Below are 72,089 nucleotides of genomic sequence, written 5' to 3'. Positions count from 1 at the left end.
TGGTGTGGCAGGTGGCAGCTGACGCTAAATAACGAAAAGTGTGAGGTGATCCACATGAGTTCCAAAAGAAATCCGTTGGAATTCGATTACTCGATAAATAGTAAAATTCTCAAGGCTGTCAATTCAACTAAGTACCTGGGTGTTAAAATTACGAACAACTTCAGTTGGAAAGACCACATAGATAATATTGTGGGGAAGGCGAGCCAAAGGTTGCGTTTCAATTGCAGGACACTTAGAAGATGCAACAAGTCCACTAAAGAGACAGCTTACACTACAGTCGTTCGTCCTCTGTTAGAATATTGCTGCGCGGTGTGGGATCCTTACCAGGTGGGATTGACGGAGGACGTCGAAAGGGTGCAAAAAAGGGCAGCTCGTTTTGTATTATCACGTAGTAGGGGAGAGAGTGTGGCAGATATGATACGCGAATTGGGATGGAAGTCATTAAAGCAAAGACGTTTTTCGTCGCGGCGAGATCTATTTACGAAATTTCAGTCACCAACTTTCTCTTGCTAATGCGAAAATATTTAGTTGAGCCCAACCTGCATAGGTAGGAATGATCATCAAAATAAAATAAGAGAAATCAGAGCTCGAACAGAAAGGTTTAGGTGTTCGTTTTTCCCGCGCGCTGTTCGGGAGTGGAATGGTAGGGAGATAGTATGATTGTGGTTCGACGAACCCTCTGCTAAGCACTTAAATGTGAATTGCAGAGTAGTCATGTAGATGTAGATGTAGATGTTTGTCCAAAGGAACTTCACATCGTAATTCCGAATAACGCAGGCACTCCAATATCGTATTTATCCGCTGACAGTGGGCAATCGACTTTCAGGTAAAACGTCTCTCCTGTACTTTAATATACATAATAGACGTACGAGCACAGGTTGTAGATGAACGGTTGACGACGTATGGAAGCTTGGCTCTGGCCGTGAGTCGTGCACGGATAGCCAAATGGTAAGGCTACCGTTCACGAGTCCCGTCCGGCACAAATTTACACTGACGTCATTGCAGTCTATACCTGATGGCTGTCCATATTCGCGATACATTTAATGTACTTCAGATTGAAAGCCATCGCACTAAACTGTTACAGCAACTTCGTCTGCGGAACTGGGTTTGTCTTACTACATTATTTCGTTTCAAATGCAATTAATTCTTCCTCATTTCAGAATATTTTCACTAATCAAGTCCCCGGTACTATTGGTACAGTTATTAATAAAAAAAATTTGCGTGAGTTTAAGACGGATCTATTTCTCTGGCCTGATGAGCTGCCGTACTAAAATTCAAGTTATGTGTTTCCTGTAAATTTCCTGCGCGAAGCGGTATTACAAAGCGAAGTCAAATTTTCAGCTGTCTATTCGAATTAAGGGTTCGGTGAAATTCGCAGCTGTATCAGAAAGAACCACTTAATCTCGTTTCAAAGCCTACATTAACAGCAGATACGGACAGAGGGACAGATTGCTTAACCGGTAACGAATACATCATTTAACGTGATGGCTACATGTGTCGACAGCACCAGTAAATTAGGCCAGCGTAATTGGTACACACAGCGGACGTGATGAGCTGACGTGGACTGTGCAGAGGCCAATAAGTGAACGTTAGGGCACGTTGCTTGCATTTCCCACATATAGGGAATTGTCTGAAAATCGTTTATAGAAAATGGGAGAGGATGGTTAAATCACGGCCTCTCTTACGTGGAGTGAAGTTCCTTGACGGAAATAAAAAGCCATTCGGCTAGAATCAATAAAGTTTGTAATAACACATCAGAATTGAGAAACCAGCAGCAGGTCCGAACTGCAAAATTTTGTACAGAAATTGATGAAGCAATCGGTAACTTACTGAGCTTTTGCAGAAAGACTGCACTCATTGATTACAAACAGAGACACACCGTTGTGGCATTAATGATGCACTGAAATTGATGCCACAAGTTTCGTCGGGGCAATAAGTCTGAAAAATGATCGAAAATGAAAAAGTTGAACTACGGTGGCACTCCTGACTTCAAACGCTGGAATACAATACGCCGGGCGCCACAATCATCGAGAAAATGTTCAAAAAAAATGGTTCAAATGGCTCTGAGCACTATGGGATTCAACAGCTATGGTCATCAGTCCCCTAGAACTTAGAACTACTTAAACCTAACTAACCTAAGGACATCACACAACACCCGGTCATCACGAGGCAGAGAAAATCCCTGAGCCCGCCGGGAATCGAACTCGGGAACCCGGGCGTGGGAAGCGAGAACGCTACCGCACGACCACGAGCTGCGGACGAGAAAATGTAATTGTTGGTCGTTGATATCACATTTCACTCGACAACATAATGATGCGAAACAATTTCAGGAAACAAAAAGATACGGTGACCTAAACAGAGACTATCAGCTGTTTTGCCATTAACCAATATAAGTAATCCGAGTTGTTCATGCCACACTGGGTGCAGAGCTAAAAGATCTCAGTGGCCACTTAAAAACCTTTGGCAATATCCTTCTGCTAACTGTGAAAAGCTACTTGACTAGGATCTGCGTGCATCATTCGTTGAGACATCGCATTGTTCTAGGCGATCGGGAATTTTCCGACTGGTGATAAAATCCAAATTCGAGCATAGTGATCTCATTTCGTGTGCTTACTCGTCTTTTATGCCAGTAAATACATCACTCCCTTTACATCACATAATAAAGACATGCTCGTTATCCACAGATTTCCTAGCCTGCTGTAGAATAACGTGAGGATACGCATGAGCAATATGACAGCTAGCGACCACGTGGTGGTTTGCTTATTTACGAGGGGTGAGTCGGCGAGCGCCAGACGGCGAGCGGCTTGCTAACAGGCACAAGCTGTTGAGGAGAAGTGCCTTACGTCACTGCATGAGATGAACTGTAATTGACTGGAGGTGAGGAAAAACTGGCTTTTGTCAACGACGCGAGTTGTTTAACGGTACAGAGGTGACGGCTTTTTGACACTGTTAAAATGGCGTAGCGTTATTTTCTGCTGTTCACATGGGTTGTATGACATGTCACGAAGGAATAAAGATATTCAATAGGAGAAAACGTTAAATCAAAGTAGATATGGATTTTCTGACTATAAGAGCTCTCCAATATGACCAACGACTCCAAAACTGCAGTTAATCATTACCACACTTTGAAATTAATTAAGTCCATCAACAAAGGTGACACCACACTGAGAAACCTGTCAAAACAGATAGATCCCAGGGAGAGCTATCTATAAATATAATCGCTTACATAAGTCACGTTTGATTAGCTGGTGGGAGGCTGTCACTAATTACAACGTTTGATTACTTTTGAGAAGCTGCTTAATTAACAGAATGTTACACGCAGCAGCTTGCGCCATTTCATAAGACATAGCTGTTAGAATAAATATAATTGTCTTTGCTTTCGTATAGATTAAGATCAAAATTAGACGATGCAAATACGTTTTATAAATATCACCAGTTGTGTGAGTACCAGAAATGCTACGTCAACTCTTGAGTATATAATTAGAAAGAGAAGGACTTTAGTTTAGAGAAGACATTCTAATTATTGTGTCAGAATAATGATAAGGTGTATTTTGACTGTTCAAATGCAGGAAATCGCAGTAACTCGTGGAATATTTATGCAGTACATAGAGGGTGTAATGGGTATAAGTGATTATATTTTTATGTGTGGTACCTTAATATGTACACACATTAGTGTGTTGGCGATTTATTCTGCTTCTAACAGTCTTACTCCATGCATGTTACATAATTTACTACATAATGCCTTATGCAAAGTTGTAACTGCTTTCTTTTTATACATCACTGTCTACAAAAGCAAATGTAACACAAAATATATATAAACACATACAAATGGACTTTACAGTTATGTGTTACACTGTCAATAAAAATACTAAAATCAATGTCACTAATACATCTTTCTGCCAATCGTTTGCCTGTATAAAGAGAAAATTTTTATCTGGTGGGGTTGTCTTTTATCTATAACTTTCTTAAAGCATTTGCTAGATGTATCATTTCTTTTTGATAGTTGTCCAGTTCGTTTCCCTGCAGCTACAATAATAATAATAATAATAATAATAATAATGTAAATCGACAAACTGAGTTTCAGACCGTGTCTTAGTGAAACTTCCAGGCAGATTAAAACTGTGTGCCGGACCGAGACTCGAACTCGGGAACTTTGCCTTTCGCGGGCAAGTGCTCTACCATCTGAGCTACCCAACCACGACTCACGTCCCGTCCTAACAGCTCTACTTCTGCCAGTACCTCGTCTCCTACCTTCGAAACTTTACAGAAGCTCTCCTGGGAAGGTTCGCGAAGGTGCTTGGGTAGCTCAGATGGTAGAGCACTATCCCGCGAAAGGCAAAGTTCCTGAGTTCGTGTCTCGCTCGTTGCACACAGTTTTAATCTGCCCGGAAGTTTCATATCAGCGCACATTCCGCTGCAGAGTGAATATCTCATTCTGGAAACATCTCCCAGGCTGTGGCAAAGCCATGTCTCCGCAATATCCTTTCCTTCAGGAGTGCTAGTTTTCGCAGGAGAGCTTCTGTAAAGTTTGGAAGGTAGGAGACGAGGTACTGGCAGAAGTAGAGCTGTGAGGACGGGGCGTGAGTCGTGCTTGGGTAGCTCAGTTCGTAGAGTAGTTGCCCGCGAAAGGAAAAGGTCCCGAGTTCGAGTGAAAATCTCACTCCGTGTCTTAGTGTCCTAAAATGAAACATAATTAACAAATAAGAAGCTGTTTCCAGATCAGGAAGTCGGGACGATTACAGAATGAAGTAGAGCTTGGTGTGAGTCATTCTGCAAACTGACGCGATGATTCGTCTGTGGAGGAATTTATCCACACAGTCATGATCCAATCTCGACGTTCTTGACTTCACAATAATCGGGCCCATCCAGGCATAGCCCCGATCCGGACTCTTTCTATTGAATGTCAGACATACAGACCACAGTTTGTAAGAAAACTGCAGTTCCCGAGGCGACAGTAAGTTCTAATTATAATTATCTTGTAGACGCTGTAGGTTTCCGTTGTTCAGTTAATATCTGTCCCAATGTGAACTCCTTGCTATTGGTGAGTCTTTAGGTTCATTTTCTTTGTCTCTGAATAGGCGCCAAGTCTTGGTCTGACAGTTTATGACATTACAAAGCGTTCGTCGCCTTCTATTGAAGTGATCTCTGGTTAGTGGAAAGGAGACTGGAATTTACATTTTATGGAAATTCAATACAATCAAATGATCTAACATTATTATCGGAGGTCGCTAACTCACACATGAGCGGTAGCGTTCGACTCCTCGCGATGGAAAAAATACTCACCGCCAATACTTGCCCGGGAAGGGAAGGAGAGGTATTGGCGTTCCTGATCACCAGATTGCGCCAGGACTTAAATTCCAAATCTGTGCAGAGTGCCTAATGAAGAGGCGGCATCACGTCTGTTGATGGAGATACGTCAGTCGACTGGGGACATTAAGCCCGAGGGCTACTTGTCGCTTTTGAGAGAAATAGATTTCGTGCCGGCACTGGTTTCACCCTTTCCCTTCCCACATCATCATATAAGTTGAGTCAGGAGCAAAGGTACATGCTTTGAGGGGTGACAGTATCGGTGATTCTGAGAAAAAATTTCAGCTGAACATATGTTCTTTTCATAAGCGTATACCACATACAGCTGTTTAAAAATCACGGGCGTCACTTGCATGTCATTTTGCATGTCATTCTTCACCATCACTCACATGCGAATACAAAGAAAGCGACATTAGGCTACGTAGTTTTGTCTTTACTGACCGTTTCAATGCACATGTCGCTTAAGTATGGCGAGGATGGTTGGGTCGGTCGCTGTGGATTCATTTCTTGGTCAGCGAGATCACCCGCTTTCACTCCATTAGATTACTCCTTTAAATTACTGTTTGTGGAATTGCTTTAAGAGCAAGATTAGATAGGATGAAAAACATTTGCTTCCGTGAAATAGTAAATTAGTATAATTATTTTTACAGATCTGAAGATGGTTCTGAATGAACCGAAACCGGTCATATGAATAATAAAAAAATTTTTTGCAATCAAGACGGATTTTAAGTAACATTAAGAGCAAAGTCCACAAGCGCGGAGTGGACACAAACGAGGAACGTGTCGCTTGCCTTATACATGCATGTGCTCAACTAAGAAACTGTATGAGTGAGCTCAGATCAGCAACACAGAGGCTCTCTACAAGAGCTTCAAAGGGCTTTGCAGTTGGCGGTGATCTTTCTGAACGTATTTTATGAGGAAATGTACGCAATTAAACAAAACTTTAGATAACAATGTTTCATTTACCATTGCCTGCATTTCTACTGTTCCCCATTGTTTTTATTAGTTTCCTGTTAAGAGCTGGAAATATTTTCATAAGAAGTTTTTTGTTTTGGGACACTAATACTATCACCCCTCAGAGCATGTTCCTTTGCTCTTGACTCACCCTCTATAACACAAATATGACACCACACTACGTGCATCCGTTATAGGCACCTACACTCAACAGATATACTTGAAGCCCAACTCTGACATTTCACAAAAGGAAGGGGCCACTGTGGCCGAAGAAAAGTAAAATATTTCCAATAAAGCGAGCCGAACTTACACAACGGGACAGTCCAGCCAACCATCTCATGCCTAATCAATTATTGTATTGCACTGCCAATGTTAACAACAAAACAACGAAACCTACTACTTTTCAAAAGTTTCTTTGACGATACCCATCAGCTTAAAGAAACAGTTACGCAAGGGAAACCTCTTTGATTCAGCCTACAGCTTCACCCCGTTTCTAATAACACGTCATTTAATATTTAAGTTTTTGAGTATATATGCACCCACGTGACTGAATCCCTTCTGTACTACTATTAAGCGTCTGTAAACTTCTTAGACGTTGTCCTACTGTTATTTTGATGTTTTAAGTGTTTTACGAGAAAAAAATATTCTTAATGACCAAGGACATTAACAGAGACATTTATTCTGAAGCAGTTGTCAAAAATACAAACTTTTTATAGAAGATTTGGTTGCAGTTTATTCTTTTATTAACACTGCGTTTCGCCTTCGAGGGGCATCATCGGACTATATTAAAATGTTTCCTTGAAGCAGCGTTAATTCAGATGAGCCCGCAGAGACCTTAATAAACTCGTACCAGCAGGCCAGAACGTCTTGATTGAGGTCTCTGCTGTTTCGTCTGATTCAAAGCGTGCTTCACTCTAGCATAGAAACGTTTTACGGTTTTCAAAATGTAAAAGTAACAGTTTAAGAAAGTCTGAAGATGCCCCAAGAAGGCGAAACTCAAAGAATAAGTTGCAAGCATGGCTTTTTTAATTCAAATATTCTACATACGGTTGCTGTACCAGTTGGCCTAATTAAGTGGAAGAAACGTCACAGAAGAGGTCTTTGAAGAATATTCTAAGATATAATTCTTATTACACTCTTTCACATCCTGAACATACTGTCAAGTAACTTAACTTTACCCAAAAATGGAAATACGTGGTCTAAATTAGTTTCTTAACCTGAAAATTTCCTACAGCAGAACGCAAGCGCAGTGCAAATGTAGGTTCTGGGCCTGAAATTTGTGTGTGACCCACTTCAGTATACTACCCTGCAAAACAGGATCCAAAATAAGCTTTTCTGGAACTGCCTTGAACATCTCACTACAAGACTACTCTCTGTGCACAAAGAAGGTGAAATTACTAGCGAGACATTGTGGGTCTAACGCTCTGCTATTCGTTATCTCTGCATTACGTGCCAATTCGAAGCAGTGGGTGCTCCTTTACGCTTACAACTCTTGTGAGTGTGTGCGCGTAAATCTCTTAGATTTTCTCTTTTCTCACATTGGTATGCTAAGAAAAAAAAAGCGCATTCGTTTCTTTTTTTTCCTTTTTTTCCAGTTATGCTTAATTGTGCACGCTAGTTTATTATGTTACTTCTTGACATCACTCGAACAACTGCTTGTGCAAGACCATTCCCAATTTTTGTTAGATTCTTGGTGAATTAGCAATCACGCAGAAGACTCATTAAACATTAACGACAAAACGTTTAACAATCTCAAATGTTTCGGACATATTCGTTCGCGAGGCTCGATAACCTACCATAGTAGCAGCAGAAGTCATCACGTAACAGAAGTAAGTCTCTATTTGACTGACGTCACAGAAAACCCAGACAGACAGACAACTCTGATACTTCGAGAGACGACTACCTACTGTGCAATACGAGTAGACAGTGACATATGCACTGTAAGTACTTCATTCATTGACCTCTGTCCTAGAGAAATTTCGGTATTTTACAGTTGGCGGTAATGGCTGTGTCTTGCTGTTCTGCTTGCCATGACACAGCTATGCATTAGGTGGAATCTACTGCCGTACGTTCTGCGATTTAGGTTACAGTGATTCACCTGTCTCACATGTAATATGAACTTGCAGGTTCGCATTAGTGTTATCACTTTTTTTATCCTCAGACTGGTTACTCCTACATCTACGTCTACATCTACAACTGCGTGGCTACTCTGTCAATCATGCCCGAGAGAGAGTGCATTGAACCACCCTCACACTAATTCTCTATTAATCCTTTCTCGAATAGCATGTGGAAAAAACGGACACCTCTAGCTTCCCGCGCGAGCTCTGAATTGCTTTATTTTATTATTATGACAGTTCCTCCCAACGTAGGTTGGCGCCAACAAAATATTTTCGCACTCGGAGGAGAAAATTAGTGACTGAAATTTCGTGAAAAGGTCCAGCCGCAACGAGAAACGCATTTGTTTTAAAGATATCCACCCCAAATCCTGCATCATGTTCGTGACACTCTCCCCCATATTTCTCGATAATACAACACGTGCTGCCCTTCTTTGAGCTTTCTCGATGTACTCCGTTAACGTCATCCGGTAAGGACCCCACACCGCGCAGCAGTATTCCAAAAGAGGACGGACATGCGTAGTGCAGGCAATCTCTTTAGTAAATCTGTTGCATCTTCTAAGTATTCTGCCAGTAAAACGCAGTCTTTGATTCGCCTTTCCCACAACACGGTATAATTTCAGTTCCTCTGAATGTCACTGCTATAAACCATGTTTCATTGACATCCGTATTCATTATTGATATACATACAATTGTTACCCTATATTGTTCTGATACCTCAAAAATTTTAATACTAGTGCAGATATGCAGGACTTTTCATTGGACTGTGATGGGTGGAAGGATATTGAGGGGTATGCATGGAGTATTGTGGTGTGGGTGTGTGTGTGTGTGTGTGTGTGTGTGTGTGTGTGTGTGTGTGTATGTGTGTGTGTGTGTTTTGCACTTTTCCATATCTTTTATAGTGGTAATGAGTCTGTCCCCCCCCCCCCCCCCCCCCCCCCCCATGAACCATGGACCTTGCCGTTGGTGGGGAGGCTTGCGTGCCTCAGCGATACAGATAGACGTACCGTAGGTGCAACCACAACGGAGGGGTATCTGTTGAGAGGCCAGACAAACGTGTGGTTCCTGAAGAGGGGCAGCAGCCTTTTCAGTAGTTGCAAGGGCAACAGTCTGGATGATTGACCGATCTGGCCTTGTAACAATAACCAAAACGGCCTTGCTGTGCTGGTACTGCGAACGGCTGAAAGCAAGGGGAAACTACGGCCGTAATTTTTCCCGAGGGCATGCAGCTTTACTGTATGATTAAATGATGATGGCGTCCTCTTGGGTAAAATATTCCGGAGGTAAAATAGTCCCCCATTCGGATCTCCGGGCGGGGACTACTCAAGAGGATGTCGTTATCAGGAGAAAGAAAACTGGCGTTCTACGGATCGGAGCGTGGAATGTCAGATCCCTTAATCGGACAGGTAGGTTAGAAAATTTAAAAAGGGAAATGGATAGGTTAAAGTTAGATATAGTGGGGATTAGTGAAGTTCGGTGGCAGGAGGAACAAGACTTCTGGTCAGGTGACTACAGGGTTATAAACACAAAGTCAAATAGGGGTAATGCAGGAGTAGGTTTAATAATGAATAGGAAAATAGGAATGCGGGTAAGCTACTACAAACAGCATCGTGAACGCATTATTGTGGCCAAGGTAGATACGAAGCCCACACCTACTACAGTAGTACAAGTTTATATGCCAACTAGCTCTGCAGATGACGAAGAAATTGAGGATATGTATGATGAAATAAAAGAAATTATTCAGATAGTGAAGGGAGACGAAAATTTAATAGTCATGGGTGACTGGAATTCGAGTGTAGGAAAAGAGAGAGAAGGGAACGTAGTAGGTGAATATGGATTGGGGCTAAGAAATGAAAGAGGAAGCCGCCTGGTAGAATTTTGCACAGAGCACAACTTAATCATAGCTAACACTTGGTTTAAGAATCATGATAGAAGGTTGTATACATGGAAGAACCCTGGAGATACTAAAAGGTATCAGATAGATTATATAATGGTAAGACAGAGATTTAGGAACCAGGTTTTAAATTGTAAGACATTTCCAGGGGCAGATGTGGACTCTGACCACAATCTATTGGTTATGACCTGTAGATTAAAATTGAAGAAACTGCAAAAAGGTGGGAATTTAAGGAGATGGGACCTGGATAAACTGAAAGAACCAGAGGTTGTACAGAGTTTCAGGGAGAGCATAAGGGAACAATTGACTGGAATGGGGGAAAGAAATACAGTAGAAGAAGAATGGGTAGCTTTGAGGGATGAAGTAGTGAAGGCAGCAGAGGATCAAGTAGGTAAAAAGACGAGGGCTAGTAGAAATCCTTGGGTAACAGAAGAAATATTGAATTTAATTGATGAAAGGAGAAAATATAAAAATGCAGTAAATGAAGCAGGCAAAAAGGAATACAAACGTCTCAAAAATGAGATCGACAGGAAGTGCAAAATGGCTAAGCAGGGATGGCTAGAGGACAAATGTAAGGATGTAGAGGCTTATCTCACTAGGGGTAAGATAGATACTGCCTACAGGAAATTTAAAGAGACCTTTGGAGATAAGAGAACCACTTGTATAAACATCAAGAGCCCAGATGGAAACCCAGTTCTAGGCAAAGAAGGGAAATCAGAAAGGTGGAAGGAGTATATAGGGGGTCTATACAAGGGCGATGTACTTGAGGACAATATTATGGAAATGGAAGAGGATGTAGATGAAGATGAAATGGGAGATACGATACTGCGTGAAGAGTTTGACAGAGCACTGAAAGACCTGAGTCGAAACAAGGTCCCCGGAGTAGACAACATTCCATTAAAACTACTGACGGCCTTGGGAGAGCCAGTCCTGACAAAACTCTACCACCTGGTGAGCAAGATGTATGAAACAGGCGAAATACCCTCAGACTTCAAGAAGAATATAATATAAGCCACAGCTGCAAAATACTAACACGAATTCTTTACAGACGAATGGAAAAACTAGTAGAAGCCGACCTCGGGGAAGATCAGTTTGGATTCCGTAGAAATTCTGGAACACGTCAGGCAATACTGACCTTACGACTTATCTTAGAAGAAAGATTAAGGAAAGGCAAACCTACGTTTCTAGCATTTGTAGACTTAGAGAAAGCTTTTGACAATGTTGACTGGAATACTCTCTTTCAAATTCTAAAGGTGGCAGGGGTAAAATACAGGGAGCGAAAGGCTATTTACAATTTGTACAGAAACCAGATGGCAGTTATAAGAGTCGAGGGGCATGAAAGGGAAGCAGTGGTTGGGAAGGGAGCAAGACAGGGTTGTAGCCTCTCCCCGATGTTATTCAATCTGTATATTGAGCAAGCAGTAAAGGAAGCAAAAGAAAAATTTGGAGTAGGTATTAAAATCCATGGAGAAGAAATAAAAACTTTGAGGTTCACCGATGACATCGTAATTTTGTCAGACACAGCAAAGGACGTGGAAGAGCAGTTGAACGGAATGGATGGTGTCTTGAAGGGAGGATATAAGATGAACATCAACAAAAGCAAAACGAGGATAATGGAATGTAGTCGAATTAAGTCGGGTGATGTTGAGGGTATTAGATTAGGAAATGAGACACTTAAAGTAGTAAAGGAGTTTTGCTATTTGGGGAGCAAAATAACTGATGATGGTCGAAGTAGAGAGGATATAAAATGTAGACTGGCAATGGCAAGGAAAGCGTTTCTGAAGAAGAGAAATTTGTTAACATCGAGTATAGATTTAAGCGTCAGGAAGTCATTTCTGAAAGTATTTGTATGGAGTGTAGCCATGTATGGAAGTGAAACATGGACGGTAAATAGTTTGGACAAGAAGAGAATAGAAGCTTTCGAAATGTGGTGCTACAGAAGAATGCTGAAGATTAGATGGGTAGATCACATAACTAATGAGGAAGTATTGAACAGGATTGGGGAGAGGAGAAGTTTGTGGCACAACTTGACCAGAAGAAGGGTTCGGTTGGTAGGACATGTTCTGAGGCATCAAGGGATCACCAATTTAGTATTGGAGGGCAGCGTGGAGGGTAAAAATCGTAGGGGGAGACCAAGAGATGAATACACTAAGCAGATTCAGAAGGATGTAGGTTGCGGTAGGTACTGGGAGATGAAGAGGCTTGCACAGGATAGAGTAGCATGGAGAGCTGCATCAAACCAGTCTCAGGACTGAAGACCACAACAACAACAACAATGAGTCTGTTGTAGAGTTTTGTGAGATAAATGAGTTTCTCCCACCGGGTATAAATCTGTTTCAGTATTGGTTTGGTGGTTGTGCTCTTTGATTAACTTTTTGCGAAAGTACGGTAGGAGCTGTCATTCTTTTTTATGCTGCGACGGGTAAAGGACAGAAAATAAAAATGTACTGCATTGAGCAAAGCACTGTATTTAGTCACAACGTTAATTTTGTAATGTAATTTCACTCTGTGAAACTCTACAGTAAATGTGTAATTAAAATAACGCTACTAAAGGTACATTACCGCTGAAACTATTTTGGTACAAATATGAGGTGTTTGCATCAAGGTGCACCCACAAATCTCTTGCTGTTCTCCTGCAGACATGAATCATTCAAGAGAAGAGCTGAAGTGTTCAACAACCGACAAGTGTTTATGAGTGCACATCACAACTTGGGCAACAAAGCTTCGGTTTGTAAAGTTTCTTAAGGAATTGTATCCTCAAATCGCGTGCATTTCCCTCCGGGTTAGGATGTTGCACTTCTCCTAAGTTCCTTCTACTCTGAACTATTACGCTAAGATTGCTGGCGGCAGCACAAGACCCGACGACATGGTTACGTTTCTGCCAAAAAAGTCGTAAAATAATTGACGTAACTACAGTCAAAAAGAAAGCTGTCTCCATTTCAGAGTAAACGAAATTTTGTACGTAGCAAATAATTGAAACTTAAAAGCGCTCTCAGAGGAATTTAAACTGGTATTGCGATGAGGCCCATGAAAATAGAAAGGAGAATTAAAACAATTAGAAACCTTGGATTACAGAAGCTCCACAAGAAAATTCTTAAGGAAGTGCAATGTCATGCGAAGACCACAAAAACATTTACTTGCCTCTACACAGTGAAGCCAACGGTCTTGCCGCAGTGGTAACACCCGTTCTCGTCAGATCACCGAAGTTAATCGTATTCGGGCTTGACCAACACTTGGATGAAATTAGAATTATATTAATACCTTCAGCTGCTAACGGGCGTTGATATATATCAACGGTGACAGGTGAAAATGTGTGGCCCGACCGAGACTCGATCCCGGGATCTCCTGCTTACATGGCATACGCTCTATCCATCTGAGCCACCGAGGGCACGGAGAATAGCGAAACTGCAGGGACTATCTCGCACCCGCCTCCCGCGAGACCCACATTCTCACCTTATATGTCCACACACTACATTCGTAGTGTCCAACCCCAACAAACTCATTACTCGTGGAAGACGTTCTCAAGTCGCGTAAGAGTTCCGGGGATATGTGTGCATCCGCACAGAAGAAGAAGGTCATGGGCGGTATTGCCAGAACTATATACTTATATGGATATGGTGTCTATTCTTTCGGACTTGGATGGGACTTGCGAGCGTTGTTGACAAGCGGGGTCAATTAGCCCATCTGGAACAAACTGAGGAGCTACTTGATTCAGGAATACCGGTTCCGGTTACGAAAGCTGTGAGAGAGGTGTGCTCACATATCCCTCCATATCACCACGCAGTGACACCTACGGCCTTCCGCACTGTGCAAGCTTGTCATGGATCCATGATGGTGTGAGCTATGTTTACATGGAATAGACTATGTCCTAGATAAGTTCGGCCACTTGGAGACCATTTTCAGCCATTCATGCACTTCACGTTCCCAAACGAAGATGGAATTTTTATGGGTGTCAGTGAGCCATGTCACCGAGCCACAACTATGCGCGATTGGCTTGAAGAACATTCTGTACGGTTCAAGCGAATGATTTGGCCACCCAAATCACTCGATATGAATCCCATCGAACATTTATGGGACGTAATCGAGAGGTCAGTTCGTGCACAAAATCTTACACCGGCAACACTTTCGCAATTATGGACGGCTTAGAGGCAGCATGGCACAATATTTCTACAGGGGATTTGTTGAGTTCGTGCCACATCGATTTGCTGCAGTGGGGAGCGCAGAATGAGGTCCGACACTATATTAGGAGGTATCCTGTTATGTACAGAACACTAGCTCGTATTGGCCAAGTTGTTGAAAGTGTCATATTGCCACATCCACTCTTCTAAATTTCCTATATTACAAGACTTGTGTTACATGATGGTACTGATATTGCTACTGCTGTTTATGTTAGCCTGTAGCTTTATAGGATAATATATGGATTTATCATCCCTTATACACTCCACTTAATTATTTGTAATGCTACTGTAGCCTCAGCGTTTCGTTATTGCGTTAATCCGCTTATTGTTCTTCCTTCTTTTCGCACGTCGTCATTGCTTCGCTTTGGAAACATGTAAAATGCTTTACCAATGTCAAATTCAGCATTTTTACTGTTGTCTTTATATTCATATTTTTTCTTTAATTTGTTCACTTCGTAACAAACGCCTCTTTGAAAATGGCCTGTAAATTCGTTTATACTCAACATTTGCAAAAACGGGTCCGGCATCAGTTATTAAAAAATCTTTGATATTTTATCTGTTTATCATTTTTTATTGAAGCTGCTTCGAGATATGTGTGATTGGTAGTTACTGGTGTCCTGTATTTTTTCTGGCAAATCATCGTAAAGTGCCTATCAAAAACTGCTTCTTATTCTACCATTGACTGACATTCATCTTTGCTAGGTTAACCGTTCATTAATGCTCACTGTGGTAGTGATAAACCTGTAAGTAGGCAGTTTAGGTTTTCTTATTGGTAACTCCACGTAGCGCTCTGTATGAAAATCACTGGCTGTGCTGTGTGCAGTCTGTGGCTAGTTTGCATTGTTGTCTGCCATTTTGTTGGGCAGCTGGATGTTAACAGCGCGTAGCGTTGCCCAGTTGGAGGTGAGTCGCCAGCAGTGGTGGATGTGGGGAGAGAAAAAATTAAAAAAAAATTTTTTTTATTTTTTTTTTATTTTTTCTCTCCCCACATCCACCACTGCTGGCGACTCACCTCCAACTGGGCAACGCTACTTTTTTTTAATTTTTTATATTTTTTCTCTCCCCACATCCACCACTGTTGGCGACTCACCTCCAACTGGGCAAAGCTACGCGCTGTTAACATCCAGCTGCCCAACACTACAATGGCAGACAACAATGCAAACTAGCCACAGACTGCACACAGCACAGCCAGTGATTTTCATACAGAGCGCTACGTGGCGTTACCAATAAGAAAACGTAAACTGCCTACTTACAAACCGACTAGATTTTGCTTTAAATATTGGTCGATCGTCTGCCATATTTCTTCTGGTTTTGGTTAGAACCGGCAGAGGGTAAACTGAATAACTTCTTGCACGAAAGCAAAATGAGATGCAACGGGCATAGTTGCACTTACTATTATATATAATTTAAGTGTATGTTTTGAACACAAAAGTGTTGTCAAGTTCCTGACGCATTTCATACACTGGCGATATTCACAAGATCGCGTTCATTTTCTGTGAAAGATGAAAGAAGGCGACGAACACTAGATTTGTCTGTGAAGAAGACCTGCTGGTATGATTTGGTACTTATCTCAATAGGTAAACACCAACCATTGTAACAGTAAACCTGCAGGCTTTTGCCACCGTTGTCATTGAAGGTAAAAACCTTATAGGTTGTTAGGCTCCATCACCTTCCTCTTCAATTTGTTCTTACACAATCGACGTTTAGACTCCTCTGCTGGGACCTTCTTCAGTTTCTCGTAGTGTTCAACTAACGTGGGACACCAGAAGACTGTGAAAGAAGAAATCTGAAGAGAAACATGATGCGGCCTAACAACCAAGATGATTTTTTTTTGTAATGCTATTTGGCAACCAGTTTTGGTACATCATTGGCAACACCTGCAGGCCCCTACACACGTAGCTAGATAACTCATCTAAACGTTTGTGCCATTATGGTGACCACTACATCCAACTGGTTTCCGTAACATCATCTCGGTAAGCGTGGGCCCTTCGCACTGAGGATAATATGAGTTGTCCTTAGAAGTTTGAAGGTGGACGTCTACTGAGAAGAAGTCTATTGAAGCCCGTTGGATACAGTGGTTCCTATAATACCACAAATATTTAGATTTATCTACCTACGCGTATAGAGTCTGAAGAGGTGCCACTGAGGCTTCGAAACTGGTAGCTAAATGCAATTACGGCTGTTGGTATCTACTTTCTTCAAGTCTTCGAGCAGCCACAGTCCCACTGCATTTACACAGACTGAAATTACAGGAAGACAGATTTTTACCTTAGTCTGTAATAGTGTCCTCAACGGAGAATAAATACTTTCTGACCCGTTTCCGTATAGGCCATTAGATTTGTTCGATTCTTTAGGCACTGTTCTATTGTCTTCAGAGCTTTGTCGTTTAATCTGTCCCCTGTTCCCGCCCCAGTCCTCCTCCACAGCATGAAATCAGCTGGGATCTATATGGAGAGAAGAGGCCTGCGTTTCAGTGAGTGACATTTGACGCTTAGGTTGCAGTACGCAAGCTGTAACGAAAACGAAAGGCGACTTCGCGACCAGTGCTGGAGCAATTAGAAGGCGTTTCCGTGCCGATACACAGTAAAGCAGCGTACGACAGGCCACGCTGCTGTACCGCTGAGCTGGTACCTTGCCTAGATAAGACGCGTCTGCGGACAATGAGGAGGGACTGGGATCTGGATAATACGAGGATGGGGGAGGATTTGGGGGTGGGGGAGGTCTGGACATCGCCTGCTGCTGCTGCTGCTGCTGCTGTAGGCGGCTGCTGCCCGGGAGGCATGGCGGCTGTGTCCGCGACAGCCGGGCCGCTCCCTGCTCCCTGGGCCCCGGGGCAGAACGTGACAGCAGCGGAGGACAGCAGGCGGCGTGCCGTGGCGCAGATGTCACAGGCAGTCTCTTCACTGCTACTGTACATCCGTCTATTACACCGTACTGTGCAAACCACGTTACGGTGGTGGCGTATAAGGAAATCAAATCTCTTTTATTTACAGTTACCATTACAATTTTACCGCTTACTAATAGCTGAAAAAGAAATTAAAAGCAAGCGAAAGGATTGGAAGAGATAGGTCGAATTAAATCGGGTGATGCTGAGGGAATTAGATTAGGAAATGAGACACTTAAAGTAGTAAATGAGTTTTGCTATTTGGGGAGCAAAATAACTGAAGTCGAAGTAGAGAGGATGTAAAATCTAGACTGGCAATGGCAAGGAACGCGTTTCTGAAGAAGGGAAAGTCGTTAACGTCCAGTATAGATTTAAGTGTCAGGAAGTCATTTCTGAAAGTATTTGTATGCAGTGTAGCAATGTATGGAAGTGAAACGTAGACAAGAGGAGAATAGAAGCTTTCGAAATGTGGTGCTACAGAAGAATACTGAAGATTAGATGGGTAGATCACATAACTAATGAGGAGGTACTGAATAGAATTGGAGAGAAGAGAAAACTGTGGCACAACTTGGCTAGAAGAAGGTTCAAATCAAATGGCTCTGAGCACTATGGGACTTTACTGCTGAGGTCATCAGTCTCCTAGAACTTAGAACTACTTAAACATAACGAACCTAAGGACATCACACACATCCATGCCTGCTGCAGGATTCGAACCTCCGACCGTAGCGGTCGCGCGGTTCCATACTGTAGCGCCTAGAACCGCTCGACCATCTCGGCCGGACGCTAGAAGAAGGGATCGGTTGGTGGGACATGTTCTGAGGCATCAAGGGAGGGCAGCGTGGTGGGTAAAAATTGTAGAGGGAGACCAAGAGATGAATACACTAAGCAGATTCAGAAGAATGTAGGTTGCAGTAGATACTGGGAGATGAAGAAGCTTGCACAGGATGGAGTAGCATGAAGAGCTGCGTCAAACCAGTCGCTGGACTGAAGACCACAACAATTGGAGGTCCAGTATTAGAATCGGAATTTAAAAGAGCTTTGGAGGACTGAAGAACAAATGAGGCACAAGGGATAGATAACATGAGTTTAAAATAAAAATTCAAGCTACCATAGGTTTCCAGTACAGAATGAGATGTAGAACTAAAACGTCATGGACGGAAAAGCTAAGAAGACTGCAAAATATGAAAGAATGTGGGGCAAGGATAGAAACCAGTGAAGGGGTCTCTACAGGAGCCTCTCCATAATGCTTCAATATAGGTTAACGTCATTTTACAAATCGTTTAGCACTCTATACTTTCGGTGCATTCCGTAAACATACGGGAGAAGAATCGGCAGCTGAATATGCCCCAGTTGGTCACAACTACATACATTTGCTGAATTCATATTTATTCTAGGTCTAATTTATATTCATACATTGATATATTACGTAACTGTGCTTCCTATACCTTCTCCATACTTAATTAAAATGTATTTTCAGTGGGACAGTTACTGAAATATATGAGAAAAAACGTAAATTGGTTACAAACTACGGCGTGCGTTTATTCAACATGTAAACGTCACTACAGATAATCAGATTTAGTTTATGATGTGCTCGATATGCCTGCCATCATTGGCTATGATGTGGCGCAGACGAATAGCTAAATTCTGCATGAGCCGCTGAATTGTGGAAATATCGATGCTGTCGATGACCTCCTTAATGGCTGTTTTCAGCTCAGTAATAGTTTTGGGATTACTGCTGCAGCCGCGAGGGGTAGCCGCGCGGTCTAGGGCGTCTTGCCACGGTCAGGGCGGCTGCCCCCGTCGGAGCCTGGACTCTTCCCTCGGACATGGGTGTGTGTGTTGCCCTTAGCCTAAGTTAGTTTAAGTTAGGTTAAGTAGTGTGTAGGCTTTGGGACGGATGACCTCAGCTGTTTGGTCCCTTAAGAATTCAAGCACATATTTTGATTTCTACTGCACAACTTCTCTGTAATATATCCCCAAAAAAGTGAGTCGCATGTGCTCGGTGATGTAACGGCCGAGAAACACACAGCCAGGGCTAAAGCGCCACAGGCGCAAAGGTGCAGTCTGGTGACACTGTCATGGAGACTCCCCACTTGTGCGAGTTCCACCTGCGCCACGGGCGACGCTGAGAATGAAGATATCGACTTCGCGTCGGCTAATTGCCGGCTGACTACAATCCGTCAATGACGATGACAACGGACAGAAGCCTACTCTGAAGATAGAAGAGAGACTCTCGCGCACTTGGTTTCAGAACATCGTCCAGGGCTGACTTAGACAGGGAACGTCGTTTACTGAACTTTTAGAAGTGAACGGACAGTTATTGTAAATTGCATTTGCTATGTACTGTGAAATTTACCTACGACTATTTGCACTTTGCCACTGGGGCCTCTTTTTGTCTTATATTGCAAGCAGTGCTGCAGACTTCATTTTTCAACTAGTCACAAAGATAAGTAAATATTTTAACTCATTTTTGTGACATCGTTACTAATTTCTTGGTGTGTTGTAGGAAGTTCGTTCTCCTAGGCTGTTAGCTGACCCTGCGGCATAGCTGTGTAATAGAGGCAGAGAGAAGTTGTCTTAGAGATGTACTGCACCAAAAACCGTTTCACAAACTCACAAACTCGGCTTACCGTAACAACAGTGGCAACTCGGCTTCCACAGCAGTCCCGACGAGAGCTTTACAAAACTGGCGACGAGGGTTTACAAATCTTAGATTCTGAGAATATGGCGGTCAACCGAGGCCCATGCCAGTGGCCACTAGGTACCCCGGAGCCAGAATGCTGTCCCCAAAGTACTTCTGCAGAACATCAATCTCCTGCTTCGATGGGATCAAACTCCGTCTAGTATGAACCACATCTTGTCTAAATCAGGGTCACTTGCATAATGGGGATGAAATCACCTTCCAAAACTTTCACGTACCGTTCGGTAGCCACCAGTTATTCTGTAACTGGACATTGCACACCACACAGTCACCCATTGAGGGTGAAGAGACTTGTCCAACGCCAAATGCGGATTCTCAGTCCCCCAAATGCACCCATCCAAATGAAAGTGGGCTTCGTCGCTAACCCAAACCACATTCACATCAAAGTCACGTTCGTCAATTCTGTGCATAATAGAAACACAACCGCTGTTCAATGGTCCTGGGGGTTAATGGCTGATGATTTTAAATTTTGTATGAGAAGAGACGCAGGTCTTCAACAACAATTTGTCGCAGTGTTTGCAGGTTGATTCCCACCTGTTGTGCAGCTCGTCTGATCGATTTCCTGGGGCTGGTTTGAAACACAGCGCGTGTCTTCTCGATGTTTTCAGGCGTTTCACCGTTTTTTGGCGATCGACATTGCCAACACTGTCATCACGAACACTACCCGTTCTCTCAAACTTGCAAATTAAGTACTTGATTATTAGCACACTTGGACCGGTTCTCTTCAGCTTGAACTCGGCCGCAAACTTCCTTTGAGACGCAGTTGGGCTGTTATTGCTCGCATAGTTGGTCTTCACAGGCGCTATACGTTCAGGCAACCTGTACCGTGGCAGTTTCACGTGCAAATGGCCGCCAACAACAAGGCATGTGCGCATGCGCATACTAGTTCCTATTATTCCCCGCGGCCAACCGCGAAGTTTGTACATCCTAACGCAAACTGTTCAGAAGTTATGACGATTTTATTTCATATAGTTCAATAACTGTCAGCCTGTATATTGTACCGCTATCCTCCTTTCTCATTCCCACCATCTTACAATGACAGTGTGAGTGAATGTGTATGTATATTGAGTTTTTGTTATGTCTGGTGGCGGGTAAACTTTTTGTCTGCTACTGTGGCAGTTTAGCCAACTATGGCGTAAGTTTAAAGAGTGGCAAAGTGTTTTAGTTTCCCTCTAGTCGAAGCGTTATTGTGCTAAGAAGGCAAAGTGCGTTAAGGGTGTTCTCTGACAACTTCCGCTACCTGTGTGTGTACTCGAATTTGGTCACGGTGCTGGTCACTCGGTTTGGGATTTTGAAGACAAAAGTTGGTCGTGGCAGCTCGCGTGCAGTAGTGAGTATGGTAACTGTGTAAGTTTCAATCTAGCTGAACTTGTAATCCATTTATTTTCTCTCTTCAGACCTTTATAATCAAACATATTTCATTCTGAACGAGAAGCGGTAGAGCTTTCGTAATTCGATGTTGCTGTTAGTTACTTTGTTCTATCAGAACTTCGAATTGTGGAAGCATGCTGTGCAAACTCTGCTTAGTCGTGTTTCCCTGCGTGAATGTGCGTGCGCTTGTGTTTCTTGTGTTAGTTTTTCTTCTGTTTCGTTAGTTTCGTCGATATTACGTACTTTCCATCGTTAGTGCGCGTGCCTTTGCTTGCTGAATCCCATGTGTTCGTCGTTGTTTGGGAGAGCCTTCAGGTCTTGCAGCCTGTGTCATCTTGCAACTATTCTGCGATAATTTACTTATGTGGGCAGTTCTTCCCACGGATTAACCGACTTTTCGGAATTTTTATATTATTTCTTTGACTGTCTTTGTGTGGCTAAGGCGACGTGTTTGAACAAATGTTTATGTATAAATGTAAAGTATTATTCTAATTTCGTTACATAAATTAAATGTTCAATCTAGTTGAAATTAAATTTCATTGTCAATGTTTTATCCCACATATTTCATCTCTGTTTCATAAGATACATTCTGCAGCGTTTGTTCCTTGTGCAGTTCATGCAGGGCTCTTTATTTGCATGTTAACTAAAATTTCACGTTGTTAAAGTTCATTGCCCAGGAACAGATCGATTGCCTGACTGAAACCAGAGTGCATACTCCCGTTTGATTGTTCGCTGAATTTTAACAGATACTGTTCTTAATTTCTAGAGGTGCCGTTCTGCAGATCCCTTTCACCAGAATAAAAAGACACTAACCCGAATTAAGAAGAAGAAACACAGGCATCGGTTGCAGAGGATGCAGTAACTGTTACATATTAATGTAAAGGTAAAACGCCACTCCGTGATTTGGATAGTAAGCGAAGCCTTAATTGCCGGCCGAAGTGGCCGAGTGGTTCTAGGCGCTACAGTCTGGAGCCGCGCGACCGCTATGGTCGCAGGTTCGAATCCTGCATCGGGCATGGATGTGTGTGATGTCCTTAGGTTAGTTAGGTTTAAGTAGTTCTAAGTTCTAGGGGACTGATGACCTCAGATGTTAAGTCCCATAGTGGTCAGAGCCATTTGAACCATTTTTTTTTTTTTTTGAAGCCTTAATTTTGGAGTGCAGTGTTTTCCTGTCTACATATAAAGGGCTACCGGTAGCGTATTACTCGATTTCTACGTCTACATCTGCATCCACTGTGAAGTGCAAGGTAGACGATACTCCCCATTGTACCAGTTATTAGGGTTTCTTCCCGTTCCATTTACATACCGAGCGCCTAAATAATGACTGTTAAAATGCTTTTGTGCGCACACTGACTAACCTGATCCTGTCGGCGTGACCCCTATGGAAGCGATATGTAGGGTGTTATAGTAATCTCCTAGACTCGTTATTTAAAGTGGTTTCTTGAAACTTTGCAAGTAGGATTCATCACGATACAAAATTTTTTGAAATATAGTTTTTGGAAATATCAGCGGCCGTAAAATACCATTCAAATATAATAAAAACGGTGTAGACTTCGTAAAATAATTTTATTAAAAAAGTGACCGGTTTCGCTCAGTGTTTGATCATCTTCAGACAGTTATTCCGTAAATGGAGTAACAATGAAGCTATTAGAGGACACAAAAATGAACACAGGAGTAAAAATAATATAAGTACTGTGGTTACTTGTGGTATCTTGTCTGCACCATGGATCAAATGGCTCTAAGCACTATGGGACTTAACATCTGAGGCCTTCAGTCCCCCAGACTTAGAACTGATTCAACCTAACTATCCTAAGGACATCACACACATCCATGCCCGAGGCAGGATTCGAACCTGCGACCGTAGCAGCAGCGCGGTTCCGGACTGAAGCGCCTAGAACAGCTCGGCCACAGCTGCCGGCTTTTCTGGACCATCTCTGCCTTACAAATGTTAGGTTTAAGTCCCCATAGAGGGCACTACGTGTCTAATTTCAGTGTCTATGGTTTATTTCTTTTTGTCCTTTAATAGTTCTTTTATTTTTTTTTTGCGTAAGTGGTACTGTTCCTGTTGTATCTTTAAATAGGGGCATGTCGCTCTTCATATCGTTACTATGGTTACTGTGTGGCGTATTGCTGTTTATCCGACAGCAGCTACACGTCATGCAGCAGTTGCTCTTTACGCCATCCTAGAGCAGTGCGTGCTACATGCCACCATCTCCAGCAGTCAGTGAAGATAACTCTTCTTCTACTTATATTCGAGGTTTATCATTTTCACTGTTGTGTTTATTTTATGTGTTCTCTAATAACTTTCAAGTTATTCCATTGACCGAGCAACGGTCTGAAGATGATCCAATACTGATCGATACCGTTTATATTTTTAAAACTAAAATTGTTTAATGCGGTCTAGACTATGTCTTCAAGTGTATTCCAGTTAAGTTTCTTCTGTATCTCACATGGATTAAACAAACCTGTGGCCATTCATGCTGCCCTTCTCTAAACACGTTCAGTATCCCCTTTCAGTCCTATCTCGTAAGTGTCATACACACTTTAGTAATATTCTAGGATGGGTTGCACGAGTAATTTGTAAGCAAACTGACTATATTTCCCTATTATTCTACCAGTGAGCAAAACCTGCTAACTGATGCGCATATGTGATCGTTCCATTCCATAGCCCTGCAAAATGTTACTCAGATATTTCTATTAGTTCGCAGTTGATGATAGGTACCGCTTGATACTCGCAGCACCTCTGTGCGAATTTTTACCCACACCAGCTCCGTGTACCGGCACCATATGCCATTGAGCCTCTGGTCTTCAGGTCTGAAGATGGTCAAATAGACCGAAACCGGTTGCAAGAATTAAAAATAATTAATTTATTGCGAACTCGACTTGTATTTAAATAAAAACAGTAATTTACCATCCTTTTTTCCTAAATGCCAAGAAAATTTACTGCAGTAAGACTCCATCCAACCTAATACACTCCTGGAAATGGAAAAAAGAACACATTGACACCGGTGTGTCAGACCCACCATACTTGCTCCGGACACTGCGACAGGGCTGTACAAGCAATGATCACACGCACGGCACAGCGGACACACCAGGAACCGCGGTGTTGGCCGTCGAATGGCGCTAGCTGCGCAGCATTTGTGCACCGCCGCCGTCAGTGTCAGCCAGTTTGCCGTGGCATACGGAGCTCCATCGCAGTCTTTAACACTGGTAGCATGCCGCGACAGCGTGGACGTGAACCGTATGTGCAGTTGACGGACTTTGAGCGAGGGCGTATAGTGGGCATGCGGGAGGCCGGGTGGACGTACCGCCGAATTGCTCAACACGTGGGGCGTGAGGTCTCCACAGTACATCGATGTTGTCGCCAGTGGTCGGCGGAAGGTGCACGTGCCCGTCGACCTGGGACCGGACCGCAGCGACGCACGGATGCACGCCAAGACCGTAGGATCCTACGCAGTGCCGTAGGGGACCGCACCGCCACTTCCCAGCAAATTAGGGACACTGTTGCACCTGGGGTATCGGCGAGGACCATTCGCAACCGTCTCCATGAAGCTGGGCTACGGTCCCGCACACCGTTAGGCCGTCTTCCGCTCACGCCCCAACATCGTGCAGCCCGCCTCCAGTGGTGTCGCGACAGGCGTGAATGGAGGGACGAATGGAGACGTGTCGTCTTCAGCGATGAGAGTCGCTTCTGCCTTGGTGCCAATGATGGTCGTATGCGTGTTTGGCGCCGTGCAGGTGAGCGCCACAATCAGGACTGCATACGACCGAGGCACACAGGGCCAACACCCGGCATCATGGTGTGGGGAGCGATCTCCTACACTGGCCGTACACCACTGGTGATCGTCGAGGGGACGCTGAATAGTGCACGGTACATCCAAACCGTCATCGAACCCATCGTTCTACCATTCCTAGACCGGCAAGGGAACTTGCTGTTCCAACAGGACAATGCACGTCCGCATGTATCCCGTGCCACCCAACGTGCTCTAGAAGGTGTAAGTCAACTACCCTGGCCAGCAAGATCTCCGGATCTGTCCCCCATTGAGCATGTTTGGGACTGGATGAAGCGTCGTCTCACGCGGTCTGCACGTCCAGCACGAACGCTGGTCCAACTGAGGCGCCAGGTGGAAATGGCATGGCAAGCCGTTCCACAGGACTACATCCAGCATCTCTACGATCGTCTCCATGGGAGAATAGCAGCCTGCATTGCTGCGAAAGGTGGATATACACTGTACTAGTGCCGACATTGTGCATGCTCTGTTGCCTGTGTCTATGTGCCTGTGGTTCTGTCAGTGTGATCATGTGATGTATCTGACCCCAGGAATGTGTCAATAAAGTTTCCCCTTCCTGGGACAATGAATTCACGGTGTTCTTATTTCAATTTCCAGGAGTGTATATATGCGTGTACATGTGTATGCGTGCGCATGAGAGCCTCAGGGAAGGTACGAAGCAAACGATTACGTTTGGTTGTACCGAGAGAGGAAGAAAAGCTTTGGAAGGTTTATGGTTTAGCTTTCAGTCGGCACTGAGTCCATTAGGCACAGAATTGCGTTTTCTATCGAAAAGTGCTGGGATCAAATTCCCCTCCAACCTTTCAGGTTTAGGCTTAGCCAGGTTTACTCCATTCAAACTCCACGACGTTTGTACCGCTACACCTTCACGTCTTCTGGGCACAGTGCGTAATCATTATGTAACTGGAATTACAACGGTTACACGCCTAAAATATCACCGATTAACGAACATAGGCTTTTTAAATGACCAATGATGAATTCCTGCTAACACTGAGGTACCCGGGAGATTAATTTGAGCGAATTGCTTCTCTAATCGTGAACTCGCAAAGCGGGTCGTGTACAACGTTGAAGTCTATCAACATGATGTGGGATATCACTTCAAGCTTCGACACTCCGCGCACTGCTATTTTATGACAGGAAGAGTTGTCGCCGGCCGGAGTGGCCGTGCGGTTCTAGGTGCTACAGTCTGGAGCCGCGTGACCGCTACGGTCGCAGGTTCGAATCCTGCCTCGGACATGGATGTGTGTGATGTCCTTAGGTTGGTTAGGTTTAAGTAGTTCTAAGTTCTCGGGGACTGATGACCACAGCAGTTAAGTCCCATAGTGCTCAGAGCCATTTGAAACATCATTTTTTTGAAGAGTTGTCAGCTCGAGAAGTTGTCCGCCGAATTGGCACTCATCAAAGCGACGTCAATAGAAACATTCAACCACTATCGTAAGACACCAGACACTGGAGATGTGTCTGCCAAAAACAGCAGCCACCCCCCATCAATTACGGCTCTTAGGAATCCCGAAGAAGCAACGCCCGCTGCGTTTTTGGAGCAACCACGAGGTCTGTCTCGGTGCAAACAGTATCTAACGACTCCACACGTTCAGTTTGGCCTCTATACCATCCTGCCATCGTGGTGCACGAAGAATGGAATAGAACCTGACTGTCTCTGAGCACTATGGGACTTAACATCTTAGGTCATCAGTCCGCTAGAACTTAGAACTACTTAAACCTAACTAACCTAAGGACATCACACACATCCATGCCCGAGGCAGGATTCGAACCTGCGACCGTAGCAGTCCCGCGGTTCCGGATAGCAGCGCCTAGAACCGCACGGCCACCGCGGCCGGCGGAATAGAACCTAGATGAATGGTTTCGATTCCTCTTCACAGACATACACATGATTTGTCTGAGAACAGTCTTGGTTGTAGAAGATAGGTTTATTTAATTTCACATGTGACGCGTTTCGCCTGTTCTAGGCATCATCAGACAATCGATAAAAATTCTTGCTAATCGTGGCCGAGGCGTCGAGTCTAATCCGGAGTCACATAGAACTGGGAGACAACAGCCAGATAGCCACTGTCAATGCTTCATTACATCATCCATGAAGAAACAGCCTCATGAACACAAATATGTTTTTTTTACAACACTGTGAGCATGCGGTCATACTGGTAACAAGACTGCGAAGCAAGAATTTTATTGGTGATGAAATGAAGCACCGACAGTGGCTATCTGGCTGTTACTTTCCAGTTCTGTGGGACTCTCAAATGAATTTGACGTCTCGGTCAAGATTAGCAAGAATTTTTATCGATTGGCTGATGATGCCTAGAACAAGCGAAACGTGTCACATGTGACGATTAAATAAAGCTATCTTGTGCAACGAAGACTGTTTTTTTCTGTTCTTAAGATTTGTTACGGTTGCTGTACCAGTACCACTGCGGTAGTCATGGAGTGGCGTGATTGTAATGGATTTGTCTGATTTCTGATGGTCATCGTAGAAGAGTGTGGAGTGTACGCAGCCATGTACCAATGCAAGTCACTTTCACGCAGTCATGCGGATTCAGCAGGGAGATGGAACAACGATAGTTTTGAGCGGTAAGGTGTCCACATTTTGGACACCTGTCACCTTTATCGAAGGCAGTTTGAGGACTGTACTATTGCGGGACACGATCGTCGAATCTATTGTTCAGCCTTACTATCACCATGTTGACGATGGGTGTGTCACACCCGTGTGTCATGCAATTAAGTAGATCGCATCCACCTCGTAATCAACCGAATGGAGAGGCCTCACGCATCTGTTGACATGAACTCGGCTCAGTAGCTCACAGCTGCTCCTACTCTGAGTGACGTCAGAGAGCCGCTCTCGAAACCTGGTGCACAAGCGAGCAACGTGCAGACCACATTGTGGACCAAGTACCAAGGAGGAGGTAAATACAGTCACGACAGTGTGCATTTTCGAAAAGAAATTGTCTTTATTTTGGTTATAATGCCTTTATTTCGTAAAATTTATTTTTCCCTGAGTATCTTGAATCTAAGATCACACATCTCTCAGATATACAGGTGGCACAAAACTGTGGCATAGAACTTACCTGAACACTTTATATCGCGATTGATTCTTTGTGATCCTTGTCTGTTGCAAAAGTAGTTACTATTGTTCTGAGACATGAGATTGTAGCTCTCATTGGTTTTCCTTCGATGGACTGTGTCTCGCTCCAGTCCATGGTTTATCTCATGTTCCCAGTTGTGTTTTATATGCTGTCTGTTTCATTTCCCGTTACAAAAGCGCCCAGTAAGTGCTCTTGCACTTTTTGGGATTCGTAACCGATACAAGCTTTTTACACTCACTGTTAGAGCTGAGTGAGCTGAAGGCCCCTGTGTACACAATAGAGGAAATGGAACTGGCGCCATGTGTGTAAAAATAGCATTCGTTTCATTTTATAACACTTATAGGGGTACTTTGTGGGTATACCTCGTATTGTGTAGAAACAGCTCATTATTAACAGCGTGTTATTGTTGGATTGTAATAAACATGCTGCTGTTTAATCTCGTCTTTAATCTCCGTGCTCTTTGTTTGCGTTAGCATTGTTCCCTTATTAAAAGCTAAAGTTAAATTTATGTACGCAAAGGAATATCTCATAGCGCAGTATTAAATGAAAGGTCGCTACCGTTACGTTGTTTCCCTAAATCACATTATCTGAACAGCAAAACTTTGCCGTATATTCTTTTTTCTATTTTTCTCCGGTTCACCTAGTGCTCAGTTACTGACGTCACAGTTTTTCGTGTATTTTGTTGTAAAAGCACATTCCCTCTTTTGTACTCTGAATGTAATATTTGAAAAAACACTGTCTCTCATCCTTTGTTAATGTAGTTTTGAAATGGAATTTTACACAATACTCATATTCAACCCCGAACATCCTCTCCGTAATATGTGCAAATTTTCCAGGAAAGAAATTTGCACGAATGGAATTGCGTAACCGCTTCAGAAATTGATGTCTTGTGAGTATGTAACAAGCTGCGTCCCTTCTTTTATCGCGCGGGGTAGCCGCGAAGTCCGAGGCGTCCTGCCACGGTTCGAGTGGCTCCTCCCGACGGTGTTTTGAGTCCTCCCCCAGGCATGGGTGTGTGTGTTGTCTGTAGCGTAAGTTAGTTTATGTTAGGTTAAGTAGAGTGTAAGCTTAGGGACCGATGACCTCAACAGTTTCGTCCCATAAGATCTTACCATAGAAATTTCCTTTATCAATCTTTCGAAGTTCTGTAAACAGGAAAATAAGAAGATACTCGAATTTTCAGCGAATAACTCTGGTTTCAGATAAAAAATACGCACTTTTTCGCCGTTATTCTACTTCAGATCAAGCCACTGTGTCAGACGTTTTTTGAGTCCCTCTTTGAACTACGATTTGGAGGATCTTTTAAATAATAATATTAAACCTAACACAGACGATGTTTTCGTCATGACTGAAACCACGTGATCGATGTGTAAGAATGTTTACAGACGTTTAGTTCCCATGTGCGGGAGACATCTTTAGAGATAAAACTCGCAACCGTATATTGAAAGTTACAAGCTACTATGCGCCTATATATTTGGAGCCCCTGGAGCTTGTAACGCTGATTGGGACGAAACATTAGTGAATAATTTCATAAATCGACCACGGTCTTTCAGCTTGCCAGTGCTAACAAAGGATCTGTGTAATATCTGTCTATGGTTCCCACAACCTCTTCGTCGCACTCAAATCGTCTTCCAACCCCAAATTTTCTTAGAAGTGGAAAGAGGTGAGGTCTGGTCAGAAGGGTGAACTGCTGTGTTGTGTACTCCAGACCCTTCAGTTTTTCCATTACTAAAGCACCTCTGTATGCGGAGCAATGGTCCGATGAAAGTTTGCCTTACGGTGTTCGGAGGAGGAGACTATGTGTAACACTGTCACTTCTCCGTTTTTCTGTCCCACGCGCGAATGTTCCGTGGTATGAACGCCTCCGAGTGAGCACGAATCTCTCATATTTTACGTTGGTGGTCTTTCCACGAGATAAGTGTTGGAAGAAGCAATACATTGTTTGACTCGTTTAGGGACGTATGCCCCCGGAGCTTTAACAGTAAATCACACCTTGATGCACAACGCCTCTCTTGCTGCGTCTGCCACTGAGCACCTCCGTGATGCTATTATGCTTACTAAATTAATCTGTGACGAAATGCGCTGCTCTTCTTTGTATCTTCTCCGTTTCCCAAGCCGACAATCAACATTTAAGTACAGGCCAAACATTGGTTTTGTAAGCTACATCCTTAGTGGGTGGGCTCTACACTTCCTGAGAAACTTCCAATGAGTCTCAGTCTGGCATCTGCCTTATCTGCAGAAAGTTTTATGTGGTCGCTCCACTTTAAATGATCTTTACATGTTTCTAAATATTTTTTGGATGTAATTTCTTCCAGTGATTGTTCCGCAATCGTGTAATCATACAGTAATGGGACTTTCTGCCTATTTATTGACCAATATGTTATATTTGCGTACGTTGTTTACTTGCCAGTCCCTGCACCAAGCGTCGATCCTCTACAGGTCTTCCTGATTTCGCTACAGTTTTCTAGCACTGCGAAACCTCTGTCTACACCAGCATCATCAGCGAAAAGACTCATGATGCTTGTTTCTTTGAGGACTCTCTTTGTATATTTTTCATGTAACTGTCTAACATAGCGGACTTTTATAGTATTCTACAAAATCAGAACGCAAATTTGGTTGGGTTATGTTTAAATCGGACACAGTAAAGTTACGAAATCGCTTTTGGTATTTCTTTGGCATTTCCAGGGGCAGATGTGGACTCTGACCACAATCTATTGGTTATGACCTGTAGATTAAAACTGATGAAACTGCAAAAAGGTGGGAATTTAAGGAGATGGGACCTGGATAAACTGAAAGAACCAGAGGTTGTACAGAGTTTCAGGGAGAGCATAAGGGAACAATTGAAAGGAATGGGGGAAAGAAATACAGTAGAAGAAGAATGGGTAGCTCTGAGGGATGAAGTAGTGAAGGCAGCAGAGGATCAAGAAGGTAAAAAGACGAGGGCTAGTAGAAATCCTTGGGTAACAGAAGAAATATTGAATTTAATTGATGAAAGGAGAAAATATAAAAATGCAGTAAATGAAGCAGGCAAAAAGGAATACAAACGTCTCAAAGATGAGATAGACAGGAAGTGCAAAATGGCTAGGCAGGGATGGCTAGAGGACAAATGTAAGGATGTAGATGCTTATCTCACTAGGGGTAAGATAGATACTGCCTACAGGAAAATTAAAGAGACCTTTGGAGATAAGAGAACCACTTGTATGAACATCAAGAGCTCAGATGGAAACCCAGTTCTAAGCAAAGAAGGGAAAGCAGAAAGGTGGAAGGAGTATATAGAGGGTCTATACAAGAGCGATGCACTTGAGGACAATATTATGGAAATGGAAGAGGATGTAGATGAAGATAAAATGGGAGATACGATACTGCGTGAAGAGTTTGACAGAGCACTGAAAGACCTGAGTCGAAACAAGGCCCCCGGAGTAGACAACATTCCATTGGAATTACTGACGGCCTTGGGAGAGCCAGTCCTGACAAAACTCTATCACCTGGTGAGCAAGATGTATGAAACAGGCGAAATACCCTCAGACTTCAAGAAGAATATAATAACTCCAATCCCAAAGAAAGCAGGTGTTGGCAGATGTGAAAATTACCTAACAATCAGTTTAATAAGCCACAGCTGCAAAGTACTAACACGAATTCCTTACAGACGAATGGAAAAACTAGCAGAAGCCGACCTCGGGGAAGATCAGTTTGGATTCCGTAGAAATACTGGAACACGTGAGGCAATACTGACCTCACGACTTATCTTAGAAGAAAGATTAAGGAAAGGCAAACCTACGTTTCTAGCATTTGTAGAGTTAGAGAAAGCTTTCGATAATGTTGACTGGAATACTCTCTTTCAAATTCTAAAGTTGGCAGGGGTAAAATACAGGGAGCGAAAGGCTATTTACAACTTGTACAGAAACCAGATGGCAGTTATAAGAGTTGAGGGACATGAAAGGGAAGCATTGGTTGGGAAGGGAGTAAGACAGGGTTGTAGCCTCTCCCCGATGTTATTCAATCTCTATATTGAGCAAGCAGTAAAGGAAACAAAAGAAAAATTTGGAGTAGGTATTAAAATCCATGGAGAAGAAATAAAAACTTTGAAGTTCGCCGATGACATTGTAATTCTGTCAGAGACAGCAAAGGACTTGGAATAGCAGTTGAACGCAATGGATGGTGTCTTGAAGGGAGGATATAAGATGAACATCAACAAAATCAAAACGACGATAATGGAATGTAGTCGAATTAAGTCGGGTGATGCTGAGGGTATTAGATTAGGAAATGAGACACTTAAAGTAGTAAAGGAGTTTTGCTATTTGGGGAGCAAAATAACTGATGATGGCCGAAGTAGAGAGGATATAAAATGTAGACTGGCAATGGCAAGGAAAGCGTTTCTGAAGAAGAGAAATTTGTTAACATCAAGTATAGATTTAAGTGTCAGGAAGTCATTTCTGAAAGTATTTGTATGGAGTGTAGCCATGTATGGTAGTGAAACAGGGACGGTAAATAGTTTGGACAAGAAGAGAATAGAAGCTTTTGAAATGTGGTGCTACAGAATAATGCTGAAGATTAGATGGGTAGATCACATAACTAATGACGAAGTATTGAATAGGATTGGGAGAAGAGAAGTTTGTGGCACAACTTGACCAGAAGAAGGGATCGGTTGGTCGGACATGTTCTGAGGCATCAAGGGATCACCAATTTAGTATTGGAGGGCAGCAAGGAGGGTAAAAATCATAGGGGGAGACCAAGAGATGAATACACTAAGCAGATTCAGAAGGATGTAGGTTGCAGTAGGTACTGGGAGATGAAGAAGCTTGCACAGGATAGAGTAGCATGGAGAGCTGCATCAAACCAGTCTCAGGACTGAAGACCTTAACAACAACAACAACAATTATCCTGTATTGATCGCTATACTGCTTAATTCTAGTTTCGCTTAAGCCATCTGAAAACGTTAGCAAGCGAAGACCTGGGAGTAGTAAGGTACTAGATCAAAATAAACGTAACACGTCACCCAGAAAAGAGAAACTTATTTTACTTAACAAATTGTGTAAACCGTTGTTACCATTTCTTTTTTAAATATGAAATTTGACAAACACAAATGAATGTAACTATTTACAACAATCCAAGAAAATCGGAAATAAATGTTTAGTATTTTAAATTTGATCAATATTAATTTGGGATGTGAGATCGTGACATTCTGCAGAGCTTAACCTCACTCAGTCGGTTCAATTGCAAAATAAAATCAGCAAAACGCAGTTTGAATTTAGGCATTACTAGATCAGAGAAAACGACATTTCAATTAACAAATGTTCGGCAATAATACATCAAGCACCAGTGAACATTTAGTTAACGTATCAGTCAATACCTGTAAGCATACTGTAAGTAGCCTGTTCGTATGTTGGCAGCGCTATAGACTGCGTTATTATCGCTGACAGCGCTCTGAGCCCTCGCAAGAGATTCTGTGGTTGGATTAGCAGTTAGCGAGTGGATAGAGAAGTGTATGGACATGATATTCTTAGTGGAGACTCTGTGTTTAATTGATTAGAACAGTATTTTTCAGAGAAATTATATTCACACACAAGTAAATACTGAGTCCTTTATAAAGAACATTGCTGTTTGTCACACTACTTTACAACGAACGCTGCTACTTACCATGTAACTAACAGAACTTTTCAGTCCCTGAATCTGAAAATTCAAATAATATGTAGAAGAGGGACCTACTGTATATTTTTAAGTTCTTACTTTCTGTTGGAAGGAAGCTCTGCTGCTGCGCGATGCGTTGCAAAGTTCATAAAGTACCACTCATCTCGTGGTGAATCTCTTCTAACACGCACGTCTCCTTGAAGTTGCTGACATGCTGACAAGCTGTGGAAAAAGCAGCTGTACACTTCGTCACGACAAAGCGCACAAAAATTGTTTTGTCAGAGGAAGAAATATTTAAATGAAAATGCGTAACATTTCACTCTATTATGGAACGCTTGCATACACAAGTCACGAAAAAGCCTTACTCTAAGATGTACAAATTATAAAAAGTCCACCTGCACACTCTATTTATAATCGTAGCCAATTTATTTTAACTGTTAATTATCTTCCCAAAAAGTTTACAAATGGATGTTTCTTTTAGAATAGCTCGCTCAAATGTTTCTGTGATCAGTCTGACTTTACACAGTATTGACGTACGCGAGTAATGAACAAGCCACGAGGAATTTAGTTGCCTTATACCTCACCAAAAGTTCTGAATTTCACCACGCGCGTTAAATCGAACTCTCTTTCACACTTTTCGGCACATGTCAAACATTTTGGAACCGAAATATCACAATGTTAACAATTTTTAACAGAGCACATATCAATGCGTCTGATCACAATGAGATCGAAGCCCCGACTCTACTCTTTTCTCTACACAACAGAAGTTTCTCGTTCACAAAACACGTGCGAATGTACTAATTTCTGATTGGCAGAGAAACATCACGGCCAGTCGGAAAATAACAACACGCCTGCTCAATCCCGCGCATATATACACAACTAATCAAAATTTGCCACTGAATCACGGCATTAAATTAACGTAAATGCGTTTTGAAAATAGGTGTGAGGCTAACAATCTCACCCCGGAAAAAAGAGCTGGTTACGGAACCAAACGGCAAAGAAAGCCGGATGGAAGTAACGGGAAAACGGCCTTGGCAGCGGAAGCGACACAAGAATTGGTATTTAGCGACATGGAATGTGAGAACACTGAACAAGCCTGGAGGACTACAGAGCCTGAAAAAGGAAATAAAGAAACATAATGTGACGATGGCGGGAGTAAGGAGCTGCACGCATGTCCAAAGGAACTTTGCGTTGTAATCAGAATAACACAGGCACTGCAATATTGTATTACACGTCATGTCACGAACCCTCCCAAGAACGGCACGTGCCATTACGAGCGCATGATCGGCCGCACAAGGGCGGAAACAAAGGTTTAGTATAGAATTAATTAACGAATATGGAATCAGGTGACAGTTTCGGGAAACTTTGACGAGAACCAAACCGCTACTGTATCCACATATCTATGTAGGTCGAAATAAAATTGATAATGTTATTAAAATTTTTCGTGAATTAAAGCGTCAAAATAACTACGAAAGAAACTACACTGGTGTCCAAAATTAAAGCAACAAACGGAAATTTTGGAAGGTTGCGTTTATTTTTCCACAAAACAGGTGATAGCAAACTCGGAAACAGAATGTAAACATCTGCTACATGCTGAACAGTAGATGAAACTGTTCTTCGTTTCTTCCAACTTAATGGATTTATACACACATTACGACAATTGGTGAATGTGCGCACTATGGGGTGTGACCATCTTCGGCTGCAATAGAGGCCTGACAACGACAGAGCGTGCTGTGAAGAACGTCATCAATGTCATGTTGAGGCAACAACGGAGGAGGAGGAGGAGATTAGTGTTTAACGTCCCGTCGACAACGAGGTCATTAGAGATGGAGCGCAAGCTCGGGTGAGGGATGGATGGGGAAGGAAATCGGCCGTGCCCTTTCAAAGGAACCATCCCGGCATTTGCCTGAAGCGATTTAGGGAAATCACGGAAAACCTAAATCAGGATGGCCGGAGACGGGATTGAACCGTCGTCCTCCCGAATGCGAGTCCAGTGTGCTAACCACTGCGCCACCTCGCTCGGTGAGGCAACAACGCCCACTCTTCCTGCAGATCTGCTCTCAAGTCTTGGAGAGTAGTTGGTGGATGTTTACGTGATGCAACCCGTATCCCTGATACATCCCAGACGTGTTCAAGGGGATTCAAATCGGGAGAGCGAGCAGGCCACGTCATACGTGTAGTATCTTCCGTTTCCAAGAAAACATCAGCCACTCGTGTTCTATGTGGTCGAGCATAACCGTCCATCAATACGAAGTCTGGGCGCACAGAACCTCACGACAACAGTACGTTATGTACCAACACTTCGTCCCGGTGCCTGACAGCAGTTAAACCTTTCCGATTCATCCCTACAATTCCATGAAGAGGTGTTAGTGTGGTCAACATAATGCCTGCCCACACCATTAGCGATGTTCCTCGATATCAATCACTTTCCACAATGTTCGGGTCTCAAAATCGTGTTCCACATTCCCTTCAGATATAAATCCGGCGAGAATCACTGTCCAGACCAAATCGGGACTCATCTGTGAGATGAACATTGGCCCTCTCTTTGACTGTCCAGGTCGCGTGTTGACCCCACTCTGTGAAGACACGTCATAGGCACACATACAGCAAGTCTACGACCATAAAGACAAGTCTGTCAAAGTCGTTTACCTCGATACAACACGTCCAATGGATGCTGCGCGGTTCGATGCCAGTTGCTACACAGTACTAAGGCGGTACCGTCGTGCTTTTACAGCGATATAACGGTCCTCTCTTTCTTATATCACAGGTGGCCGACCCTGCCATAGGGCCACATGACTTTCCCACTGTACTGCTTCCAATATTCCTCCAGCCGTCCACCGCAAAGAGTCTGGTAGGTGTCGTCTATGTGCCATATTGTACCGTCTGTGACTGTGTACACAACGATTTTGGATGCGTGAGTACCCGACAAAAACACCTCCGTTTGATAGATGCCCTGACGTCGTCGTTGGTGTGGTTTTGCGTTGACCGAAATGCCATCTTCCGTGCAGAACACGATCGTACGGACATCTGTTGACAGTTTGTATGATTGTATTGTGAATTAAACAGAGGTCGGGGAAACAGCGATTAGTTGCTTTAATTTTGGACACGAGTTTAGATAGCCGGCCGTTGTGGCCGAGCGCTTCTAGGCGCTACAGTCTGGAGCTTCGCGACCACTACGGTCGCAGGTTCAAATCCTGCCTCGGGCATGGATGTGTGTGACGTCCTTAGGTTAGTTAGGTTTAAGTAGTTCTAAGTTCTAGGGGACCGATGACCTTAGAAGTTAAGTCCCATAGTGCTTGGTTCAAATGGCTCTGAGCACTATGGGACTTAACACTGAGGTCATCAGTCCCCTAGAACTTAGAACTACTTAAACCTAACTAACCTAAGGACAACACGCACATCCATGCCCGAGGCAGGATTCGAACCTGCGACCGTAGCAGTCGCGCTGTTCCAGACTGTAGCGCCTAGAACCGCTCGGCCACCCGGGCCGGCCCCATAGTGCTCAGAGCCATTTGAACCAGTGTAGATAACAGCGTTTATCTAGGCACAGAGGAACCGAAATTTGTAAACATATTTCGGCTGCCATCGTTTTCAGATCAATTAAAGTATTGTTCAGTGCGGCGGCGGATGTAAAAATTTTCAAATTTAAACAGAGTGACTCCTTGGTCTTTAGGCGTGCACTAATATAGAAAAGCCCGTGGTTCCAAAGGCCGAGGCTTCGCCGTGTTAGCAAACCTCTGGCAAGCAATTTTCACCAGAACTACTTTTTTTGAGCCATAGACACATTAGTGTGAAATGCCGGCCAGCTAAAAAACCCCTGAGCATGGCCCATTCTGCAACATCTTTTTGAAAGCATCACCAGGTACTGTTTCGCCCGCAACCGCGTCTTGTCTATAGGTACGCTCCGCCATGCTGCGGTTAAGTTCAAAGGTTCGTTAGTAGGGGCACAGTCGGGGAATGACGCTCAGATTCCATCGCAGTTTCGATGGTGTGGTGGGCGCGAGTATTTCGCGGTACTACGGCAAAACGTCAGCCATGCGGCAAGGATCACCGATGTCTGCCACTCCCTGCTTATGCCTAAACATTCTCGTGGCATTCTTTGTCCGAAGTGTTCCAGCTAAATTTGTATATTTATAGGTGAATGCTCTTTCTGTGCATCGTTCTGTGAATGTCTTATGCCAATGGAGGCTGCCGTCGGTCAGAAGTACTACTGTATTGATTTCAGAATACATCTCTTTGTTTCAGTTTTTAATCTTATATTTATCAGTATAGCGATTTCCGTCAACTTTCCCCGGAATCTGTTCAAATCAGTGTTCCCTGCAAGTAGGGTCGTGGTCCATGCCTTCCCATGGTCCGATAATGGGTAGAATGTTAATATGAGATCCCAACGGTCTATCTGTATTTATCTCGCCCGTCAGCTGCGGAAGCTCTTTTCATGTAGGCCGTCCGGGATACGAGAACTGTGGCAGTCGGTTTAGGTAAGTTGGCACACAGCCACCAAAACCGACAACTACGCTGTACGTGGTTGACACCAGCAAGTCGTGGAATTTCCCTCCACACACACTGTTACAATATAGGTGCAATGTTCGAGTATGTTTTCTGTAGCCGGCTGCAGAAAGAGTGTCTGCTGCAAAGATGTCAACGAGGGAAAATTAGAAGGAACACCAAGGTGAAGGAAAAGCGAAATACCGCTGCTGAATGATCTTAGAGAAAGTTCTTCATATGAAATGATGACGCAGGAAGTAGAGTTCACACAATCCGTGTCAGTGGCCATGCCCTACTATTGAGCAGAATATTTAGTGCAGGCAAACGGAGGCCACTCGTATTCGAGAGACTCAGAGACCAAACACATTTAAGCAAGACTCGGATTTAGGTTTTCCGTGATTTCTCTAAATCTCTTACGCCAAACGCCGGGATCGTCCCTTTGAAAGGGCACGGCCGATTTCCTTGTCAATCCTCCCATAATCCGAGCGTGTGCTCCGTCCCTAATGACGTCACTGTCGACGGAACGTTAAACACGAATCTCCTCCTTCTCCACATTTAAGTACTTTGCGTTTTTCTAACTCACTGAATGTGAATTCGGGATGGTCCCTTCGAAAAGTTCATATCAATTTCCTGCTTCATTCGTCGCCAGTCGGAGCCTTTGATCCGTCACTTGTAACCTCGTCGGTAAACGCTAATCCTACTTTATCGTTTCTTTAAACTCAGTATTTGAAGTTGTCTTCATCAAAGATAAGAAAATCCCTCTCCGTTTTATCGTGGCATGTCATCAATAACAGTATTCACTCCTTATCTCGCGTAAACTTTCCCACCATTATGAGAATTACTTTGCCGCAACTCCGTTCCAAAGGTAAGAGCCTAGAAGGCAGTGCCGAGTGCGTCATCAGAAGTATCTGGGTGTAATTATCTGAAAGCTTTATCTTGTACAGTCCATCTTAATCACCATCAGTCTTTATTATGGTACGTTAATGGAAGTTTTTTCGCAACTGTTTACTGCACGCTTTCAAGAATTAAATATCTTTTGTTTAGCCAGGGAAGTGAATCGCCAAGGAAAACAGATTATGCACAAAGATATGGAGAGCTACATTTGTTCACCTAAGGCTCATGTGTAAGGAACTACAATGTGAGTGGCAAAATACGGCTTGAAAATGGAGAGAACTGAAAGTGTACCGAAAGATCTGTTTTTTTTTTCTTTTTTTTTCGTGTCGTGTCCAGGAATTCATTTTAAGATGTATTATAGCTGTACTGTGCTCACTAATTACCAAATTAGGAACGGTGACACTAAGCCTCGACAGACTGTACAGTCATTATTATTAATTCTTATTCACTCTTAAGGCATAAAATTCGCGAAGAACTATCATAAATCCCAATTAAAGAATGTTCAGGTCACCTGACAGTCTAACCATTACCTGAAATTTTTCATTTAAAATATTTTCTTGTATTGTCCAGCTGTAATTCATTGTGGCATACGTGTCAAGTAAGTTTATTGTCCTAGCAGAGAGGGCTGAGACCAAATCTGACCCATCATCGCTCCATGTGTACAACGAACAAGGGAACGAGGCGGTGGAATCACTTGTTCACTGCTGGTTGCCATTTTAGAGTGTTAGCCTAATACCGAAAGCATAGGTAGACACCAAGTGAGGAGGTGTTTCCTTCTTCCTGTGTGGATCTAGGTCCGAAAGGACTAAGTTACATTTCTAACCTGATGACCTCTCGGACTACCCAAGGATGGGTGGCGGACATGAAAACCATCCTGGGAGCCACCCAGCTGTACCACGTAAGAGGAAAAATCTTTCTTTACGAAACATGGAAAATTAATCTCTTCATTTGACACCACTAAAGATGCCTCAGTGTAAGTGTCAAGGTCTAGGCTTCAATCCCTGGTCCGTCACTTAGCACGTCTTTCATCTCTGGCAATAACTTATTTTGTAGCCGGCCGCTGGTGGCCGAGCGGTTCTAAGCGCTTCAGTCTGGAACCGCGAGACCGCTGCGGTCGCAGGTTCGAATCCTGCCTCGGGCATGGATGTGTGTGATGTCCTTAGGTTAGTTAGGTTTAAGTAGTTCTAAGATCTAGGGGACTGATGACCTGAGATGTTACGTCCCATAGTGCTCAGAGCCATTTGAACCATTTTCTTATTTTGTACGAGACGAAAATAAACTCTTCAGTACAATGCTCGGTTGTTTAGTCTGCTCCGGCTGGAGACTGAGTGAATACTTTATTAACACATTAACTATGAGTTCGCTTTATTATAACGTAGATATGTGAATTACCTAACTTTATACAGTCCATTTCCACAGGAATGTCATGGCTGTTTCAAATGTGAACATTAACGTATAACTTGATACAGACAAAATTCAAGTCTCCCACTCAGAATACATTTAACAATAACTTTCACGTGGAATTTTGCCTAATACATTGATCACAAAGCTGACCTATCAGAAGACTATGCCATCGTCTTAGTCGATGATCGCGGACTGGGCTGACGAGAGGGCAGTACAAACTTCATCACACCTATTTGGTTCGTATTAAGGGGATGTGTAGGGAACGACTACGATTTCAACATACGTAAACAGGAAACGCAACTCTGTACTGTTTTCGAGAAAATCGAGTTTGATAATTTTAGGCGTGGTTATATATTTAGTATAGTCGCTTGTAATCAATAAGTCCGCAGTTGAGCACCTTAAGTGTTTAGTTTCAGGATCTCGAGGTCCGTGGATTGAATATCCCTCGTGCACTTTTTTCCTTCCCACGTAATTTTTTTTCTTTTTTTTAGTCATCAGTCTTCTGACTCGTTTGATGCAACCTGCCACGAATTCCTCTCCTGTGCTAACCTCTTCATCTCAGAGTAGCACTTGCAACCTACGTCCTCAATTATTTGCTCGATGTATTCCCTTCTCTGTCTCCCTCGACGGTTTTTGCTCTCTAAAGCTCTCTCTAGTACGATGAAAGTCATTCCCTGATGCCTTAACAGATGCCCTATCATCCAGTCCGATCTGCTTCTCATTGTTTTCCACATATTTCTTTCCTCTCCGACTCTTCTCAGAATCTCCTCATTCGTTGCCTCATCAGTCCACGTAATTTTGAACATTCGTCTGTATCCCGTATCTCAAATGCTTCGATTGTCTTCTGTCCGATTTTCCCACGGTCCTTGTGTAACTACCATAGAATGCTGTTCTCCAAACGTACATTATCAGAAATTTCTTCCGCAAATTAAGGCTTATGTTCGATACTAGTAGGCCTGTCTTGGCCAGGAATGAGTAATTATTATCAGTGTACAACTGTCATTATTGAATGGTTCATTTATTATTTTCATAATCTTTGTCCGGAAAAAAGAATAAAAAAAGCTTTCGCAATGAGATCCGAAAATTGGATACACAAGAACTTCCAATCAAATCACTTGTAAGTAGGCTGTTTATGTTTTCTTATTGGCAACGTTACGTAGCGCTCTGTATGAAAATCACTGGCTGTGCTGTGTGCAGTCTGTAGCTAGTTTGCATTGTTGTCTGCCATTGTAGTGTTGGGCAGCTGGATGTGAACAGCGCATAGCATTGCGCAGTTGGAGGTGAGCCGCCAGCAGTGGTGGATGTGTGGAAGGAAATGGCGGAGTTTTGAAATTTGTAAGACTGGATGTCATGAACTGCTATGTATATTATGATTTTTCAACACTATTAAGGTAAATACATTGTTTGTTCACTATTAAAATCTTTCATTTGGTAACTATCCCTATCAGTAGTTAGTGCCTTCCGTAGTTTGAATCTTTTATTTAGCTGGCAGTAGTGGCGCTCGCTGTATTGCAGTAGTTCGAGTAATGAAGATTTTTGTGAGGTAAGTGATTTGTGAAAGGTATAGGTTAATGTTAGTCAGGGCCATTCTTTTGTAGGGATTTTTGAAAGTCAGATTGCGTTGCGCTAAAAATATTGTGTGTCACTTTAGTGAATGTTTGAGTACGTTCAGTTTTGCTCAGCTGTTTGAAAAGCAAATAATGTAAGAGGTTTATCAGCACAATAATTCTGAAATTGTTCTAAGGGGACGTTTCATATGTCGACCCTTAGCCGAGGATACCTCACTGGAATCTTCTGATTTTTTCTTGTAGTTTGTGAAATTAGTGTAGATTTTGTTTATTGCTAGCGCGTAATTGTAGAGAGAATCTCCTTTGTAGTTGCAGCCTTTCATTGTTGTACAGTAAAACAGTTGTGGCATGCATGTAGATTTGCACCAAGTATTTCGCAGCTGCGCTTGCAATTAACGAGATATTATTTTCAGTGCTATGTTAATGTGTTCTCTTATTGTTGCTCTTCAAATTGTGTTTTTCTGTGTTGTCGGGTGAAATATTGTGACAATAATGGCGTGTGAAAAACGTAATACTAGGCTCCAAAGTAAACTGAGAAATAACAGTGAAGACGAAAGCAGTGTGTTAACGCCACCATGTAATGAATTAACAAATATTCAAAGTAGTAATTTGGTAACTGTGCATAGGGAAATGGAAGCGGGCTGCAAATAATGGTGTAGACAGTGAAACAGGTAGTGAACAGGGAAGCATTATCGATCGATCGGTCGGGAACAGCTCGCCTCAGGAATCGGGAATGACAGACCACAATATTGCAAATACTGTAGACTCAGGTTTTGGGTTCTCACCGTTTTCTCAAATGAGTCAAGACACATTTTCCGCTTGTCAAAATGTGAATGTTGCCGGTGCAAATTCACTGCCGAAAAGCACTGAGGAACATGTTTCAGACACCAGTGCATTGTTATTACAATTAATGCAACAAATGGGACAAAAGCTTCAAAAGTTAGACACAATGGAACAAAATCAGAGACAAACACAGCAACAGTTAGACGCAATGGAACAAAATCTTCACACCACACTTGAACAAACAATGTATTTACCTTAATAGTGTTGAAAAATCATAATATACATAGCAGTTCATGACATCCAGTCTTGCAAATTTCAAAACTCCGCCATTTCTCTCCCCACATCCACCACTGCTGGCGGCTCACCTCCAACTGCGCAACGCTACGTGCTGTTCACATCCAGCTGCCCAACACTGCAATGGCAGACAACAATGCAAACTAGCCACAGACTGCACACAGCACAGCCAGTGATTTTCATACAGAGTGCTACGCAACGTTGCCAATAAGAAAACATAAACAGCCTACCGACACAGTGTAGTCATTTTATTTATTTGTTTTTTTCTACATGTGTGACAGTTGTAATGTGTAATCTATGGAATATTGCAAGAATCAGGTTGATACTGATCATAGAAAAATGGAAAAGAACCATTACTGTGGCATGCAGTACTTGTAATGAACGCCGAGATTTTACATGCACATGATTTATTCAATGTGTCTATTGCAAAATAAACTCGGTTTACATTCGTAAGCTGTTCTCGGTTATCACACAATTTCGCGGTGTACCACGTATATCTGTTGTTAGAATTACTTGGGGATGAAATAAAAAACGCGTACCGGAAGCGGGATTCGATCCAGAGACAGTGTGGTTATGAAACCATGCGCTTATTTGCATCGCTGAGGAATCCTTGGTTACTAACGATTATACGAAGTATGTAAATCGGCGCAAAATGTTCAAATTCGGTTTTCTAGAAATCGGTTGAGAGTAGCGTCATGTTATGTACATATGTTGAAGTCCTGGTAATGTACTACGTAGCCTACCGAAATGAACCAAATCGATGAAGGGAAGTTCGTACGGCCCCATATGAGCGATCCTGTGCTCGACCGTAAGTAAAAGAGGAAATGCGGCGTCTCTATGAAACGTTTGTGGGCGTGGCTACGGAGGTCTCACTCATTCGTCGATACGGCTTGCAGTGACTATCTTCTAGGAGTGTTGATATTTTTAAAAATATCGAGAATCGGATACTTCGATATTTAAAAAAACTTCATTATAGGCTATAACGTCTCCTGGCAAAACATGTTGTTGTTGTTGTGGTCTTCAGTCCTGAGACTGGTTTGATGCAGCTCTCCATGCTACCCTATCCTGTGCAAGTTTCTTCATCTCCCAGTACCTACTGCAACCTACATCCTTCTGAATCTGCTTAGTGTATTCATCTCTTGGTCTCCCTCTACGATTTTGACCCTCCACGCTGCCCTCCAATGCTAAATTTGTGATCACTTGATGCCTCAGAACATGTCCTACCAACCGGTCCCTTCTTCTCGTCAAGTTGTGCCACAAACTCCTCTTCTCCCCAATTCTATTCAATACCTCCTCATTAGTTATGTGATCTACCCATCTAATCTTCAGCATTCTTCTGTAGCACCACATATATGTGGTACAAAAGGAAAAAATTATTGAGCTGGATGATTGTAATTTTATTTATGCATGGACAATGATTGTGTGAACTTTATATAATAAAGAGAAACCATTATGTGTCATGTTTTATACTTGTATAGAATTATGTATCGATTTTTTAAAAGATAATATCTGTGTCGGCAAATACTAAAACCGCCACAGACGATACTTATTAAATATCAAACAAATATTGAAATTTATCAAACCGACTGTAAATAGTAGTGACCGAGCATTAATTTCTCTGTCGTCTTTTTGGAGCCACGTGAGTAGGAAGAGCCTCTGACGCCATATTGTATACTTGTGTAGCATTCTTTAGTCAAGATTGAGAGAAGGACGCCATTAGGCATTGATTTGTAAAGGTGTGTAAGAATATAATCTGTCTAAAAGTTTTGAATGGAGTCACTTAGTGAAAATTTGCCTTATGATTTGTAATAAGCTTGCCTGGTATTTTATCCTTTTAAGCCATTTTCAGCTATTTAACTATTATTCGCGGTGCAGAGCTGCGCTACGAACGAACGAGCCGCTGCCGCGGCGCATTCAAACCGCATTAAATGAAACCAATCATACCGCAAAGAAGCGGACAGGTAATTGTGAACTAAAATTATTTCTTTCAGCTTTCAGGATTGCAGGGCAGAGCAGCAGATTTTGTGATGTGTTTTACAGGTGGACACGGGCTGCGGATGATGTTATATTATTTATTAACAGTGCAAAAAGATAATTTACCTCCATGTCATAAAAGAAATCTTGCTGTGCATAGTTGTGGTCTGGCAAACATTATAGTAAAAACATTTTTTCTCTGATAATACTATGTTCTCGTGTTAGTCGTGGTACTTATTGGGGTTTTAATGATAACAAAAATCCACTGCAAAATTTTGATGCTGAATAAACATTGCGTACTGTAACATCAGTATTGATAACGAAATAATTTTCAGTAACCTTTTCAATGTGGAACTTCATAGCGAGTTACAGTAACGCAACAATGTTCCTTTTATAGAAAGCCGTATCCGGAATAATAAGAACATAATATATTTTGTTTTGTTGAAAATTAATGGTCCAAAGAAAGTCACAGCACAGCATCCCTAAGGAGTATTTCAGGGCTCTTTTCGTAGCAATATATGTTATCTCATCCATTTATCAATATGTTAGTTGTTAAGTGAGCAATAACAAGCAGACAGCGAAAAGGCCCTCGATATATTGAAAAAAATTATCAGCATATCGGTATACATAAGGAAAAAATATCGACATACGCGCCAAAAGAAAACATCGGCTGCACACTGTAAATATATTGCTACTTTCAGAGCTGTATATTTAAGTATTGATTTATTATTAGATAATCTGTACATCAACAAGTCAGCAGCGTGCTAATCCCCCTCAGAGCAAAGGAAAACGATGCACTTTCACGCTTAGCGATAATAATTTTGCTAACAATGGTAACTGCAGGTAAGTAGCACAATAAAAGGAGCCCGATGGATCTGTAGTTCGGTTTCATCACATACCGCATTTGTCTGGAACTCTTCGTGTCTATTTCCCGGTTTTTTTAGTTCTGCAACCGCCTGTGACCCAGCAGTTGCAGTGTCAAAATTGCGTGGTGAAGTTGAACGTTGCAGTTTCGAGCGTCGATTACGTCAGCATTTCCCCTCACACGCTTCCGCCCACCGCAAAGGCCAGCCTTGTCATTTAAATTTATGTTCATCAGTTCCAGCAACTGTGAAGAAATAGAACACTAGTTGCGTTAAAAATTGTCTTATAACGAAACTTGTGTGCTATTTCTTCACTTCGGAAAACTTGTTACTCACACCGCCACTCCCAGTGCAATCGGACTTCTCCTTCGTGCCATCTATACGTGCTTCAGACAGTCAAAGAGAAAGACTGGACGTGATGGAAGCTCAAAAAGTAGTAATACTCCTTCAAACGATGAAAGTAAATTTATGTTCTACTACAATTTCAATAGGCGAACTTCAAATACACTCCTGGAAACTGAAATAAGAACACCGTGAATTCATTGTCCCAGGAAGGGGAAACTTTATTGACACATTCCTGGGGTCAGATACATCACATGATCACACTGACAGAACCACAGGCACATAGACACAGGCAACAGAGCATGCACAATGTCGGCACTAGTACAGTGTATATCCACCTTTCGCAGCAATGCAGGCTGCTATACTCCCATGGAGACGATCGTAGAGATGCTGGATGTAGTCCTGTGGAACGGCTTGCCATGCCATTTCCACCTGGCGCCTCAGTTGGACCAGCGTTCGTGCTGGACGTGCAGACCGCGTGAGACGACGCTTCATCCAGTCCCAAACATGCTCAATGGGGGACACATCCGGAGATCTTGCTGGCCAGGGTAGTTGACTTACACCTTCTAGAGCACGTTGGGTGGCACGGGATACATGCGGACGTGCATTGTCCTGTTGGAACAGCAAGTTCCCTTGCCGGTCTAGGAATGGTAGAACGATGGGTTCGATGACGGTTTGGATGTACCATGCACTATTCAGTGTCCCCTCGACGATCACCACTGGTGTACGGCCAGTGTAGGAAATCGCTCCCCACACCATGATGCCGGGTGTTGGCCCTGTGTGCCTCGGTCGTATGCAGTCCTGATTGTGGCGCTCACCTGCACGGCGCCAAACACGCATACGACCATCATTGGTACCAAGGCAGAAGCGACTCTCATCGCTGAAGACGACACGTCTCCATTCGTCCCTCCATTCACGCCTGTCGCGACACCACTGGAGGCGGGCTGCACGATGTTGGGGCGTGAGCGGAAGACGGCCTAACGGTGTGCGGGACCGTAGCCCGGCTTCATGGAGACGGTTGCGAATGGTCCTCGCCGATACCCCAGGAGCAACAGTGTCCCTAATTTGCTGGGAAGTGGCGGTGCGGTCCCCTACGGCACTGCGTAGGATCCTACGGTCTTGGCGTGCATCCGTGCGTCGCTGCGGTCCGGTCCCAGGTCGACGGGCACGTGCACCTTCCGCCGACCACTGGCGACAACATCGATGTACTGTGGAGACCTCACGCCCCACGTCTTGAGCAATTCGGCGGTACGTCCACCCGGCCTCCCGCATGCCCACTATACGCCCTCGCTCAAAGTCCGTCAACTGCACATACGGTTCACGTCCACGCTGTCGCGGCATGCTACCAGTGTTAAAGACTGCGATGGAGCTCCGTATGCCACGGCAAACTGGCTGACACTGACGGCGGCGGTGCACAAATGCTGCGCATCTAGCGCCATTCGACGGCCAACACCGCGGTTCCTGGTGTGTCCGCTGTGCCGTGCGTGTGATCATTGCTTGTACAGCCCTCTCGCAGTGTCCGGAGCAAGTATGGTGGGTCTGACACACCGGTGTCAATGTGTTCTTTTTTCCATTTCCAGGAGTGTATTTGTCGAAAATTGCGAAAAAAATATAACATATAATAAAAATATCAACACTCAATATTGCCATTAAGATATCGATCTATCGGTGAGAGAGTAAAGCCTACATGTATTGACATTCTTTTGGACAAATGTCGATATATCGATATTTTAACAGCAGCCTATGTATCTTCTCTTGTGGTCGTGTTGCGAGGTACCAACTTTGCTTTGACACCTCACTCTTCGTACGATGCCACAGCTTCTTAACGTGAAAAATGCAGAGTAGCACCGTGGTTCGGAGTGTACGATAAACTGTGCATCTCTCCTATAACTGGCTGTGTAAGCTCAAATATTGCCTTCGGATTGATGACAGTTTTACCTTTGTAATGATGCCAACGTCTTATCCTAACCATCCTAGCTTGGCAACTGAACAAGAAGTTTTAAAATAAGATTCCGTTGTAGTAGAGAACCGTACGTGGATGGTTTCTCTTTTACATGGGTGTAGCATATACAAAGACTTCTTAGTGCTGAAGCAGAGTCAGTTGCCTGCATACGTCGTCGCTTAAAGGCAAGGTTTCTGTCTATTGCCAGCTGCTCATGTCGTAATTCAAGTACGACTCATTTTGCAAATTCGTTGCAGTTTTTTCGACTATGTTATGCTTTGAAATTGCGTAACGGACACACATTAATCTGCGATTACTGTCTGCTTCGCATATAATCACTTCGTGCTGCTCACAAAAAGCGTAGCTGCCTATTGGCAGAAAGTAACCCGCCTCACTACCGCACGTATATATGACGGAATTCACCTCGGAGCTAGAGGTGCTTGTCGAACATGGAAAGTCTCGGTATTTCGCCAGAAGATGATGAGTACGTGACTCGTCGAAACGTCGCAGTTTGAAGACACCGCCACCCGGCTGGAAGCCCGAGAACTCTTCACCAGCAGTATACGCATACATGCACATTTATGGAAATTCATGTTTGAATTTTGTATTTACGCAGTTACCACGTCAATTACTATTTAGCAGTGTGTTTTCGTAGAAAAGTGCATTCTTGTATTACATTCTTTCACGTAAGACAGTGGCTCGCTACCCAACAAGCGAACGGGTTTAACTTTATATATGGTAAAGAAACATTTTTCCATTTATCTCTTCACTGTAAGACACCCTCTGTCCTGCCTCCCTATTCATAACGAATCCTACTCACTTTATACCTTTTTCTGCTGTTGTTGATATTACCCTACACTCATCTGACCAGAAATCCTTGTCTCCTTTCCACTTCACGTCACTGACCCCTACTATATCTAGATTGATCCTTTGCAATTGCCTTTTCAGATTTTCTAGTTTTCTTACCACTTCCAAGCTTCTGACATTCCACGCCCCGACTCGTATAACGCTATCCTTTCGATGATTATTCAATCTTTTTCTCGTGATCACCTTCCCCTTGGAAGTCCCTCCCGAAGATCCTAACTGTTAGTCTATTCCGGAATCTTTTGCCAATGGAGAAATCATCATGACACTTTTTAATTACAGGCTACATGTCCTGTGGCACTTTATTTGTCTTTAATGCAGTGGTTTCCATTGTCTTCTGCATCTTCATTGCTGATTCTTCCACCTTTAGCAGCAGTTCCCCACCCGAAGGACAAGAAAGTGTTCTGACCCTCTTTGACAAGGCCGTTGACAGAATAAGAGGTTGACTTCTAATCCCAGAAGTCTTCGGCCACCAAATGCCGACTATTAATCAACATTTAAGCGGTGTCGGACATTTTGATTGCTATTCAAAGAACTACCCCTGGACCACCGATGCTTCCATGGTCTGAATATTTTATTGTCACAGATATTTCCACCTAATGTTCGAAATATTAGGTGGAAATATCGGTGACAATGAAATACGAGTCAGGCCAAGAGTTATGCACTATAGCATTCAGTCTTTGGTCCTGGCCATGAATATCAGAGCCATCTCGTAAGAGGTAGTCACAGAGATTCCTGACATCGAAAAAAAAAAGAAAAAAAAACTTCACGTGATTCCGCGCTCACTTTTCAGTGTTTCCAGTTTGGAGATTACTGTTACTCATCTTTCCGTAGTAGTGATGACACCTTCTTAGCTCTTTCGTAGGTATTGTGTTTATTGCCGACATTCAGTAGGCACATTTTGGGAATAAACTCAGTAAAAACGCACGGAAACAGTTGCACTAAATTAAAAACCAACTACCACAGAAATTTATGCGTGAACCGAAAACAGATTACTACTTTGTACACCATGCTATGGCCGCTGCTGCCGTTGCTTAAGACGGAAAATTTCGCAAGTAGTTGGTAATTTTCGTACCATTGTCGGCTACTACCCACATTTGTGATCTATCACTGTGCTGTACAGATGTGGGCAGTTAGCAGTGAATAATGCACGTGAATGCCATCGGCACTGATACAGAGGCAAAAATACTTCACCCCGCACTGCTTAAAGGCAGTCATGTGTTTCCCGCACTCTGCGCACTTCAGCGCACATGCGCCGCAGCTTCACGCGCACACTGCAGAGCCGTTCCTCTATGTTGTTCAGTTCTAGCAGCGGTGATGTGGCAGTACATGCGCTGAGTAAGCCAAATTTTCACTGGCCTGTCCATGAGTTGCAAACACGAGGCGACCCGAGTGTTGGTGAGTATATTCGGAAATGCGTACCGTGCAGAGTCCAATGCGAGCGCCTCTCCCACGAATTTCTTCCATGAGCCGGACTGAAACCAATCATGAGAAGGATCCAGCACACGCGCCAGAGGTTACCTACTCATGGTGTATCAAGGAAATTGACGGCAATGAACACAATACCTACGAAAGAGCTAAGAAGGTGTCGTCACTACTACGTAAAGATGAGTAACAGTAATCTCCAAACTGGAAACACTGAAAAGTGAGCGCAGAATCACGTGAAGCTTTTTTTTCTTCTTTTTCGATGTCAGGAGTCTCTGTGACTACCTCTTACGAGATGGCTCTGATATTCAAATGGCTCTGAGCACCATGGGACTCAACATCTTAGGTCATAAGTCCCCTAGAACTTAGAACTACTTAAACCTAACTAACCTAAGGACATCACACACACCCATGCCCGAGGCAGGATTCGAACCTGCGACCGTAGCAGTCCCGCGGTTCCGGACTGCAGCGCCAGAACCGCTAGACCACCGCGACCGGCTGCTCTGATATTCATGACCAGGACCAAAGACTGAATGCTATAGTGCATGCCTCTTGGCCTGACTCGTATTTCATTGTCACCGATATTTCCACCTAATAATTCGAACATTAGGTGGAAATATCTGTGACAATGAAATATTCAGACCGTGGAAGCACCGGTGGTCTAGGGGTAGCTCTTTGAATAGCAATCAAAATGTCCGACACCGCTTAAATTTTGATTAATAGTCGGCATTTGGTGGCCGAAGACTTCTGGGATTAGAAGTCAACCTCTTATTCTGTCAACGGCCTTGTCAAAGTGGGTCAGAACACTTTCTTGTCCTTGGGGTGGGGAACTGCTCCTAAAGGTGGAAGAATCAGCAATGATCAACGGCATGAAGATGCAGAAGACAATGGAAACCACTGCATTAAAGACAAATAAAGTGTCCACAGGACATGTGGCCTGTAATTAAAAAGTGTCATGATGATTTCTCCATTGGCAAAAGATTCCGGAATAGGCCAACAGTTAGGATCTTCGGGAGGGACTGCCAAGGGGGAGGTGATCATGAGAAAAAGATTGAATAATCATCGAAAGGATAGCGTTATACGAGTCGGGGCGTGGAATGTCAGAAGCTTGGAAGTGGTAAGAAAACTAGAAAATCTGAAAAGGGAAGTGCAGAGGATCAGTCTAGATATAGTAGGGGTCAGTGAAGTGATGTGGAAAGAAGACAAGGATTTCTGGTCAGATGAGTGTAGGGTAATATCAACAACAGCAGAAAAAGGTATAACGGGAGCAGGATTCGTTATGAATAGAAAGGGGGAGCAGGATTCGTTATGAATAGGAAGGCAGGACAGAGGATGTGTTACAGTGAACAGTTCAGTGACAGAGTAATTCTTATCAGAGTCGACAGTAAACCAATACCCACAGCGATAGGTCAGGTATACATGGCGACATCGCAAGCTGAAGATGAAGAGATAGAGAAAGTGTATGAGGATACTGAAAGAGTAATACAGTTCATAAAGGGAGATGAAAATCTGATATTCATGGGGGACTGGGATGCAGTTGTAGCGGAAGGAGTAGAAGAGAAGGTTACAGGAGAATACGGGCTTCGGACAAGGAATGAGAGAGGGAATATATTAGTTGAGGTCTGTAATAAAATTCAGCTAGTAATAGCGAATACTCTGTTCAAGAATCGCAAGAGGAAAAGACCGGGTATTACGGGAAGATTTCAACTAGATTACATCATGGCCAGACAAAGATACCGAAATCAGATACTGTATTGTAAGGCGTACCCAGGAGCAGATATAGACTCAGATCACAATACAGTAGTAATGAAGAATAGGCTGAAGTTCAAGAGATTAGTAAAGAAGAATCAATACGCAAAGAAGTGGGACACGGAAGCACTAAGGGATGACGAGACACGTTTGAAGTGCTCTAAGGTTATGGATACAGCAACAAGGATTATCTCAGTAGGCAGTACAGTTGAAGAGCAATGGACATCTCTAAAATGGGCCATCACAAAGGTTGGAGAGAAAAACATAGGTACAAGGAAGGTAACTGTGAAGAAATACTTCAAGTGATCGATGAAAGAAGGAAGTACAAAAATGTTCACGGAAATTCAGGAATACAGAAATACAGATCGCTGAGGAATGAAATAAATAGGAAGCTAATACGAAATGGCTACGTGAGAAATGTGAAGAAATCGAAAAATAAATGATTGTCGGAAGGACTGACTCAACGTATAGGAAAGTCAAAACACCCTTCGGTGACATTAAAAGCAGGGATGGTAGCATAGAGAGTGCAACAGGAATGCCACTGTTAAATGCGGAGGAGAGGGTGAATAAGTGGAAAGAGTACATTGAAAGCCTCTATGAGAGGGAAGATTTGTATGATGTGATAGCAGAAGAAAGAGGAGTCGGTTTAGAAGAGATGGGGGATCCAGTATTAGAATCCGAATTTAACAAAGCTTTGGAGGGGTACATAACGTTCCATCAGAATTTCTAAAATCATTGGGGGAAGTGGCAAAAAAACCACTCGTCACTTTGGAGTGTAGAATGTGTGAGTGTGGCGACATACCATCTGACTTTCGGAAAAATATCATCCATTCCAAAAATTGCAAGAGCTGCAAGCGCGTGAATTATTTCACTATCATCTTAACAGCTCGTGCCTCCAAGTTGCTAACAACGATAATAATCAGTAGAATGGAAAAGGAAATTGACACTCAGTTTAGCTTTAGAAAAGGTAAAGGCACCAAAGAAGCAATTCTGACGTTGCGGCTGATAATGGAAGCAAGGCTAAAGAAAAATCAAGACACGTTCATAGTATTTGTCGACCTGGAAAAAGCATTCGACAATTTGAAATGATGAAATATGTTCGAAATTCTGAGAGAAATAGGGGTTAGCTATAGGAAGAGACGGGTAATATACAATATGTACAAGAGCCAGGAGGGAATAATAAGAGTGGACGACCAAGAACGACGCGCTCGGATTAAAAAGGATGTAAGAAAGGGATGTAGTCTTCCCCCCCTACTGTTCAATCTGTGCATCGAAGAAGCAATGATGGCAATAAAAGAAAGATTCAGGAGTGGAATTAAAATTCAGGATGAAAGGATCTCAATGATACGATTCGCTGATGACATTGCTATCCTGAGTGAAAGTGAATAAGAATTAAATGATCTGCTGAATGGAATGAAAACTCTAATGAGTAGGGAATATGAATTGTGAGCAAAGCGAAGAAAGACGAAAGTAATGAGAAGTAAATCAAATAGGAACACCGATAAACTTAAAACCAGGATTGATGCTCACAAAGTAGATGGGTTTAAGGAATTCTGTTACCTAGGCAGCAAAATAACCAATGACGGACGGAGAAAGGAGGACATGAAAAGCAGAATAGCACTGGCAAGAAGGGCATTCCTGGCCAAGAGAAGTCTTCTAGAGTCAAAATAGGCCTTAATTTGAGGAATCTACGTCTGGAAATGGTTCAAAAATGGTTCAGATAGCTCTAAGCACTATGGGACTTAACATATGAGGTCATGAGTCCACTAGATGTACAACTACTTAAACCTAACTAACCTAAGGACATCACTCACATCCATGCCCGAGGCAGGATTCGAACCTGCGATCGTAGCAGCAGCGCGGTTCCGGACTGAAGCGCCTAGAACCGCTCAGCCACAGCGAATTTACGTCTGGAGCACAGCATTGTATGGTAGTGAAACATGGACTGAGGGTAAACCGGAACAGAAGAGAATCGAAGCATTTGAAATGTGGTGCTACAGACGAATGTCGAAAATTAAGTGGAGTTATAAGGTGTGGAATGTAGTTCTCCGCAAAATCGGAGAAGAAAGAAATATGTGGAAAACACTGAGAAGGAGACGGGACAGGATGATAGGGCTCAAAATGACTCAAATGGCTCTGAGCACTATGGGACTTAACTTCTGAGGTCATCAGTCCCCTAGAACTTAGAACTACTTAAACCTAACTAACCTAAGGACATCACACACATCCATGCCCGAGGCAGGATTCGAACCTGCAACCGTAGCGGTCGTGCGATTCCAGACTGTAGCGCCTAGAACCGCTCGGCCACAAAGCCGGCGATGATAGGGCGTCTGTTAAGACATCATGGAATGATTTCCATAGTACTAGAGAGAGCTGCAGAGGGCAAAATCTATAGAGGAAGACAGAGATTGGAATACATCCAACAAACAACAGAGGACGTAGGTTACAAGTGCTACTCAGAGACGAAGAGGCTGGCACATGTATAGGTACATGATGAAAGGCCCCCAGAATGCCGTAAAATTAAAATTTATTAAAAAACAAAAGAAATGAAACACTGAGCGACCAGAGAGTTGGCAAAGACGTTAATTAAGAATGCGCGGTAAGGCGCATTCAAATGAAAGAAAAAACATTAAATTTTTGTAGAGTTTTTTTCTTTTTTTACTCTTAGACTCTCTGTCGTAGGTAGAAGGACGATGAAGATGTGCAATTTAAGATATGAAGTATTGCGAGCTCTATGTATCATACGTGTCCGTGAATAATACACTCCTGGAAATTGAAATAAGAACACCGTGAATTCATTGTCCCAGGAAGGGGAAACTTTATTGACACATGCCTGGGGTCAGATACATCACATGATCACACTGACAGAACCACAGGCACATAGACACAGGCAACAGAGCATGCACAATGTCGGCACTAGTACAGTGTATATCCACCTTTCGCAGCAATGCAGGCTGCTATTCTCCTATGGAGACGATCGTAGAGATGCTGGATGTAGTCCTGTGGAACGGCTTGCCATGCCATTTCCACCTGGCGCCTCAGTTGGACCAGCGTTCGTGCTGGACGTGCAGACCGCGTGAGACGACGCTTCATCCAGTCCCTTGCCGGTCTAGGAATGGTAGAACGATGGGTTCGATGACGGTTTGGATGTACCGTGCACTATTCAGTGTCCCCTCGACGATCACCAGTGGTGTACGGCCATTGTAGGAGATCGCTCCCCACACCATGATGCCGGGTGTTGGCCCTGTGTGCCTCGGTTGTATGCAGTCCTGATTGTGGCGCTCACCTGCACGGCGCCAAACACGCATACGACCATCATTGGCACCAAGACAGAAGCGACTCTCATCGCTGAAGACGACACGTCTCCATTCGTCCCTCCATTCACGCCTATCGCGACACCACTGGAGGCGGGCTGCACGATGTTGGGGCGTGAGCGGAAGACGGCCTAACGGTGTGCGGGACCGTAGCCCAGCTTCATGGAGACGGTTGCGAATGGTCCTCGCCGATACCCCAGGAGCAACAGTGTCCCTAATTTGCTGGGAAGTGGCGGTGCGGTCCCCTACGGCACTGCGTAGGATCCTACGGTCTTGGCGTGCATCCGTGCGTCGCTGCGGTCCGGTCCCAGGTCGACGGGCACGTGCACCTTCCGCCGACCACTGGCGACAACATCGATGTACTGTGGAGACCTCACGCCCCACGTGTTGAGCAATTCGGCGGTACGTCCACCCGGCCTCCCGCATGCCCACTATACGCCATCGCTCAAAGTCCGTCAACTGCACATACGGTTCACGTCCACGCTGTCGCGGCATGCTACCAGTGTTAAAGACTGCGATGGAGCTCCGTATACCACGGCAAACTGGCTGACACTGACGGCCGCGGTGCACAAATGGTGCGCAGCTAGCGCCATTCGACGGCCAACACCGCGGTTCCTGGTGTGTCCGCTGTGCCGTGCGTGTGATCATTGCTTGTACAGCCCTCTCGCAGTGTCCGGAGCAAGTATGGTGGGTCTGACACACCGGTGTCAATGTGTTCTTTTTTCCATTTCCAGGAGTGTATTACATTGAACAACAGTATCAAGTATCATTTTATTTACTGAAGTAAGTGAAGGACATATAAGGAGGATTTTCTTGATTATGACAAGCAGCAGTGTTCTCGGAGACCGCCGCCTGCAGCTACAATTAAAATGTAACCGAAGTCCAAGAATTTTTAATATGTTGCAAGCCTGTCAGCAACTGTGATAAATTAATATGCCAAAAATCCGCCTCAGTTGCGAAATGTTACTGGTCTTTACCCAGGTTTCAGCTAGAGTAATCTACCCTTCTTCAGCTAAAGTACCGTGGTACCATGTCAAACTACGTTATTTATGTGAGGAACAGCCGCGGCCCCACATCGTGGAAAGCGGTCGGTTACCCGCGGACGCTACGTTCCAACGTTTAGCTTTTCATGTTTGACCGTGCCTTATTCTGGCATGTTTTAGATTATTTTATGCTTCTGAAGAAGGCTAGATTGCTCTAGCTGGAACCTGGGTAAAGACCAGTACATTTCGCAGCTGAGGCGGATTTTTGACATACTAAGCGAAGTCCGATGGCTAAAAGATACAAATAAGCACAGAACATTTTTAATAAAGCAATTGCATTATATCCTACAAAAATTTGTCTTCATACGCATAGTCAATAATATTTAGTAGAATTAAATTAATTAATTTATTCTTTTTTCATTACAACTCGTGTCCATGCCAATAAGACAATTAACTGTAAGTTTGTCGATTATAAGAAAGTTGCACACCACTGTAAAATGTTCATTTCGTAATGTAATAAGTGCCTCATGTTTAAGCATGTAGTCTTAGTGCCTATAGCAGTTTGCAACTTGCAATTTTGTACAGGAAATGTTGGCAACTCGACTCTCTTCTTCAATTCACAAAAAAAAGAAAATGCATTTGACATTAGATTAGTAGTTGAACCCGTATCTAAAATTAACTGTGTGTCAATGTTAAATATTTTCACTTTAATGATTGCTTGTATTTATTCCCTCCCCCATGAACCACTGACCTTGCCGTTGGTGGGGAGGCTTGCGTGCCTCAACAATACAGATAGCCGTACCGTAGGTGCAACCACAACGGAGGGGTATCTGTTGAGAGGCCAGACAAACGTGTGGTTCCTGAAGAGGGGCAGCAGCCTTTTCAGTAGTTGCAGGGGCAACAGTCTGGATGATTGACTGATCTGGCCTTGTAACATTAACCAAAACGGCCTTGCTGTTGTGGTACTAAGAACGGCTGAAAGCAAGGGGAAACTACAGTCGTAATTTTTCCCGAGTGCATGCAGCCTTACTGTATGGTTAAATGATGATGGCGTCCTCTTGGGTAAAATATTCCGGAGGTTAAATAGTCCCCCATTCGAATCTCCGGGAGGGGACTACTCAAGAGGACGTCGTTATCAGGAGAAAGAAAACTGGCATTCTACGGATCGGAGCGTGGAATGTGAGATCCCTTAATCGGGCAGGTAGGTTAGAAAATTTAAAAAGGGAAATGGATAGGTTAAAATTAGATATAGTGGGAATTAGTGAAGTTCGGTGGCAGGAGGAACAAGACTTTTGGTGAGGTGAATACAGGGTTATAAATACAAAATCAAATAGGGGTAATGCAGGAGTAGGTTTAATAATGAATAAAAAAATAGGAGTGTGGGAAAGCTACTACAAACAGCATAGTGAACGTATTATTGTGGCCAAGATAGACACAAAGCCCACGCATACTACAGTAGTACAAGTTTATATGCCAACTAGCTCTGCAGATGACGCAGAAATTGAAGAAATGTATGATGAGATAAAATAAATTATTCAGGTAGTGAAGGGAGACGAGAATTTAATAGTCATGGGTGACTGGAATTTGACAGTAGGAAAAGGGAGAGAAGGGAACGTAGTAGGTGAATATGGATTGGGGCTAAGAAATGAAAGAGGAAGCCGTCTGTTAGAATTTTGCACAGAGCATAACTTAATCAGAACTAACTCTTGGTTCAAGAATCATAAAAGAAGGTTGTATACATGGAAGAGACCTGGAGATACTAAAAGGTATCACATAGATTATATAATGGTAAGACAGAGATTTAGGAACCAGGTTTTAAATTGTAGGACATTTCCAGGGGCAGATGTGGACTCTGACCACAATCTATTGGTTATGAACTGTAGATTAAAACTGAAGAAACTGCAAAAAGGTGGGAATTTAAGGAGATGGGACCTGGATACACTGACTAAACCAGAGGTTGTACAGAGTTTCAGGGAGAGCATAAGGGAACAATTGACAGTAATGGGGGAAAGAAATACAGTAGAAGACGAATGGGTAGCTCTGAGGGATGAAGTAGTGAAGGCAGCAGAGGATCAAGTAGGTAAAAAGACGAGGGCTAGTAGAAATCCTTGGGTAACAGAAGAAATATTGAATTTAATTGATGAAAGGAGAAAATCTAAAAATGCAGTAAATGAAGCAGGCAAAAAGGAATACAAACGTCTCAAAAATGAGATCGACAGGAAGTGCAAAATGGCTAAGCAGGCATGGCTAGAGGACAAATGTAAAGATTTGGAGGCTTATATCACTAGGGGTAAGATAGATACTGCCTACAGGAAAATTAAAGAGACCTTTGGAGAAAAGGGAGCCACTTGTATGAATATCAAGAGCTCAGATGGAAAACCAGTTCTAAGCAAAGAGGGGAAAAAAATGGTTCAAATGCCTCTGAGCACTATGGGACTTAACATCTGTGGTCATCAGTCCCCTAGAACTTAGAACTACGTAAACCTAACTAACCTAAGGACAACACGCACATCCACGCCCGAGGAAGGATTCGAACCTGCGACCGTAGCAGTCGCGCGGCTCCGGACTGAAGTGCCTAGAACCGCTAGACCACCGCGGCCGGCAAAGAGGGGAAAGCAGAAAGGTGGAAAGAGTATATAGAGGGTCTATACAAGGGCGATGTACTTGAGGACAATATTATGGAAATGTAAGAGGATGTAGATGAAGATGAAATGGGAGATACTATACTGCGTGAAGAGTTTGACACAGCACTGACAGACCTGAGTCGAAACAAGGCCCCGGGAGTAGACAACATTCAAGTAGAACTAGTGACGGCCTTGGGAGAGCCAGTCCTGTCAAAACTCTACCATCTGGTGAGCAAGATGTATGAGGCAGGTGAAATACCCTCAGACTTCAATAAGAATACAATAATTCCAATCCCAAAGAAAGCAGGTGTTGACAGATGTGAAAATTACCGAACTATCAGTTTAATAAGTCACAGCTACGAAATACTAACCCGAATTATTTACGGACGAATGGAAAAACTGGTAGAAGCCGACCTCGGGGAAGATCAATTTGGATTCCGTATAAATGTTGGAACATGTGAGGCAATACTGACCTTACGACTTATCTTATAAGAAAGATTAAGGAAAGGCAAACCTACGTTTCTAGCGTTTGTAGACTTAGAGAAAGCTTTTGACAATGTTGACTGGAATACTCTCTTTCGAATTTTGATGGTGGCATGGGTAAGATACAGGGAGCGAAAGGCTATTTACAATTTGTACAGAAACCAGATGGCAGTTATAAGAGTCGAGGGGCATGAAAGGGAAGCAGTGGTTGGGAAGGGAGTGAGACAGGGTTGTAGCCTCTCCCCGATGTTATTCAATCTGTATATTGAGCAAACAGTAAAGGAAACAAAAGAAAAATTTGGAGTAGGTATTAAAATCCATGGAGAAGAGATAAAAAACTTTGAGGTTCGCCGATGACATTGTAATTCTGTCAGAGACAGCAAAGGACTTGGAAGAGCAGTTTAATGGGATGGACAGTCTCTTGAAAGGAGGATATAAGATGAACTCAACAAAAGCAAAACAAGGATAATGGAATGTAGTCGAATTAAGTCCGGTGATGCTGAGGGAATTAGATTAGGCAATGAGACACTTAAAGTAGTGAAGGAGTTTTGCTATTTGGGGAGCAAAATAACTGATGACGGTCGAAGTAGAGAGGATATAAAATGTAGACTGGCAATGGCAAGGAAAGCGTTTCTGAAGAAGAGTAATCTGTTAACATCGCGTATAGATTTAAGAGTCAGGAAGGCGTTTCTGAAAGTTTTTGTATGGAGTGTAGCCATGTATGGAAGTGAAACATGGACAATAAATAGTTTGGACAAGAAGAGAATAGAAGCTTTCGAAATGTGGTGCTAGAGAAGAATGTTAAAGATTAGGCGGGTAGATCACGTAACTAATGAGGAGGTATTGAATAGGATTGGAGAGAAGAGAAGTTTGTTGCACAACTTGACTAGAAGAAGGGATCGGTTGTTAGGACATGTCCTGAGGCATCAAGGGATAAGAAATTTAGCATTGGAGGGCAGCGTGGAGGGTAAAAATCGTAGAGGGAGACCAAAAGATGAATACACTAAGCAGATTCAGAAGGATGTAGGTTGCAGTAGGTACTGGGAGATGAAGGAGCTTGCACAGGTTAGATTGGCATGGGGAGCTGCATCTAACCAGTCTCAGGACTGAAGACCACAACAACTACAATGTATTTATCTTCCTGGACTTTATCTACTACATCCAACTCATGCTGATACAAATCCTCCTTGATGTCACCTTGTTTGTCAAACCTTATAAAACACACAAGAGAGGAATTCGTGGTGGGCCGCACCATACTAGTCAGAAGCCTGATGAACTAAAAAGAAAAAAAAGAATATTCGAACATTACAACCAGAGGTTTTCCTGCAACAGGGCCGATCACGGCATGCCGAACTTCACGAGGATCGGGTGTGCGGGCCGTGTATGGACTCGTTCTTTCCCGGAAACACTCGTTACAGAGCAACATTTCTTTCAGTATCGCGGTGTGGCATTTTTCGGTCGGCACAGCTCTCTTCAGTTCGGCAAAATCGTGGGGTGTGCGCTGTATAGTTTCCGCTCTATGTTCGTAGTGTGAGGGATGTTCACAGGTCCAGTGGATGTCTGCACAAAAAGAGGCAGCGTAGTGATGTATCATATCAAGCCTTTAAAACAGACACAAGAAAAGAATGAGAACAGTCAATATCTATAATACAGTCGCCTAAGAGTTTTTTTCGACTATGAAACTAAATTAATTCATGATTACGTGACAACTTGCGTAGGAAAATCAGTGAAATAGTCTGCGTCTGCCCGTATTTCGAAAGTTTATACTATAAAAAAATTATGTCTTTAGCACGCCAAAAATAACCCTTCTTGAGCGACTAATTGTTGTATTCAGTAGAAATGGGAGGTAACTTCTGTGACAAAGAAGTTTCCAGATAGACCTGCTTGTTTGTTCAGAGTGCCTAAAGGTTAAATCGACTGATCGCTTGTAAGTAGGCTGTTTAGGTTTTTATGTTGGTAACACCACGTAGCGCTCTGTATGTTAATCTCAGACTGTGCTGCGTGCAGTCTGTGGCTGGTTGGAATCATTGTTGAAATATTTGCTAGCGTAGCGTTGGGCAGTTGGAGGGGAGCCGCCAGCAGTGGTGGAAGTGGGGAGAGATGCCAGAGATTTGAGAGGGTACTATGAACGGACGATCTGGACGTGTGTCCGTCAGAAAAAGGAAATTTATAAGACTGGATGTCATGAACTGATATATATATTATGGCTTTTGAACACTATTAAGGTAAATACATTGATTTTACTCTATCAAAATCTTTTCTTTGCTAACTATGCCTGTCAGTAGTTAGTGCATTCAGTGGTTAGAAACTTTTATTTAGTTGGCAGTACTGACGCTCGCGGTATTGCAGTAGTTCGAGTAACGATGATTTTTGTGAGGTAAGTGATTCATAAAAGGTTTAGGTTATTGTTAGTCAGGGCCATTCTTTTTTAGGGATTATTGAAAGTCAGATTGCGTTGCGCTAAAAATATTGTGTGTCAGTTTAGTGATGGTCAGAATAAGTAAAGAGAGAACTGTCTGAGTATGTTCTGTTTTGTTCAGCTGTTTCAGTATCAAATAACGTAAGAGTTTTTCCAGCACTGTCATTCTTAATTTTCAAAGAGGAAGTTTCATACGCTATAAACAGGATAACCAACTTACAATCGTGGTCTACCATGGATTTTCATTTGTCACCACATATTTGTTAGTTTCCAGTTTCAATACTTCTGAACGGGGTTTCCTTCTGTCTTTGATGTCACTACATCTCCATCAAATTCATTGTCAGTCCATTACATTTCGCTGAATACAGCGCACTTACAAATACGACTCAAAGTGTCTTTATTAGACTACACAACTAACCACGTTGTAACAACGTGGTTGCTGCGAAATTAAGGAATTTTGTCAAGTCATCTGCACACTTATCCCAGTGTCCCTCTAAAAACCCCTTCAGTAACTTAATTCTAGCTGTTTATCGATTGATTCAGTTCATGCATTACTGGAAATTTATTTTTTCGCAACCATATTGAAATAATCGTTCAATAATAAAGTTGAGGTGAAACTAGGTGAGTAGAGGAATGTGTCTGAGGTTACTCTACTTTGATGCTTCACACTAATTAGTGTTTTCCTAAATTGGTCACCCGATGAAATGATTTTTAGTGATCTTGGCAGGTGATCAGTGTTTGTTTATCATGGGACTGATACTTCTTTCTGAGGCTGGATGCTCCTTGTCACAAGAATCTGAGAGAGAAAAAATGTGGTGTAAGATATCTGTAAAAATTCTGTAGGTTATGAAAATTATTTATGTTCAGTTTTGAGTTTTTTTTAGTTTCTTTTTGTAACTGTTAAGGCAAAGACGGGAAAGCAATCTCATTTTGTTTGAAGGAGTGGGGAAATCTCGTAGGTACCACTTTCAAGTTACCACTCAAACTATTCGTTCGGCTTTATTCTGTACAAGCCATGTAAGAGAAGAGAGCTGTTTCCCAAAGCCATGGTAGGACTAATTTTGATGTTGAGTTGCTTCTGCAAAAGAAATACATTTATATGGCTGAGTCAGGAGCAGGTCAGCGGGAATAGACCTATGTTACCTGACGATGGAAATATGGGCTCTGAAATTCGTGCCGTGCTCGATTAGCCGAGCGGTCTGAGGCGCTGCAGTCATGGACTGTGTGGCTGATCCCGGCGGAGGTTCGAGTCCTCCCTCGGGCATGGGTGTGTGTGTTTGTCCTTAGGATAATTTAGGTTAAGTAGTGTGTAAGCTTATGGACTGATGACCTTAGCAGCTAGGTCCCATAAGGTTTCACACACATTTGAACATTTTTTTCTGAAATTCCTGACTATACGTACACACAAGGTAGAAATTATTGACCTATATAAAATAAAACCGTCATAACTTCTGAAGGGTTTGTGTTAAGACGTTCAAACTGCACGACTGGCCGCCGACCGTGACAGGAATTAGTATGTGCATTATGGTTTGGTTTAGCGACGAAGCCCACTTTCATTTGAACGGTTTCGTAAAAAACAAAATCAGCGCATTTGGAGGACAGCGCATTGCGCGATCGAGAAATCTGTTCACCCTCAACGGGTGACTGTGTGATGTGCGATGTACAGTCAAGGAATAATCGGTGCGATATTCTTGATGGCATGGTGACTACCGAACGGTATGTGAAGCTTTGGAAGATAATTTTATCCCCATTGTCCAAGTGACACTGATTTCGACGAGGTGTGATTCATGAAAGACGGAGCTCGACCCCATCGAAGCAGGAGTGTGTTTGATGTCCTGGAGCAGCACTTCGGAGACCGCATTCTGGCTCTTGGGTACCCAGAGGCCACTGGCGTGGGTCTCGATTGGCGGCCACAGTCTCCGGATCTGAACATTGCGATTCTGTTCTGTGGGGTTATGTTAGAGACAAGATGTACAGCAATAACCCGAAAACCATCGCTGAGCTGAAAACAGCCATTCAAGACGTCATCGACAGCATCGATGTTCCGACACTTCAGCGGGTCATGCAGAATTTCGCTATTCGTCTGCCCCACAGCATCACTGAGAATGGGAGGCATATCGAACATGTCATAACCTAAATCCGAATATCTGTAGTGAAGTTTAGATGTTGAACAACGTGTGCGCGCGCCGTAGTTTGTAACTAATTTACATGTTTTTTTTACGTTGTTGTTGTGGTCTTCAGTGCAGAGACTGATTTGATGCAGCTCTCCATGCTACTCTATCCTGTGCAAGCTTATTCATCTCCCGGTACCTACTGCAACCTACATCCTTCTGAATCTGCTTAGTGTATTCATTTCTTGGTCTCCCTCTACGTTTTTTACCCTCCACGCTGCCCTCCAATACCAAATTTGTGATCCCTTGATACCTCAGAATATGCCCTGCCAACCGATCCCTTCTCCTAGTCAAGTATGCCACAAATTTCTCTTCTCTCCAATTCTGTTCAATACGTCCTGATTAGTTATATGATCTATCCATCTATTCTTCAGCATTCTTCAGTAGCACCACATTTCGAAAGCTTCTATTCTCTTCTTGTCTAAACTATTTGTAGTCCACGTTTCACTTCCATACAAGGCTACACTCCATACAAATTTCAAAAACGCCTTCCTGACACCAAAATCTATACTCGAAGTTAACAAATTTCTCTTCTTCAGAAACGCTTTCCTTGCCATTGCCAGTCTACATTTTATATCCTCTCTGCTTCGACCATCATCAGTTATTTTGTTCCATAGCAAAACTCCTTTACTACTTTAAGTGTCTCATTGCCTAATGTAATTCCCTCAGCATCACCCGACTTAATTCGACTACATTGCACTATCCTTGTTTTGCTTTTGTTGATATTCATCTTATATCCTCCTTTCAAGACACTGTCCATTCCATGCAACTGCTCTTCCAAGTCCTTTGCTGTCTCTTGACAGAATTACAATGTCATCGGCGAACCTCAAAGTTTTTATTTCTTCTCCATGGATTTTAATTCCTACTCCGAATTTTTGTTTCTTTTTCTGCTTGCTCAATATACAGATTGAATAACATCGGGGATAGGTTACAACCCTGTCTCACTCCCTTCCCAACCACTGCTTCCCTTTCATACCCCTCGACTCTTATAACTGCCATCTGGTTTCTGTACAAATTGTAAATAGCCTTTCGCTCCCTGTATTTTACCCCTGCCACCTTCAGAATTTGAAAGAGAGTATTCCAGTCAACGTTGTCAAAAGCTTTCTCTAAGTCTACAAATGCTAGCAACGCAGGTTTGCCTTTCCTTAAACTATTTTCTAAGATAAGTCGTAGGGTCAGTATTGCCTCACGTGTTCCAACATTTCTACGGAATCCAAACTGATCTTCCCCGAGGTCGGCTTCTATGTGTTTTTCCATTCGTCTGTAAAGAATCCGTGTTAGTATTTTTCATATAGTTCAATAATTGTCACCCTGTAAAAACAAAAACAAAATGAATGTATACCTGCTACATTATACTTCAGTCGCAAAAACCTAGAAAACGTTTTCTCAAAAGTAAATCGTGTGTAAAGTGCAGTGAGTACTTTAAATCATCTCTTATGATACTGTGCCATTGGAACTACTGAATTCCCCGCTATAAAGAACGACACTCAGGCCTCAGTTATCCGGTAAAACGGAGATTGGGCTGGCTTTGCCGATAGTTACATTCACACGATCTTTCACGTTCGAGAATGTTCGGCAACTTTGCTTGTTTGCGTTAAAATATCGCGCGGGCGTGTGACGTGGGTTTAGGTACGTGCACGTGCAACTTGCGTCGTTATCCGGGCTCGCCTCCCTAGATCAAAGACGTGATTACCGTCCTGTGGTGCGTCAGTAGTTGGAGGGCTCCCTCCCAGTCAGGGTGAGAGTAACTACACGAGCGAGCGCCACGCCGCAACTGTTTGCGAGTTGGGCTCGTGTTCCGGCGTTCAGCCCATTAGCCAGGCCGCATTGTCTCTCTAGCCACGACGCACCACGCCAAAAGCTGCCTTTTCATCGACCGCCTCCTCCCACAGTTGAGTGAAGCTGCAGGTGCTCCACGATCCACCAGGGGCTTTACCCTCCTCGTTCATTCACGGATACATTATTAGCTTTTCACCCAACATTATCGCGGTAGCTGAGTGATCAGCGCAATGGAGAACATATATCTGGCTAGCCGGACGGGAATTTCAACGCCTCTTCAACCGAATACCAGTCGTTTACCACCAAGCCACCTCGCTTCGAGGAATCTAAGAAGACCCCTCATCAGGTGAAAGGACTGTTCTTTTCTCATGGAAGGACTGTTCTTTTCTCCCGGCTGGGTCGGAGATTTTCTCCGCTCAGGGACTGGGTGTTGTGTTGTCCTAATCATCATCATTTCTTCCCCATCGACGCGCAAGTCGCCGAAGTGTGGTCAAATCGAAAGACTTGCACCCGGCGAACAGTCTACTGACGGGAGGCTCTCGTCACACGACGTTTATTTACCCAACATTATATTTAAAAAAAACGTTTGTTTTTAGACGTTCTACTTGTTGCACTGAAAATATGACTTTCCATCATCAACTTTGACCTCGATTTTTTTCGGAAACTGAGGAGAGTCTAGAAAAAAGTCGAAACACGCGTCTCTGGACATTGCATCATTCGGGACGTACTGTGAAAGAGGCCCATTGTTCTTTCTACTTCACGCACTGATGCTATCTACACTGAACAGCCAAAAAAACTGGCACACCTGCCTAATATCGTGTAGGGCCCCTGCGAGCTCGCAGAAGTGCCGCAACACGACGGAGCATGCACTAATTTCTGGCGTAGTGCTGGAGGGAATTGATACCATGAATTCTGCTCGGTTGTCCATAAATCCGTAAGATTAAGAGTGGTTGGAGACCTCTTCTGAACAGCGCGTTGCAACGCATCCCAGATATGCTCAATAATGTTCACTTTTTGGCCTGCGAAAGTGTTGCTGGAGCCACTCTGTAGAAAATCTGGACGTGTGGGGTGTCGCGTTATCCTGCTGGAATCGGCCAAGTCCGTCGGAATTCACAATAGACATGAACGGATGCAGATGATCAGACAGGATGCGTACGTACGTGTCATGTAGACGTATCAGGGGTCCCATATCACTCAAACTCCACACGCCCCACACAATTACAGAGCCTCCACCAGCTTGTACAGTCCTCTGCTGTCATCCAGCGTCCATGGATTCATGAGCTTGTCTCCATGCCCGCACACATCCATCCACTCGAGAAAATTTTAAACGAGACTCGTCCGACCAGGCAACACGTTTCCAGTCGTCAACAACCCTATGTCGGCGTTGACGGGCCCAGGGTGCGCGTAAAGCGCTGTATCGTGCAGTCATCAACGGTACACGATTGGGCCTTCGGCTCCGAAAGCCGATATCAATGATGCTTTGTTGAATGTTTCGCACGCTGACGCTTGTATGGCCCAGCATTCAAATCTGCAGCAATTTGCGGAAGGGTTGCACTTCTGTCACGTTGAACGATTCTCTTCAGTCGTCCTTGGTCCCGTCCTTGTAGGGTCTTTTTCCGGCCGCGGCGATATCGGAGATTTGATGTTTTACCAGATTCCTGATGTTCACGGTACACTCGTGAAATTACCGTTCAGAAAATTCTAGACTTCATCGCTGCCTCGGAGATGCTGTGTCCCATCGCAAGTGCGCCGACTATGACACCACGTTCAAACTCACTTAAATCTTGATAACCTGCCATTGTAGCAACAGTAACCGATCTAGCAACTACGCCAGACACTTCTGTCTTACATAGGTGTTGCCGCGCTATATTCTGCCTGTTTACATACCTCTGTATTTGAATACGTATGCCTATACCAGTTTCTTTGGCACTTCAGTGTATTATCTGCTTACTGATTTGGAATTTTAATTTTATCAAAATACGAGATACAGCTTTCGCTGTATACCATGAACTTTATGGAGCCACTGTGCTTCTTGTCATGGGCAGGCAATGCCTGTCTCTTGTGTTTCTTAGCAAGTTCCACTGACAACGGAACCTGTAGCGAGTGTTTGAGTTTTAGTGCCTTCCATAAGCACCCGCGTCATACCCTTCTAATGGCACAGTCCTTTGTGAGAGAATTGTGTAATGAGAATTTTCTAAGAACACGTGCCGTGTAACGAACCATATGTTGTCTGCTCCCTGGGCCTTGTTTCGACTTAAATCTTTCAGTGCTTTGTCAAATTCTTCACGCAGTATCATATCTCCCATTTCTTTTTCATCTCTGTTCCCTTCCATTTATATAATATTCTCCTGAAATACATCTCCCTTGTGTAGACCCTCTATACACTCCTTCTACCTTTCTGCTTTCCCTTCTTTGCTTAGGACCAGTTTTCCGTTTGAGCTCTTGATATTCATGCAGTTGGTTCTCTTTTCTCCAAAGGTCTCTTCAGTTTTCCAGTAGGCATAATCTATCTTACTTACTATATGCTTCTACATCCTTACTTTCGTATTATAGCCATCCTGCTTGGCCATTTTGCTCTTAACAGTGTCAATTAGCAAATTATGATAACGATAATCATTAAGAAGGGAGAGACAGGCCAAATATAATAGAGCGCATATTACGAAAAACGTAGATAAATAATATACAACCATATATAAAAAATAATAATGTCATTTAAAAATCTAATGTATAGCAGTATTAGAACATTAACGACATGTATCACGGCGTAAATGAAATAACAACAAAATTAGAGGTAACCATATAATTTTAAAATACAGGGTGTTACAAAAACGTACGGCCAAACTTTCAGGAAACATTCCACACACACAAATAAAGAAAAGATGTTATGTGGGCATGTGTCTGGAAACGCTTAATTTCCATGTTAGAGCTGATTTTAGTTTCGTCAGTATGTACTGTCCTTCCTCGATTCACCGCCAGTTGGCCCAATTGAAGGAAGGTAATGTTGACTTCGGTGCTTATGTTGACATGCGACTCATTGCTCTACAGTACTAGCATCAAGCACATCAGTACGTAGCATCAACAGGTTAGTGTTCACCACGAACGTGGTTTTGCAGTCAGTGCAATGTTTACAAATGTGAAGTTGGCAGATGCCCATCTGATGTATGGATTAGCACGGGGCAATAGGCGTGGCGCGGTACGTTTGTATCGAGACAGATTTCCAGAACAGGAAGACGTTCGAAGCAATTGATCGGCGTCTTAGGGAGCACGGAACATTCCAGCCTATGACTCGCGACTGGGGAAGACCTAGAACGACGAGGACAACTGCAATGGACGAGGCAATTCTTCGTGCAGTTGACGATAACCCTAATGTCAGCGTCAGAGAAGTTGCTGCTGTACAAGGTAACGTTGACCACGTCGCTGTATGGAGAGTGCTACGGGAGAACCAGTTGTTTCCGTACCATGTAGAGCGTGTGCAGGCACTATCAGCAGCTGATTGGCCTCCACGGGTACACTTCTGCGAATGGTTCATCCAACAATGTGTCAATCCTCATTTCAGTGCAAATGTTCTCTTTACGGAATAAGCTTCATTCCAACGTGATCAGATTGTAAATTTTCACAATCAACATGTGTGGGCTGACGAGAATCCGCAAGCAATTGTGCAATCACGTCATCAACACAGATTTTCTGTGAACGTTTGGGCAGGCATTGTTGGTGATGTCTTGATTGGACCCCACGTTCTTCCACCTAAGCTCAATGGAGCACGTTATCATGATTTCATACGGGATACTATACCTGTGCTGCTAGAACATGTGCCTTTACAAGTACGACACAACATGTGGTTCATGCACGATGGAGCTCCTGCACATTTCAGTCGAAGTGTTCGTACGCTTCTCAACAACAGATTCGGTGACCGATGGATTGGTAGAGGCGGACCAATTCCATAGTCTCCACGCTCTCCTGACCTCAACCCTCTTGACTTCCATTTATGGGGGCATTTGAAAGCTCTTGTCTACGCAACCCCGGTACCAAATGTAGAGACTCTTCGTGCTCGTATTGTGCACGGCTGTGATACAATACGCCATTCTCCAGCGCTGCATCAGCGCATCAGGGATTCCATGCGACGGAGGATGGCTGCATGTATCCTCGCTAATGGAGGACATTTTGAACATTTCCTGTAACAAAGTGTTTGAAGTCACGCTGGTACGTTCTGTTGCTGTGTGTTTCCATTCCATGATTAATGTGATTTGGAGAGAAGTAATAAAATGAGCTCTAACATGGAAAGTAAGAGTTTCCGGACACATGTCCACATAACATATTTTCTTTCTTTGTATGTGAGGAATGTTTCCTGAAAGGTTGGCCGTACCTTTTTGTAACACCCTGTATACATTGGTCTTTTTCTCTATGTATACGAGCCCTAGGGATAGATAAGGGGGAGGAAGAGAAAGGGGGGATGATGGGGTTGGAGGGATAGAAGGAGAGGTATTTGCTTGAGGAGGGAGGAAACCGTGGGAGAGAGAGTGCGGGGAGGAAGGAGGAAAGAGATGGGTGATGGTTAGGTAAAAACAAAAGTTCGTAGTTACATCAACAACAAATCGTGGATAGAACGCCCGTTAAACGTGAGAGTATAAACAATGACAATTTATTTGTAGGAATTTATCGATTATATCGAAAGAACATCAACAATTTTCTAACCTCTTCAATGAAAACAATGTGTAGGTCATACAGTCTATGTATATGCCAACTACCATCTACGGTCAGATGAGTCCACTTGCTACATATTTTACATCAGTATTTTTTTTATTTTTATTGGAAGAGCCAAGTGGGCGGGAGGATGAAGGGAAAGAGAGTATGGATTGTTGAAATTATGGATAAGCAGCATGAAGCTGAATGAGTGGGCGTCAATTCATGATACAAGAAAACACTCCCAAAACATCATTAAACTACCTCCAGCCTGAAGTACGTCATCCACACATAGCGGTTTAAACGCCTCATTGGTCCGTGGATGCAGTCCTACCCCTGTCTCATTTGAAACGAGGCAAAACTGTGACTCGTTGGATCACACCACACACCACCAGTAAGTGACTGTACAGTTTCTGTGTTGTTTCTCCCACTGAAGACGTGCATCTTTATGCGTTGCTGTGAGTAAAGATCTTCTACAAGGTACTCGACTCTAAATTTCTATTGAATACAGTTCTCTTTGCAATGTCCGCATGGAACGTGACTGAGATTGCCTGATTTCACTGATATCCTATCTAGTTTGAAACCGACTGTCATTTCCAAGGTGTGACATTCGTCTCCGGTTATGTTGGTTACGATCTTTACACGACCGCTGTTGTTACGCAACGTCACATGACTGAGAGGTGCGGTACACGTTGGAGAGCCCGCGTAGATACACCAAAAAATCGGGCATCTTGATTCACGGTGGTATCACGGGCACATCCATTCACGACAGCTCGTTTCTACCATTCTGTCACGTCCACAAGGCGACCCACACTTTTCGTTGATTCCACAGAACCAACTGGCATATACACATAACGTCACTGTGATGAATTACGTCAGTGGTGGAGCAGTACATGATCGTCTGCTGCCAATTTTACAACATCTGCGGTGCTCCAAACTCACCAGCATGTTCTTATAAGGGGTCGACTAAGATTTTCTCTAGAGAACTTACTTGGAAGAAGTCGCATGTAACATTGGCATACATTATACATAAAGTAAATAGTTTTAAGGCAAAGCACAAGAATTTGACTCGGAGCTGCAATTACGGAATCAAAAAAGAAATTACTAGATATAAAAACATTTGCGTAATTCC

This window comes from Schistocerca cancellata, chromosome 5 (assembly GCF_023864275.1).
Source record: "Schistocerca cancellata isolate TAMUIC-IGC-003103 chromosome 5, iqSchCanc2.1, whole genome shotgun sequence".
Lineage (NCBI taxonomy): Eukaryota > Metazoa > Arthropoda > Insecta > Orthoptera > Acrididae > Schistocerca > Schistocerca cancellata.
Note: the sequence above shows the minus strand (reverse complement) of the source record.